Source organism: Ovis canadensis, chromosome 8, assembly GCF_042477335.2.
Source record: "Ovis canadensis isolate MfBH-ARS-UI-01 breed Bighorn chromosome 8, ARS-UI_OviCan_v2, whole genome shotgun sequence".
NCBI classification, from domain to species: domain Eukaryota; kingdom Metazoa; phylum Chordata; class Mammalia; order Artiodactyla; family Bovidae; genus Ovis; species Ovis canadensis.
In genome coordinates this window covers 7,337,963-7,408,946 of record NC_091252.1, presented here as the reverse complement: position 1 = coordinate 7,408,946, position 70,984 = coordinate 7,337,963, and positions in this window count along the sequence as shown.

The window sequence follows — 70,984 nt, the reverse complement described above, 5'->3', positions numbered from 1 at the left end:
AAGGCGAGAGGAACTCCAGGGTCGTGCCACCATTCCAAGAAACCCCATATGTGTCAGTCCAATTCAGAGGAACCTGTTTTTCCTGCACCGCCTTGACACTCAAGCCGAGGATCGACTCCCACCACGTGTGCACGTGGGACAGCCCTGTGGGAAAGCCTCGTGGGAAAGCCTGGTGGGAAAGACTCGAGGGAAAACCATAGATTCTTTGATCCACGCGGCGGACTGCGTGACACTGCTGCTACCGCTTTGGAGGAAAGCACAAGTGCATGCCCGCATTCGAGACGAGGACTTACTCCCCTGGGGAGACTCCAGAAGTACCCCAAGATCCATGTCAGCACTGGAGAGGAATCCTCAGGTTCCGGCCCGGACTCCAAACAAGGTCTTAGGCCCCGGCATCGACGGGAGAGGAATGCCGAGAGGCCCCCGAGGAACTCGCATGGGGACTGGCCTTTCCTGAGGCCACCAGGGCGGGTCCCTGAGGTCCCCGTCGTAAGTCGAGAGCACCTGCCGCAACTCGAGAAAATCCAGGAGGTTTTGCCCTCCAGGCGAGATGAGGCCCATTTCCGCTGAGGCTTCTCGAGGCGAATCACGTCTAACCACTGGAACTTCCAAAGCGTGCTTCACACCCTTGCTGCAACTCAAGAAGTTCCCCAACATACCCGTCTCTACTCGAGAGGAAGCACGTGGGGTTCCGCACACATCCAGGGGAGCCCCGTTTCTGCCTCCTAGCTCGAGATGAGGGATCCTTTCCCTGTTTCGTAGGGAAAGAATTCCCGGCGTTCCGATCGCATCTCAAGAGGAGGCGCTCCCACAGGAAAGGCGAGAGGAACTCCAGGGTCGTGCCACCATTCCAAGTAACCCCATATGTGTCAGTCCATTACAGAGGAACCTGTTTTCCCTGCACTGCCTTGACGTTCAAGCCGAGGATCGACTCCCACCACGTGTGCTCGTGGGACAGCCCTGTGGGAAAGCCTCGTGGGAAAGCCTCGTGGGAAAGACTCGAGGGAAAACCATAGATCCTTTGATCCACACGTTGGTCTGCGTGACACTGCTGCTACCGCTCTGGAGGAAAGCGCAAGTGCATGCCCGCATTCGAGACGAGGACTGACTCCCCTGGGGAGACTCCAGAAGTACCCCAAGATCCATGTCAGCACTGGAGAGGAATCCTCAGGTTCCGGCCCCGACTCCACACAAGGTCTTAGGCCCCGGCATCGACGGGAGAGGAATGCCGAGAGGCCCCCGAGGAACTCGCATGGGGACTGGCCTTTCCTGAGGCCACCAGAGCGGGTCCCTGAGGTCCCCGTCGTAAGTCGAGAGCACCTGCCGCAACTCGAGAAAATCCAGGAGGTTTTGCCCTCCAGGCGAGATGAGGCCCATTTCCGATGAGGCTTCTCGAGGCTAATCACATCTAACCACTGGAACTTCCAAAGGGTCCTTCACACCCTTGCTGCAACTCAAGAAGTTCCCCGACATACCCGTCTCCACTCAAGAGGAAGCACGAGGTTCCCGCACACATCCAGGGGAGCCCTGTTTCTGCCTCCTAGCTCGAGATGTGGGATCCTTTCCCTGTTTCGTAGGGAAAGAATTCCCAGCATTCCCGTCGCATCTCAAGAGGAGGCGCTGTCCACAGGAAAGGCGAGAGGAACTCCAGGGTCGTGCCACCATTCCAAGAGTCCCCCAGATGTGTCAGTCCATTCCAGAGGAACCTGTTTTCCCTGCACTGCCTTGACGTTCAAGCCGAGGATCGACTCCCACCACGTGTGCACGTGGGACAGCCCTGTGGCAAAGCCTCGTGGGAAAGCCTCGTGGGAAAGACTCGAGGGAAAACCATAGATCCTTTATCCACGCGGCGGACTGCGTGACACTGCTGCTACCGCTCTGGAGGAAAGCGCAAGTGCATGCCCGCATTCGAGACGAGGACTGACTCCCCTGGGGAGACTCCAGAAGTACCCCAAGATCCATGTCAGCACTGGAGAGGAATCCTCTGGTTCCGGCCCCGACTCCACACAAGGTCTTCGGCCCCGGCATCGACGGGAGTGGAATCCCGAGAGGCCCCCGAGGAAGTCGCATGGGGACTGGCCTTTCCTGAGGCCACCAGAGCGGGTCCCTGAGGTCCCCGTCGTAAGTCGAGAGCACCTGCCGCAACTCGAGAAAATCCAGGAGGTTTTGCCCTCCAGGCGAGATGAGGCCCATTTCCGCTGAGGCTTCTCGAGGCCAATCACATCTAACCACTGGAACTTCCAAAGGGTCCTTCACACCCTTGCTGCAACTCAAGAAGTTCCCCGACATACCCGTCTCCACTCGAGAGGAAGCACGTGGGGTCCCGCAAACATCGAGGGGAGCCCGGTTTCCGCCTCCTAGCTCGAGATGAGGGATCCTTTCCCTGTTTCGTAGGGAAAGAATTCCCGGCGTTCCCATCGCATCTCAAGAGGAGGCGCTCTCCACAGGAAAGGCGAGAGGAACTCCAGGGTCGTGCCACCATTCCAAGAGACCCCCAGATGTGTCAGTCCATTCCAGAGGAACCTGTTTTTCCTGCACCGCCTTGACATTCAAGCCGAGGATCGACTCCCACCACGTGTGCACGTGGGACAGCCCTGTGGGAAAGCCTCGTGGGAAAGCCTCGTGGGAAAGACTCGAGGGAAAACCATAGATCCTTTGATCCACGCGGCGGACTGCGTGACACTGCTGCTACCGCTCTGGAGGAAAGCGCAAGTGCATGCCCGCATTGGAGACGAGGACTGACTCCCCTGGGGAGACTCCAGAAGAACCCCAAGATCCATGTCAGCACTGGAGAGGAATCCTCAGGTTCCGGCCCCGACTCCACACAAGGTCTTAGGCCCCAGCATCGACGGGAGAGGAATCCCGAGAGGACCCGAAGAACTCGCATGGGGACTGGCCTTTCCTGAGGCCAACAGAGCGGCTCTCTGAGGTCCCCGTCGTAAGTCGAGAGCACCTGCCGCAACTCGAGAAAATCCAGGAGGTTTTGCTCTCCAGGCGAGATGAGGCCCATTTCCGCTGAGGCTTCTCGAGGCTAATCACTTCTAACCACTGGAACTTCCAAAGGGTCCTTCACACCCTTGCTGCAACTCAAGAAGTTCCCCAACATACCCGTCTCCACTCGAGAGGAAGCACGTGGCGTCCCGCACACATCCAGGGGAGCCCCGTTTCCTCCTCCTACCTCGAGAAGAGGGATCCTTTCCCTGTTTCGTAGGGAAAGAATTCCCGGCATTCCCGTCGCATCTCAAGAGGAGGCGCTCTCCACAGGAAAGGCGAGAGGAACTCCAGGGTCGTGCCACCATTCCAAGAGACCCCCAGATGTGTCAGTCCATTCCAGAGGAACCTGTATTTCCTGCACCGCCTTGACATTCAAGCCGAGGATCGACTCCCACCACGTGTGCACGTGGGACAGCCCTGTGGGAAAGCCTCGTGGGAAAGCCTCGTGGGAAAGACTCGAGGGAAAACCATAGATCCTTTGATCCACGCGGCGGACTGCGTGACACTGCTGCTACCGCTCTGGAGGAAAGCGCAAGTGCATGCCCGCATTCGAGACGAGGACTGACTCCCCTGGGGAGACTCCAGAAGTACCCCAAGATCCATGTCAGCACTGGAGAGGAATCCTCAGGTTCCGGCCCCGACTCCACACAAGGTCTTAGGCCCCAGCATCGACGGGAGAGGAATCCCGAGAGGACCCGAAGAACTCGCATGGGGACTGGCCTTTCCTGAGGCCACCAGAGCGGCTCTCTGAGGTCCCCGTCGTAAGTCGAGAGCACCTGCCGCAACTCGAGAAAATCCAGGAGGTTTTGCTCTCCAGGCGAGATGAGGCCCATTTCCGCTGAGGCTTCTCGAGGCTAATCACTTCTAACCACTGGAACTTCCAAAGGGTCCTTCACACCCTTGCTGCAACTCAAGAAGTTCCCCAACATACCCGTCTCCACTCGAGAGGAAGCACGTGGCGTCCCGCACACATCCAGGGGAGCCCCGTTTCCTCCTCCTACCTCGAGAAGAGGGATCCTTTCCCTGTTTCGTAGGGAAAGAATTCCCGGCATTCCCGTCGCATCTCAAGAGGAGGCGCTCTCCACAGGAAAGGCGAGAGGAACTCCAGGGTCGTGCCACCATTCCAAGAGTCCCCCAGATGTGTCAGTCCATTCCAGAGGAACATGTTTTCCCTGCACTGCCTTGACGTTCAAGCCGAGGATCGACTCCCACCACGTGTGCACGTGGGACAGCCCTGTGGGAAAGCCTCGTGGGAAAGCCTCCTGGGAAAGACTCGAGGGAAAACCATAGATCCTTTGATCCACGCGGCGGACTGCGTGACACTGCTGCTACCGCTCTGGAGGAAAGCGCAAGTGCATGCCCGCATTCGAGACGAGGACTGACTCCCCTGGGGAGACTCCAGAAGTACCCCAAGATCCATGTCAGCACTGGAGAGGAATCCTCAGTTTCGGGCCCCGACTCCACACAAGGTCTTAGGCCCCGGCATCGACGGGAGAGGAATGCCGAGAGGCCCCCGAGGAACTCGCATGGGGACTGGCCTTTCCTGAGGCCACCAGAGCGGGTCCCTGAGGTCCCCGTCGTAAGTCGAGAGCACCTGCCGCAACTCGAGAAAATCCAGGAGGTTTTGCCCTCCAGGCGAGATGAGGCCCATTTCCGCTGAGGCTTCTCGAGGCCAATCACATCTAACCACTGGAACTTCCAAAGGGTCCTTCACACCCTTGCTGCAACTCAAGAAGTTCCCCGACATACCCGTCTCCAGTCGAGAGTAAGCACGAGGTTCCCGCACACATCCAGGGGAGCCCCGTTTCCGCCTCCTAGCTCGAGATGAGGGATCCTTTCCCTGTTTCGTAGGGAAAGAATTCCCGACGTTCCCGTCGCATCTCAAGAGGAGGCGCTCTCTACAGGAAAGGCGAGAGGACTCCAGCGTCGTGCCACCATCCAAAGTGTCCCCCAGATATGTCAGTCCATTCCAGAGGAACCTGTTTTCCCTGCACTGCCTTGACGTTCAAGCCGAGGATCGACTCCCAACACGTGTGCACGTGGGACAGCCCTGTGGGAAGGCCTCGTGGGAAAGCCACGAGGGAAAGACTCGAGGGAAAACCATAGATCCTTTGATGAACGCGGCGGACTGCTTGACACTGCTGCTACCTCTCTGGAGGATAGCGCAAGTGCATGCCCGCATTCGAGACGTGGACTGACTCCCCTGGGGAGACTCCAGAAGTACCCCCAGATCCATGTCAGCACTGGAGAGGAATCCTCAGGTTCCGGCCCCGACTCCACACAAGGTCTTCGGCCCCGGCATCGACGGGAGAGGAATCCCGAGAGGCCCCCGAGGAAGTCGCATGGGGACTGGCCTTTCCTGAGGCCACCAGAGCGGGTCCCTGAGGTCTCCGTCGTAATTCGAGAGCACCTGCCTCAACTCGAGAAAATCCAGGAGGTTTTGCCCTCCAGGCGAGATGAGGCCCATTTCCACTGAGGCTTCTCGAGGCCAATCACATCTAACCACTGGAACTTCCAAAGGGTCCTTCACACCCTTGCTACAACTCAAGAAGTTCCCCGACATACACGTCTCCACTCGAGAGGAAGCACGTGGGGTCCCGCAAACATCCAGGGGAGCCCGGTTTCCGCCTACTAGCTCGAGATGAGGGATCCTTTCCCTGTTTCGTAGGGAAAGAATTCCCGGCGTTCCCGTCGCATCTCAAGAGGAGGCGCTCTCCACAGGAAAGGTGAGAGGAACTCCAGGGTCGTGCCACCATTCCAAGAGACCCCAGATGTGTCAGTCCATTCCAGAGGAACCTGTTTTCCCTGCACCGCCTTGACATTCAAGACGAGGATCGACTCCCACCACGTGTGCACGTGGGACAGCCCTGTGGGAAAGCCTCGTGGGAAAGCCTCGTGGGAAAGACTCGAGGGAAAACCATAGATCCTTTGATCCACGCGGCGGACTGCGTGACACTGCTGCTACCGCTCTGGAGGAAAGCGCAAGTGCATGCCCGCATTCGAGACGAGGACTGACTCCCCTGGGGAGACTCCAGAAGTACGGCAAGATCCATGTCAGCACTGGAGAGGAATCCTCAGGTTCCGGCCCCGACTCCACACAAGGTCTTAGGCCCTGGCATCGACGGGAGAGGAATCCCGAGAGGCCCCCGAGGAACTCGCATGGGGACTGGCCTTTCCTGAGGCCGCCAGAGCGTGTCCCTGAGGTCCCGGTCGTAAATCGAGAGCACCTGCCGCAACTCGAGAAAATCCAGGAGGTTTTGCCCTCCAGGCGAGATGAGGCCCATTTCCGCTGAGGCTTCTCGAGGCTAATCACATCTAAACACTGGAACTTCCAAAATGTCCTTCACACCCTTGCTGCAACTCAAGAAGTTCCCCGACATACCCGTCTCCACTCAAGAGGAAGCACGAGGTTCCCGCACACATCCAGGGGAGCCCCGTTTCCGCCTCCTAGCTCGAGATGAGGGATCCTTTCCCTGTTTCGTAGGGAAAGAATTCCCGGCGTTCCCGTCGCATCTCAAGAGGAGGCGCTCTCCACAGGAAAGGCGAGAGGACTCCAGCGTCATGCCACCATCCAAAGTGTCCCCCAGATATTTCAGTCCATTCCAGAGGAACCTGTTTTCCCTGCACTGCCTTGACGTTCAAGCCGAGGATCGACTCCCACCACGTGTGCACGTGGGACAGCCCTGTGGGAAGGCCTCGTGGGAAAGCCTCGAGGGAAAGACTCGATGGAAAACCATAGATCCTTTGATGAACGCGGCGGACTGCTTGACACTGCTGCTGCCGCTCTGGAGGATAGCGCAAGTGCATGACCGCATTCGAGACGTGGACTGACTCCCCTGGGGAGACTCCAGAAGTACCCCAAGATCCATGTCAGCACTGGAGAGGAATCCTCAGGTTCTGGCCCTACTCCACACAAGGTCTTAAGCCCCGACATCGACGGGAGAGAAATCCCGAGAGGCCCCCGAGGAACTCGCATGGGGAATGGCTTTTACTGAGGCCACCAGAGCGGGTCCCTGAGGTCCCCATTGTAAGTCGAGAGCACCTGCTGCAACTCGAGAAAATCCAGGAGGTTTTGCCCTCCAGGCGAGATGAGGCCCATTTCCGCTGAGGCTTCTCGAGGCTAATCACATCTAACCACTGAAACTTCCAAAGGGTCCTTCACACCCTTGCTGCAACTCAAGCAGTTCCGCGACATACCCATCTCCACTCGAGAGGAAGCAAGTGGGGTCCCGCACACATCCAGGGGAGCCCCGTTTCCGCCTCCTAGCTCGAGATGAGGGATCCTTTCCCTGTTTCGTAGGGAAAGAATTCCCGGCGTTCCCGTCGCATCTCAAGAGGAGGCGCTCTCCACAGGAAAGGCGAGAGGAACTCCAGGGTCGTGCCACCATTCCAAGAGTCCCCCAGATGTGTCAGTCCATTCCAGAGGAACCTGTTTTCCCTGCTCTGCCTTGACGTTCAAGCCGAGGATCGACTCCCACCACGAGTGCACGTGGGACAGCCCTGTGGAAAGCCTCGTGGGAAAGCCTCGTGGGAAAGACTCGAGGGAAAACCATAGATCCTTTGATCCACGCGGCGGACTGCGTGACACTGCTGCTACCGCTCTGGAGGAAAGCGCAAGTGCATGCCCGCATTCGACACGACGACTGACTCCCCTGGGGAGACTCCAGAAGTACCCCAAGATCCATGTCAGCACTGGAGAGGAATCCTCAGGTTCCGGCCCCGACTCCACACAAGGTCTTAGGCCCCGGCATCGACGGGAGAGGAATCCCGAGAGGCCCCCGAGGAACTCGCATGGGGACTGGCCTTTCCTGAGGCCACCAGAGCGGGTCCCTGAGGTCCCCGTCGTAAGTCGAGAGCACCCGCCGCAACTCGAGAAAATCCAGGAGGTTTTGCCCTCCAGGCGAGATGAGGCCCATTTGCGCTGAGGCTTCTCGAGGCTAATCACGTCTAACCACTGGAACTTCCAAAGGGTCCTTCACACCCTTGCTGCAACTCAAGAAGTTCCCCGACATACCCGTCTCCACTCGAGAGGAAGCACGTGGGTCCCGCACACATCCAGGGGAGCCCCGTTTCCGCCTCCTAGCTCGAGATGAGGGATCCTTTCCCTGTTTCGTAGGGAAAGAATTCCGGTGTTCCCGTCGCATCTCAAGAGGAGGCGCTCTCCACAGAAAGCCGAGAGGAACTCCAAGGTCGTGACACCATTCCAAGAGTCCCCCAGATGTGTCAGTCCATTCCAGAGGAACCTGTTTTCCCTGCACTGCCTTGACGTTCAAGCCGAGGATCGACTCCCACCACGTGTGCACGTGGGACAGCCCTGTGGGAAAGCCTCGTGGGAAAGCCTCGTGGGAAAGACTCGAGGGAAAACCATAGATCCTTTGATCCACGCGGCGGACTGCGTGACACTGCTGCTACCGCTCTGGAGGAAAGCGCAAGTGCATGCCCGCATTCGAGACGAGGACTGACTCCCCTGGGGAGACTCCAGAAGTACCCCAAGATCCATGTCAGCACTGGAGAGGAATCCTCAGGTTCCGGCCCCGACTCCACACAAGGTCTTAGGCCCCGGCATCGACGGGAGAGGAATCCCGAGAGGCCCCCGAGGAACTCGCATGGGGACTGGCCTTTCCTGAGGCCACCAGAGCGGGTCCCTGAGGTCCCCGTCGTAAGTCGAGAGCACCTGCCGCAACTCGAGAAAATCCAGGAGGTTTTGCCCTCCAGGCGAGATGAGGCCCATTTCCCCTGAGGCTTCTCGAGGCCAATCACATCTAACCACTGGAACTTCCAAAGGGTCCTTCACACCCTTGCTGCAACTCAAGAAGTTCCCCGACATACCCGTCTCCACTCGAGTGGAAGCACGTGGTGTCCCGCACACATCCAGGGGAGCCCCGTTTCCGCCTCCTAGCTCGAGATGAGGGATCCTTTCCCTGTTTCGTAGGGAAAGAATTCCCGGCGTTCCCGTCGCATCTCAAGAGGAGGCGCTCTCCACAGGAAAGGCGAGAGGAACTCCAGGGTCGTGCCACCATTCCAAGAGTCCCCCAGATGTGTCAGTCCATTCCAGAGGAACCTGTTTTCCCTTCACTGCCTTGACGTTCAAGCCGAGGATCGACTCCCACCACGTGTGCACGTGGGACAGCCCTGTGGGAAAGCCTCGTGGGAAAGCCTCGTGGGAAAGACTCGAGGCAAAACCATAGATCCTTTGATCCACGCGGCGGACTGCGTGACACTGCTGCTACCGCTCTGGAGGAAAGCGCAAGTGCATGCCCGCATTCGAGACGAGGACTGACTCCCCTGGGGAGACTCCAGAAGTACCCCAAGATCCATGACAGCACTGGAGAGGAATCCTCAGGTTCCGGCCCCGACTCCACACAAGGTCTTAGGCCCCGGAATCGACGGGAGAGGAATCCCGAGAGGCCCCCGAGGAATTCGCATGGGGACTGGCCTTTCCTGAGGCCACCAGAGCGGGTCCCTGAGGTCCCCGTCGTAAGTCGAGAGCACCTGCCGCAACTCGAGAAAATCCAGGAGGTTTTGCCCTCCAGGCGAGATGAGGCCCATTTCCGCTGAGGCTTCTCGAGGCTAATCACGTCTAACCACTGGAACTTCCAAAGGGTCCTTCACACCCTTGCTGCAACTCAAGAAGTTCCCCGACATACTAGTCTCCACTCGAGAGGAAGCACGTGGGTCCCGCACACATCCAGGGGAGCCCCGATTCCGCCTCCTAGCTCGAGATGAGGGATCCTTTCCCTGTTTCGTAGGGAAAGAATTCCCGGCGTTCCCGTGGCATCTCAAGAGGAGGCGCTCTCCACAGGAAAGGCGAGAAGAACTCCAGGGTCGTGACACCATTCCAAGAGTCCCCCAGATGTGTCAGTCCATTCCAGAGGAACCTGTTTTCCCTGCACTGACTTGACGTTCAAGCCGAGGATCGACTCCCACCACGTGTGCACGTGGGACAGCCCTGTGGGAAAGCCTCGTGGGAAAGCCTCGTGGGAAAGACTCGAGGGAAAACCATAGATCCTTTGATCCACGCGGCGGACTGCGTGACACTGCTGCTACCGCTCTGGAGGAAAGCGCAAGTGCATGCCCGCATTCGAGACGAGGACTGACTCCCCTGGGGAGACTCCAGAAGTACCCCAAGATCCATGTCAGCACTGGAGAGGAATCCTCAGGTTCCGGCCCCAACTCCACACAAGGTCTTAGGCCCCGGCATCGACGGGAGAGGAATCCCGAGAGGCCCCCGAGGAACTCGCATGGGGACTGGCCTTTCCTGAGGCCACCAGAGCGGGTCCCTGAGGTCCCCGTCGTAAGTCGAGAGCACCTGCCGCAACTCGAGAAAATCCAGGAGGTTTTGCCCTCCAGGCGAGATGAGGCCCATTTCCGCTGAGGCTTCTCGAGGCTAATCACGTCTAACCACTGGAACTTCCAAAGGGTCCTTCACACCCTTGCTGCAACTCAAGAAGTTCCCCGACATACTAGTCTCCACTCGAGAGGAAGCACGTGGGTCCCGCACACATCCAGGGGAGCCCCGATTCCGCCTCCTAGCTCGAGATGAGGGATCCTTTCCCTGTTTCGTAGGGAAAGAATTCCCGGCGTTCCCGTGGCATCTCAAGAGGAGGCGCTCTCCACAGGAAAGGCGAGAAGAACTCCAGGGTCGTGACACCATTCCAAGAGTCCCCCAGATGTGTCAGTCCATTCCAGAGGAACCTGTTTTCCCTGCACTGACTTGACGTTCAAGCCGAGGATCGACTCCCACCACGTGTGCACGTGGGACAGCCCTGTGGGAAAGCCTCGTGGGAAAGCCTCGTGGGAAAGACTCGAGGGAAAACCATAGATCCTTTGATCCACGCGGCGGACTGCGTGACACTGCTGCTACCGCTCTGGAGGAAAGAGCAAGTGCATGCCCGCATTCGAGACGAGGACTGACTCCCCTGGGGAGACTCCAGAAGTACCCCAAGATCCATGTCAGCACTGGAGAGGAATCCTCAGGTTCCGGCCCCAACTCCACACAAGGTCTTAGGCCCCGGCATCGACGGGAGAGGAATCCCGAGAGGCCCCCGAGGAACTCGCATGGGGACTGGCCTTTCCTGAGGCCACCAGAGCGGGTCCCTGAGGTCCCCGTCGTAAGTCGAGAGCACCTGCCGCAACTCGAGAAAATCCAGGAGGTTTTGCCCTCCAGGCGAGATGAGGCCCATTTGCGCTGAGGCTTCTCGAGGCTAATCACGTCTAACCACTGGAACTTCCAAAGGGTCCTTCACACCCTTGCTGCAACTCAAGAAGTTCCCCGACATACTCGTCTCCACTCGAGAGGAAGCACGTGGGTCCCGCACACATCCAGGGGAGCCCCGTTTCCGCCTCCTAGATCGAGATGAGGGATCCTTTCCCTGTTTCGTAAGGAAAGAATTCCGGCGTTCCCGTCGCATCTCAAGAGGAGGCGCTCTCCACAGGAAAGGCGAGAGGAACTCCAGGGTCGTGACACCATTCCAAGAGTCCCCCAGATGTGTCAGTCCATTCCAGAGGAACCTGTTTTCCCTGCACTGCCTTGACGTTCAAGCCGAGGATTGACTCCCACCACGTGTGCACGTGGGACAGCCCTGTGGGAAAGCCTCGTGGGAAAGCCTCGTGGGAAAGACTCGAGGGAAAACCATAGATCCTTTGATCCACGCGGCGGACTGCGTGACACTGCTGCTACCGCTCTGGAGGAAAGCGCAAGTGCATGCCCGCATTCGAGACGAGGACTGACTCCCCTGGGGAGACTCCAGAAGTACCCCAAGATCCATGTCAGCACTGGAGAGGAATCCTCAGGTTTCGGCCCCGACTCCACACAAGGTCTTAGGCCCCGGCATCGACGGGAGAGGAATCCCGAGAGGCCCCCGAGGAACTCGCATGGGGACTGGCCTTTCCTGAGGCCACCAGAGCGGGTCCCTGAGGTCCCCATCGTAAGTCGAGAGCACCTGCCGCAACTCGAGAAAATCCAGGAGGTTTTGCCCTCCAGGCGAGATGAGGCCCATTTCCGCTGAGGCTTCTCGAGGCCAATCAGATCTAACCACTGGAACTTCCACAGGGTCCTTCACACCCTTGCTGCAACTCAAGAAGTTCCCCGGCATACCCGTCTCCACTCGAGAGGAAGCACGTGGTGTCCCGCACACATCCAGGGGAGCCCCGTTTCCGCCTCCTAGCTCGAGATGAGCGATCCTTTCCCTGTTTCGTAGGGAAAGAATTCCCGGCGTTCCCGTCGCATCTCAAGAGGAGGTGCTCTCCACAGGAAAGGCGAGAGGAACTCCAGGGTCGTGCCACCATTCCAAGAGTCCCCCAGATGTGTCAGTCCATTCCAGAGGAACCTGTTTTCCCTGCACTGCCTTGACGTTCAAGCCGAGGATCGACTCCCACCACGTGTGCACGTGGGACAGCCCTGTGGGAAAGCCTCGTGGGAAAGCCTCGTCGGAAGACTCGAGGGAAAACCATAGATCCTTTGATCCACGCGGCGGACTGCGTGACAATGCTGCTACCGCTCTGGAGGAAAGCACAATGCATGCCCGCATTCGACACGAGGACTGACTCCCCTGGGGAGACTCCAGAAGTACCCCAAGATCGATGTCAGCACTGGAGAGGAATCCTCAGGTTCCGGCCCCGACTCCACACAAGGTCTTAGGCCCCGGCATCGACGGGAGAGGAATCCCTAGACGCCCCCGAGGAACTAGCATGGGGACTGGCCTTTCCTGAGGCCACCAGAGTGGTTCCCTGAGGTCCCCGTCGTAAGTCTAGAGCACCTGCCGCAACTCGAGAAAATCCAGGAGGTTTTGCCCTCCAGGCGAGATGAGGCCCATTTCCGCTGAGGCTTCTCGAGGCCAATCACATCTACCACTGGAACTTCCAAAGGGTCTTTCACACCCTTGCTGCAACTCAAGAAGTTCCCCGACATACCCGTCTCCACTCGAGAGGAAGCACGTGGGGTCCCGCACACATCCAGGGGAGCCCCGTTTCCGCCTCCTAGCTCGAGATGAGGGATCCTTTCCCTGTTTCGTAGGGAAAGATTTCCCGGCGTTCCCGTCGCATCTCAAGAGGAGGCGCTCTCCACAGGAAAGGCGAGAGGAACTCCAGGGTCGTGCCACCATTCCAAGAGTCCCCCAGATGTGTCAGTCCATTCCAGAGGAACCTGTTTTCCCTGCACTGCCTTGACGTTCAAGCCGAGGATCGACTCCCACCACGTGTGCACGTGGGACAGCCCTGTGGGAAAGCCTCGTGGGAAAGCCTCGTGGGAAAGACTCGAGGGAAAACCATAGATCCTTTGATCCACGCGGCGGACTGCGTGACACTGCTGCTACCGCTCTGGAGGAAAGCGCAAGTGCATGCAAGCATTCGACACGAGGACTGACTCCCCTGGGGAGACTCCAGAAGTACCCCAAGATCCATGTCAGCACTGGAGAGGAATCCTCAGGTTCCGGCCCCGACTCCACACAAGGTCTTAGGCCCCGGCATCGACGGGAGAGGAATCCCGAGAGGCCCCCGAGGAACTCGCATGGGGACTGGCCTTTCCTGAGGCCACCAGAGCGGGTCCCTGAGGTCCCCGTCGTAAGTCGAGAGCACCTGCCGCAACTCGAGAAAATCCAGGAGGTTTTGCCCTCCAGGCGAGATGAGGCCCATTTCCGCTGAGGCTTCTCGAGGCCAATCACATCTAACCACTGGAACTTCCAACGGATCCCTCACACCATTGCTGCAACTCAAGAAGTTCCCAGACATACCCGTCTCCACTCGAGTGGAAGCACGTGGGGTCCCGCACACATCCAGGGGAGCCCCATTTCCGCCTCCTAGCTCGAGATGAGGGATCCTTTCCCTGTTTCGTAGGGAAAGAATTCCCGGCGTTCCCGTCGCATCTCAAGAGGAGGCGCTCTCCACAGGAAAGTCGAGAGGAACTCCAGGGTCGTGCCACCATTCCAAGAGTCCCCCAGATGTGTCAGTCCATTCCAGAGGAACCTGTTTTCCCTGCACTGCCTTGACGTTCAAGCCGAGGATCCACTCCCACCACGTGTGCACGTGGGACAGCCCTGTGGGAAAGCCTCGTGGGGAAGCCTCGTGGGAAAGACTCGAGGGAAAACCATAGATCCTTTGATCCACGCGGCGGACTGCGTGACACTGCTGCTACCGCTCTGGAGGAAAGCGCAAGTGCATGTCCGCATTCGAGACGAGGACTGACTCCCCTGGGGAGACTCCAGAAGTACCCCACGATCCATGTCAGCACTGGAGAGGAATCCTCAGGTTCCGGCCCCGACTCCACACAAGGTCTTAGGCCCCGGCATCGACGGGAGAGGAATCCCGAGAGGCCCCCGAGGAACTCGCATGGGGACTGGCCTTTCCTGAGGCCACCAGAGCGGGTCCCTGAGGTCCCCGTCGTAAGTCGAGAGCACCTGCCGCAACTCGAGAAAATCCAGGAGGTTTTGCCCTCCAGGCGAGATGAGGCCCATTTCCGCTGAGGCTTCTCGAGGCTAATCACGTCTAACCACTGGAACTTCCAAAGGGTCCTTCACACCCTTGCTGCAACTCAAGAAGTTCCCCGACATACCCGTCTCCACTCGAGAGGAAGCACGTGGGTCCCGCACACATCCAGGGGAGCCCCGTTTCCGCCTCCTAGCTCGAGATGAGGGATCCTTTCCCTGTTTCGTAGGGAAAGAATTCCCGGCCTTCCCGTCGCATCTCAAGAGGAGGCGCTCTCCACAGGAAAGGCGAGAGGAACTCCTGGGTCATGCCACCATTCCAAGAGTCCCCCAGATGTGTCAGTCCATTCCAGAGGAACCTGTTTTCCCTTCACTGCCTTGACGTTCAAGCCGAGGATCAACTCACACCACGTGTGCACGTGGGACAGCCCTGTGGGAAAGCCTCGTGGGAAAGCCTCGTGGGAAAGACTCGAGGGAAAACCATAGATCCTTTGATACACGTGGCGGACTGCGTGACACTGCTGCTACCGCTCTGGAGGAAAGCGCAAGTGCATGCCCGCATTCGAGACGAGGACTGACTCCCCTGGGGAGACTCCAGAAATACCCCAAGATCCATGTCAGCACTGGAGAGGAATCCTCAGGTTCCGGCCCCGACTCCACACAAGGTCTTAGGCCCTGGCATTGACGGGAGAGGAATCCCGAGAGGCCCCCGAGGAACTCGCATGGGGACTGGCCTTTCCTGAGGCCACCACAGCGGATCCCTGAGGTCCCCGTCGTAAGTCGAGAGCACCTGCCGCAACTCGAGAAAATCCAGGAGGTTTCGCCCTCCAGGCGAGATGAGGCCCATTTCCGCTGAGGCTTCTCGAGGCCAATCAAATCTAACCACTGGAACTTCCAAACGGTCCTTCACACCCTTGCTGCAACTCAAGAAGTTCCCCGACATACCCGTCTCCACTCGAGAGGAAGCACGTGGGGTCCCGCACACATCCAGGGGAGACCCGTTTCCGCCTCCTACCTCGAGATGAGGGATCCTTTCCCTGTTTCGTAGGGAAAGAATTCCCGGCGTTCCCGTCGCATCTCAAGAGGAGGCCCTCTCCACAGGAAAGGCGAGAGGAACTCCAGGGTCTTGCAACCATTCCAAGAGTCCCCCAGATGTGTCAGTCCATTCCAGAGGAACCTGTTTTCCCTGCACTGCCTTGACGTTCAAGCCCAGCATCGACTCCCACCACGTGTGCTCGTGGGACAGCCCTGTGGGAAAGCCTCGTGGGAAAGCCTCATGGGAAAGACTCGAGGGAAAACCATAGATCCTTTGATCCACGCGGCGGACTGCGTGACACTGCTGCTACCGCTCTGGAGGAAAGCGCAAGTGCATGCCCGCATTCGAGACGAGGACGACTCCCCTTGGGAGACTCCAGAAGTACCCCAAGATCCATGTCAGCACTGGAGAGGAATCCTCAGGTTCCGGCCCCGACTCCACACAAGGTCTTAGGCCCCGGCATCGCCGGGAGAGGAATCCCGAGAGGCCCCCGAGGAACTCGCATGGGGACTGGCCTTTCCTGAGGCCACCAGAGCGGGTCCCTGAGGTACCCGTCGTAAGTCGAGAGCACCTGCCGCAACTCGAGAAAATCCAGGAGGTTTTGCCCTCCAGGCGAGATGAGGCCCATTTCCGCTGAGGCTTCTCGAGGCCAATCACATCTAACCACTGGAACTTCCAAAGGGTCTTTCACACCCTTGCTGCAACTCAAGAAGTTCCCCGACATACCCGTCTCCACTCGAGAGGAAGCACGTGGTGTCCCGCACACATCCAGGGGAGCCCCGTTTCCGCCTCCTAGCTCGAGATGAGGGATCCTTTCCCTGTTTCGTAGGGAAAGAATTCCCGGCGTTCCCGTCGCATCTCAAGAGGAGGCGCTCTCCACAGGAAAGGCGAGAGGAACTCCAGGGTCGTGCCACCATTCCAAGAGACCCCCAGATGTGTCAGTCCATTCCAGAGGAACCTGTTTTCCCTGCACTGCCTTGACGTTCAAGCCGAGGATCGACTCCCACCACGTGTGCACGTGGGACAGCCCTGTGGGAAAGCCTCGTGGGAAAGCCTCGTGGGAAAGACTCGAGGGAAAACCATAGATCCTTAGATCCACGCGGCGGACTGCGAGACACTGCTGCTACCGCTCTGGAGGAAAGCGCAATGCATGACCGCATTCGAGACGAGGACTGACTCCCCTGGGGAGTCTCCAGAAGTACCCCAAGATCCATGTCAGCACTGGAGAGGAATCCTCAGGTTCCGGCCCCGACTCCACACAAGGTCTTAGGCCCCGGCATCGACGGGAGAGGAACCCCGAGAGGCCCCCGAGGAACTCGCATGGGGACTGGCCTTTCCTGAGGCCACCAGAGCGGTTCCCTGAGGTCCCCGTCGTAAGTCGAGAGCACCTGCCGCAGCTCGAGAAAATCCAGGAGGTTTTGCCCTCCAAGCGAGATGAGGCCCATTTCCGCTGAGGCTTCTCGAGGCCAATCACATCTAACCACTGGAACTTCCAAAGGGTCCTTCACACCATTGCTGCAACTCAAGAAGTTCCCCGACATACCCGTCTCCCCTCGAGAGGAAGCACGTGGGGTCCCGCACACATCCAGGGGAGCCCCGTTTCCGCCTCCTAGCTCGAGATGAGGGATCCTTTCCCTGTTTCGTAGGGAAAGAATTCCCGGCGTTCCCGTCGCATCTCAAGAGGAGGCGCTCTCCACAGGAAAGTCGAGAGGAACTCCAGGGTCGTGACACCATTCCAAGAGTCCCCCAGATGTGTCAGTCCATTCCAGAGGAACCTGTTTTCCCTGCACTGCCTTGACGTTCAAGCCGAGGATCGACTCCCACCACGTGTGCACGTGGGACAGCCCTGTGGGAAAGCCTCGTGGGAAAGCCTCGTGGGAAAGTCTCGTGGGAAAGACTCGAGGGAAAACCATAGATCCTTTGATGCACGCGGCGGACTGCGTGACACTGCTGCTACCGCTCTGAAGGATAGCGCAAGTGCATGCCCGCATTCCAGACGAGGACTGACTCCCCTGGGGAGACTCCAGAAGTACCCCAAGATCCATGTCAGCACAGGAGAGGAATCCTCAGGTTCTGGCCCTACTCCACACAAGGTCTTAGGCCCCGACATCGACGGCAGAGGAATCCCGAGAGGCCCCCGAGGAACTCGCATGGGGACTGTCCTTTCCTGAGGCCACCAGAGCGGGTCCCTGAGGTCCCCGTCGTAAGTCGAGAGCACCTGCCGCAACTCGAGAAAATCCAGGAGGTTTTGCCCTCCAGGCGAGATGAGGCCCATTTCCGCTGAGGCTTCTCGAGGCCAATCACATCTAACCACTGGAACTTCCAAAGGGTCCTTCACACCATTGCTGCAACTCAAGAAGTTCCCAGACATACCCGTCTCCACTCGAGAGGAAGCACGTGGGGTCCCGCACACATCGAGGGGAGCTCCGTTTCCGCCTCCTAGCTCGAGATGAGGGATCCTTTCCCTGTTTCGAAGGGAAAGAATTCCCGGCGTTCCCGTCGCATCTCAAGAGGAGGCGCTCTCCACAGGAAAGACGAGAGGAACTCCAGGGTCGTGACACCATTCCAAGAGTCCCCCAGATGTGTCAGTCCATTCCAGAGGAACCAGTTTTCCCTGCACTGCCTTGACGTTCAAGCCGAGGATCGACTCCCACCACGTGTGCACGTGGGACAGCCCTGTGGGAAAGCCTCGTGGGAAAGCCTCGTGGGAAAGACTCGAGGGAAAACCATAGATCCTTTGATCCACGCGGCGGACTGCGTGACACTGCTGCTACCGCTCTGGAGGAAAGCGCAAGTGCATGCCCGCATTCGAGACGAGGACTGACCCCCCTGGGGAGACTCCAGAAGTACCCCAAGATCCATGTCAGCACTGGAGAGGAATCCTCAGGTTCCGGCCCCGACTCCACACAAGGTCTTAGGCCCCGGCATCGACGGGAGAGGAATGCCGAGAGGCCCCCGAGGAACTCGCATGGGGACTGGCCTTTCCTGAGGCCACCAGAGCGGGTCCCTGAGGTCCCCGTCGTAAGTCGAGAGCACCTGCCGCAACTCGAGAAAATCCAGGAGGTTTTGCCCTCCAGGCGAGATGAGGCCCATTTCCGCTGAGGCTTCTCGATGCTAATCACATCTAACCACTGGAAATTCCAAAGGTTCCTTCACACCCTTGCTGCAACTCAAGCAGTTCAGCGAAAACCCGTCTCCACTCGAGAGGAAGCACGTGGGGTCCCGCACACATCCAGGGGAGCCCCGTTTCCGCCTCCTAGCTCGAGATGAGGGATCCTTTCCCTGTTTCGTAGGGAAAGAATTCCCGGCCTTCCCGTCGCATCTCAAGAGGAGGCGCTCTCCACAGGAAAGGCGAGAGGAACTCCTGGGTCATGCCACCATTCCAAGAGTCCCCCAGATGTGTCAGTCCATTCCAGAGGAACCTGTTTTCCCTTCACTGCCTTGACGTTCAAGCCGAGGATCAACTCCCACCACGTGTGCACGTGGGACAGCCCTGTGGGAAAGCCTCGTGGGAAAGCCTCGTGGGAAAGACTCGAAGGAAAACCATAGATACTTTGATACACGTGGCGGACTGCGTGACACTGCTGCTACCGCTCTGGAGGAAAGCGCAAGTGCATGCCCGCATTCGAGACGAGGACTGACTCCCCTGGGGAGACTCCAGAAATACCCCAAGATCCATGTCAGCACTGGAGAGGAATCCTCAGGTTCCGGCCCCGACTCCACACAAGGTCTTAGGCCCTGGCATTGACGGGAGAGGAATCCCGAGAGGCCCCCGAGGAACTCGCATGGGGACTGGCCTTTCCTGAGGCCACCACAGCGGATCCCTGAGGTCCCCGTCGTAAGTCGAGAGCACCTGCCGCAACTCGAGAAAATCCAGGAGGTTTCGCCCTCCAGGCGAGATGAGGCCCATTTCCGCTGAGGCTTCTCGAGGCCAATCAAATCTAACCACTGGAACTTCCAAACGGTCCTTCACACCCTTGCTGCAACTCAAGAAGTTCCCCGACATACCCGTCTCCACTCGAGAGGAAGCACGTGGGGTCCCGCACACATCCAGGGGAGACCCGTTTCCGCCTCCTACCTCGAGATGATGGATCCTTTCCCTGTTTCATAGGGAAAGAATTCCCGGCGTTCCCGTCGCATCTCAAGAGGAGGCCCTCTCCACAGGAAAGGCGAGAGGAACTCCAGGGTCATGCAACCATTCCAAGAGTCCCCCAGATGTGTCAGTCCATTCCAGAGGAACCTGTTTTCCCTGCACTGCCTTGACGTTCAAGCCCAGCATCGACTCCCACCACGTGTGCTCGTGGGACAGCCCTGTGGGAAAGCCTCGTGGGAAAGCCTCGTGGGAAAGACTCGAGGGAAAACCATAGATCCTTTGATCCACGCGGCGGACTGCGTGACACTGCTGCTACCGCTCTGGAGGAAATCGCAAGTGCATGCCCGCATTCGAGACGAGGACGACTCCCCTTGGGAGACTCCAGAAGTACCCCAAGATCCATGTCAGCACTGGAAAGGAATCCTCAGGTTCCGGCCCCGACTCCACACAAGGTCTTAGGCCCCGGCATCGACGGGAGAGGAATCCCGAGAGGCCCCCGAGGAACTCGCATGGGGACTGGCCTTTCCTGAGGCCACCAGAGCGGGTCCCTGAGGTCCCCGTCGTAAGTCGAGAGCACCTGCCGCAACTCGAGAAAATCCAGGAGGTTTTGCCCTCCAGGCGAGATGAGGCCCATTTCCGCTGAGGCTTCTCGAGGCCAATCACATCTAACCACTGGAACTTCCAAAGGGTCTTTCACACCCTTGCTGCAACTCAAGAAGTTCCCCGACATACCCGTCTCCACTCGAGAGGAAGCACGTGGTGTCCCGCACACATCCAGGGGAGCCCCGTTTCCGCCTCCTAGCTCGAGATGAGGGATCCTTTCCCTGTTTCGTAGGGAAAGAATTCCCGGCGTTCCCGTCGCATCTCAAGAGGAGGCGCTCTCCACAGGAAAGGCGAGAGGAACTCCAGGGTCGTGCCACCATTCCAAGAGTCCCCCAGATGTGTCAGTCCATTCCAGAGGAACCTGTTTTCCCTGCACTGCCTTGACGTTCAAGCCGAGGATCGACTCCCACCACGTGTGCACGTGGGACAGCCCTGCGGGAAAGCCTCGTGGGAAAGCTTCGTGGGAAAGACTCGAGGGAAAACCATAGATACTTAGATCCACGCGGCGGACTGCGAGACACTGCTGCTACCGCTCTGGAGGAAAGCGCAATGCATGACCGCATTCGAGACGAGGACTGACTCCCCTGGGGAGTCTCCAGAAGTACCCCAAGATCCATGTCAGCACTGGAGAGGAATCCTCAGGTTCCGGCCCCGACTCCACACAAGGTCTTAGGCCCCGGCATCAACGGGAGAGGAATCCCGAGAGGCCCCCGAGGAACTCGCATGGGGACTGGCCTTTCCTGAGGCCACCAGAGCGGTTCCCTGAGGTCCCCGTCGTAAGTCGAGAGCACCTGCCGCAGCTCGAGAAAATCCAGGAGGTTTTGCCCTCCAGGCGAGATGAGGCCCATTTCCGGTGAGGCTTCTCGAGGCCAATCACATCTAACCACTGGAACTTCCAAACGGTCCTTGACACCCTTGCTGCAACTCAAGAAGTTCCCCGACATACCCGTCTGCACTCGAGAGGAAGCACGTGGTGTCCCGCACACATCCAGGGGAGACCCGTTTCCGCCTCCTACCTCGAGATGATGGATCCTTTCCCTGTTTCGTAGGGAAAGAATTCCCGGCGTTCCCGTCGCATCTCAAGAGGAGGCCCTCTCCACAGGAAAGGCGAGAGGAACTCCAGGGTCATGCAACCATTCCAAGAGTCCCCCAGATGTGTCAGTCCATTCCAGAGGAACCTGTTTTCCCTGCACTGCCTTGACGTTCAAGCCCAGCATCGACTCCCAAAACGTGTGCTCGTGGGACAGCCCTGTGGGAAAGCCTCGTGGGAAAGCCTCATGGGAAAGACTCGAGGGAAAACCATAGATCCTTTGATCCACGCGGCGGACTGCGTGACACTGCTGCTACCGCTCTGGAGGAAATCGCAAGTGCATGCCCGCATTCGAGACGAGGACGACTCCCCTTGGGAGACTCCAGAAGTACCCCAAGATCCATGTCAGCACTGGAAAGGAATCCTCAGGTTCCGGCCCCGACTCCACACAAGGTCTTAGGCCCCGGCATCGACGGGAGAGGAATCCCGAGAGGCCCCCTAGGAACTCGCATGGGGACTGGCCTTTCCTGAGGCCACCAGAGCGGGTCCCTGAGGTCCCCGTCGTAAGTCGAGAGCACCTGCCGCAACTCGAGAAAATCCAGGAGGTTTTGCCCTCCAGGCGAGATGAGGCCCATTTCCTCTGAGGCTTCTCGACGCCAATCACATCTAACCACTGGAACTTCCAAAGGGTCTTTCACACACTTGCTGCAACTCAAGAAGTTCCCCGACATACCCGTCTCCACTCGAGAGGAAGCACGTGGTGTCCCACACACATCCAGGGGAGCCCCGTTTCCGCCTCCTAGATCGAGATGAGGGATCCTTTCCCTGTTTCGTAGGGAAAGAATTCCCGGCGTTCCCGTCGCATCTCAAGAGGAGGCGCTCTCCACAGGAAAGGCGAGAGGAACTCCAGGGTCGTGCCACCATTCCAAGAGTCCCCCAGATGTGTCAGTCCATTCCAGAGGAACCTGTTTTCCCTGCACTGCCTTGACGTTCAAGCCGAGGATCGACTCCCACCACGTGTGCACGTGGGACAGCCCTGTGGGAAAGCCTCGTGGGAAAGCCTCGTGGGAAAGACTCGAGGGAAAACCATAGATCCTTAGATCCACGCGGCGGACTGCGAGACACTGCTGCTACCGCTCTGGAGGAAAGCGCAATGCATGACCGCATTCGAGACGAGGACTGACTCCCCTGGGGAGTCTCCAGAAGTACCCCAAGATCCATGTCAGCACTGGAGAGGAATCCTCAGGTTCCGGCCCCGACTCCACACAAGGTCTTAGGCCCTGGCATTGACGGGAGAGGAATCCCGAGGGGCCCCCGAGGAACTCGCATGGGGACTGGCCTTTCCTGAGGCCACCACAGCGGATCCCTGAGGTCCCCGTCGTAAGTCGAGAGCACCTGCCGCAACTCGAGAAAATCCAGGAGGTTTCGCCCTCCAGGCGAGATGAGGCCCATTTCCGCTGAGGCTTCTCGAGGCCAATCAAATCTAACCACTGGAACTTCCAAACGGTCCTTCACACCCTTGCTGCAACTCAAGAAGTTCCCCGACATACCCGTCTCCACTCGAGAGGAAGCACGTGGGGTCCCGCACACATCCAGGGGAGACCCGTTTCCGCCTCCTACCTCGAGATGATGGATCCTTTCCCTGTTTCGTAGGGAAAGAATTCCCGGCGTTCCCGTCGCATCTCAAGAGGAGGCCCTCTCCACAGGAAAGGCGAGAGGAACTCCAGGGTCATGCAACCATTCCAAGAGTCCCCCAGATGTGTCAGTCCATTCCAGAGGAACCTGTTTTCCCTGCACTGCCTTGACGTTCAAGCCCAGCATCGACTCCCACCACGTGTGCTCGTGGGACAGCCCTGTGGGAAAGCCTCGTGGGAAAGCCTAATGGGAAAGACTCGAGTGAAAACCATAGATCCTTTGATCCACGCGGCGGACTGCGTGACACTGCTGCTACCGCTCTGGAGGAAAGCGCAAGTGCATGCCCGCATTCGAGACGAGGACGACTCCCCTTGGGAGACTCCAGAAGTACCCCAAGATCCATGTCAGCACTGGAGAGGAATCCTCAGGTTCCGGCCCCGACTCCACACAAGGTCTTAGGCACCGGCATCGACGGGAGAGGAATCCCGAGAGGCCCCCGAGGAACTCGCATGGGGACTGGCCTTTCCTGAGGCCACCAGAGCGGGTCCCTGAGGTCCCCGTCGTAAGTCGAGAGCACCTGCCGCAACTCGAGAAAATCCAGGAGGTTTTGCCCTCCAGGCGAGATGAGGCCCATTTCCGCTGAGGCTTCTCGAGGCCAATCACATCTAACCACTGGAACTTCCAAAGGGTCCTTCACACCCTTGCTGCAACTCAAGAAGTTCCCCGACATACCCGTCTGCACTCGAGAGGAAGCACGTGGTGTCCTGCACACATCCAGGGGAGCCCCGTTTCCGCCTCCTAGCTCGAGATGAGGGATCCTTTCCCTGTTTCGTAGGGAAAGAATTCCCGGCGTTCCCGTCGCATCTCAAGAGGAGGCGCTCTCCACAGGAAAGGCGAGAGGAACTCCAGGGTCGTGACACCATTCCAAGAGTCCCCCAGATGTGTCAGTCCATTCCAGAGGAACCTGTTTTCCCTGCACTGCCTTGACGTTCAAGCCGAGGATCGACTCCCACCACGTGTGCACGTGGGACAGCCCTGTGGGAAAGCCTCGTGGGAAAGCCTCGTGGGAAAGACTCGAGGGAAAACCATAGATCCTTTGATCCACGCGGCGGACTGCGTGACACTGCTGCTACCGCTCTGGAGGAAAGCGCAAGTGCATGCCCGCATTCGAGACGAGGACGACTCCTCTTGGGAGACTCCAGAAGTACCCCAAGATCCATGTCAGCACTGGAGAGGAATCCTCAGGTTCCGGCCCCGACTCCACACAAGGTCTTAGGCACCGGCATCGACGGGAGAGGAATCCCGAGAGGCCCCCGAGGAACTCGCATGGGGACTGGCCTTTCCTGAGGCCACCAGAGCGGGTCCCTGAGGTCCCCGTCGTAAGTCGAGAGCACCTGCCGCAACTCGAGAAAATCCAGGAGGTTTTGCCCTCCAGGCGAGATGAGGCCCATTTCCGCTGAGGCTTCTCGATGCTAATCACATCTAACCACTGGAAATTCCAAAGGTTCCTTCACACCCTTGCTGCAACTCAAGCAGTTCCGCGACAACCCGTCTCCACTCGAGAGGAAGCACGTGGGGTCCCGCACACATCCAGGGGAGCCCCGTTTCCGCCTCCTAGCTCGAGATGAGGGATCCTTTCCCTGTTTCGTAGGGAAAGAATTCCCGGCGTTGCCGTCGCATCTCAAGAGGAGGCGCTCTCCACAGGAAAGGCGAGAGGAACTCCTGGGTCATGCCACCATTCCAAGAGTCCCCCAGATGTGTCAGTCCATTCCAGAGGAACCTGTTTTCCCTTCACTGCCTTGACGTTCAAGCCGAGGATCAACTCCCACCACGTGTGCACGTGGGACAGCCCTGTGGGAAAGCCTCGTGGGAAAGCCTCGTGGGAAAGACTCGAAGGAAAACCATAGATCCTTTGATACACGTGGCGGACTGCGTGACACTGCTGCTACCGCTCTGGAGGAAAGCGCAAGTGCATGCCCGCATTCGAGACGAGGACTGACTCCCCTGGGGAGTCTCCAGAAATACCCCAAGATCCATGTCAGCACTGGAGAGGAATCCTCAGGTTCCGGCCCCGACTCCACACAAGGTCTTAGGCCCTGGCATTGACGGGAGAGGAATCCCGAGGGGCCCCCGAGGAACTCGCATGGGGACTGGCCTTTCCTGAGGCCACCACAGCGGATCCCTGAGGTCCCCGTCGTAAGTCGAGAGCACCTGCCGCAACTCGAGAAAATCCAGGAGGTTTCGCCCTCCAGGCGAGATGAGGCCCATTTCCGCTGAGGCTTCTCGAGGTCAATCAAATCTAACCACTGGAACTTCCAAACGGTCCTTCACACCCTTGCTGCAACTCAAGAAGTTCCCCGACATACCCGTCTCCACTCGAGAGGAAGCACGTGGGGTCCCGCACACATCCAGGGGAGACCCGTTTCCGCCTCCTACCTCGAGATGATGGATCCTTTCCCTGTTTCGTAGGGAAAGAATTCCCGGCGTTCCCGTCGCATCTCAAGAGGAGGCGCTCTCCACAGGAAAGGCGAGAGGAACTCCAGGGTCATGCCACCATTCCAAGAGTCCCCCAGATGTGTCAGTCCATTCCAGAGGAACCTGTTTTCCCTGCACTGCCTTGACGTTCAAGCCCAGCATCGACTCCCACCACGTGTGCTCGTGGGACAGCCCTGTGGGAAAGCCTCGTGGGAAAGCCTCATGGGAAAGACTCGAGGGAAAACCATAGATCCTTTGATCCACGCGGCGGACTGCGTGACACTGCTGCTACCGCTCTGGAGGAAAGCGCAAGTGCATGCCCGCATTCGAGACGAGGACGACTCCCCTTGGGAGACTCCAGAAGTACCCCAAGATCCATGTCAGCACTGGAGAGGAATCCTCAGGTTCCGGCCCCGACTCCACACAAGGTCTTAGGCACCGGCATCGACGGGAGAGGAATCCCGAGAGGCCCCCGAGGAACTCGCATGGGGACTGGCCTTTCCTGAGGCCACCAGAGCGGGTCCCTGAGGTCCCCGTCGTAAGTCGAGAGCACCTGCCGCAACTCGAGAAAATCCAGGAGGTTTTGCCCTCCAGGCGAGATGAGGCCCATTTCCGCTGAGGCTTCTCGATGCTAATCACATCTAACCACTGGAAATTCCAAAGGTTCCTTCACACCCTTGCTGCAACTCAAGCAGTTCTGCGACAACCCGTCTCCACTCGAGAGGAAGCACGTGGGGTCCCGCACACATCCAGGGGAGCCCCGTTTCCGCCTCCTAGCTCGAGATGAGGGATCCTTTCCCTGTTTCGTAGGGAAAGAATTCCCGGCGTTGCCGTCGCATCTCAAGAGGAGGCGCTCTCCACAGGAAAGGCGAGAGGAACTCCTGGGTCATGCCACCATTCCAAGAGTCCCCCAGATGTGTCAGTCCATTCCAGAGGAACCTGTTTTCCCTTCACTGCCTTGACGTTCAAGCCGAGGATCAACTCCCACCACGTGTGCACGTGGGACAGCCCTGTGGGAAAGCCTCGTGGGAAAGCCTCGTTGGAAAGACTCGAAGGAAAACCATAGATCCTTTGATACACGTGGCAGACTGCGTGACACTGCTGCTACCGCTCTGGAGGAAAGCGCAAGTGCATGCCCGCATTCGAGACGAGGACTGACTCCCCTGGGGAGACTCCAGAAATACCCCAAGATCCATGTCAGCACTGGAGAGGAATCCTCAGGTTCCGGCCCCGACTCCACACAAGGTCTTAGGCCCTGGCATTGACGGGAGAGGAATCCCGAGGGGCCCCCGAGGAACTCGCATGGGGACTGGCCTTTCCTGAGGCCACCACAGCGGATCCCTGAGGTCCCCGTCGTAAGTCGAGAGCACCTGCCGCAACTCGAGAAAATCCAGGAGGTTTCGCCCTCCAGGCGAGATGAGGCCCATTTCCGCTGAGGCTTCTCGAGGCCAATCAAATCTAACCACTGGAACTTCCAAACGGTCCTTCACACCCTTGCTGCAACTCAAGAAGTTCCCCGACATACCCGTCTCCACTCGAGAGGAAGCACGTGGGGTCCCGCACACATCCAGGGGAGACCCGTTTCCGCCTCCTACCTCGAGATGATGGATCCTTTCCCTGTTTCGTAGGGAAAGAATTCCCGGCGTTCCCGTCGCATCTCAAGAGGAGGCCCTCTCCACAGGAAAGGCGAGAGGAACTCCAGGGTCATGCAACCATTCCAAGAGTCCCCCAGATGTGTCAGTCCATTCCAGAGGAACCTGTTTTCCCTGCACTGCCTTGACGTTCAAGCCCAGCATCGACTCCCACCACGTGTGCTCGTGGGACAGCCCTGTGGGAAAGCCTCGTGGGAAAGCCTCATGGGAAAGACTCGAGGGAAAAACATAGATCCTTTGATCCACGCGGCGGACTGCGTGACACTGCTGCTACCGCTCTGGAGGAAAGCGCAAGTGCATGCCCGCATTCGAGACGAGGACGACTCCCCTTGGGAGACTCCAGAAGTACCCCAAGATCCATGTCAGCACTGGAGAGGAATCCTCAGGTTCCGGCCCCGACTCCACACAAGGTCTTAGGCACCGGCATCGACGGAAGAGGAATCCCGAGAGGCCCCCGAGGAACTCGCATGGGGACTGGCCTTTCCTGAGGCCACCAGAGCGGGTCCCTGAGGTCCCCGTCGTAAGTCGAGAGCACCTGCCGCAACTCGAGAAAATCCAGGAGGTTTTGCCCTCCAGGCGAGATGAGGCCCATTTCCGCTGAGGCTTCTCGAGGCCAATCACATCTAACCACTGGAACTTCCAAAGGGTCTTTCACACCCTTGCTGCAACTCAAGAAGTTCCCCGACATACCCGTCTCCACTCGAGAGGAAGCACGTGGTGTCCCGCACACATCCAGGGGAGCCCCGTTTCCGCCTCCTAGCTCGAGATGAGGGATCCTTTCCCTGTTTCGTAGGGAAAGAATTCCCGGCGTTCCCGTCGCATCTCAAGAGGAGGCGCTCTCCACAGGAAAGGCGAGAGGAACTCCAGGGTCGTGCCACCATTCCAAGAGTCCCCCAGATGTGTCAGTCCATTCCAGAGGAACCTGTTTTCCCTGCACTGCCTTGACGTTCAAGCCGAGGATCGACTCCCACCACGTGTGCACGTGGGACAGCCCTGTGGGAAAGCCTCGTGGGAAAGCCTCGTGGGAAAGACTCGAGGGAAAACCATAGATACTTAGATCCACGCGGCGGACTGCGAGACACTGCTGCTACCGCTCTGGAGGAAAGCGCAATGCATGACCGCATTCGAGACGAGGACTGACTCCCCTGGGGAGTCTCCAGAAGTACCCCAAGATCCATGTCAGCACTGGAGAGGAATGCTCAGGTTCCGGCCCCGACTCCACACAAGGTCTTAGGCCCCGGCATCGACGGGAGAGGAATCCCGAGAGGCCCCCGAGGAACTCGCATGGGGACTGGCCTTTCCTGAGGCCACCAGAGCGGTTCCCTGAGGTCCCCGTCGTAAGTCGAGAGCACCTGCCGCAGCTCGAGAAAATCCAGGAGGTTTTGCCCTCCAGGCGAGATGAGGCCCATTTCCGCTGAGGCTTCTCGAGGCCAATCACATCTAACCACTGGAACTTCCAAAGGGTCCTTCACACCATTGCTGCAACTCAAGAAGTTCCCCGACATACCCGTCTCCCCTCGAGAGGAAGCACGTGGCGTCCCGCACACATCCAGGGGAGCCCCGTTTCCTCCTCCTACCTCGAGAAGAGGGATCCTTTCCCTGTTTCGTAGGGAAAGAATTCCCGGCATTCCCGTCGCATCTCAAGAGGAGGCGCTCTCCACAGGAAAGGCGAGAGGAACTCCAGGGTCGTGCCACCATTCCAAGAGACCCCCAGATGTGTCAGTCCATTCCAGAGGAACCTGTATTTCCTGCACCGCCTTGACCTTCAAGCCGAGGATCGACTCCCACCACGTGTGCACGTGGGACAGCCCTGTGGGAAAGCCTCGTGGGAAAGCCTCCTGGGAAAGACTCGAGGGAAAACCATAGATCCTTTGATCCACGCGGCGGACTGCGTCACACTGCTGCTACCGCTCTGGAGGAAAGCGCAAGTGCATGCCCGCATTCGAGACGAGGACTGACTCCAATGGGGAGACTCCAGAAGTACCCCAAGATCCATGTCAGCACTGGAGAGGAATCCTCAGGTTCCGGCCCCGACTCCACACAAGGTCTTAGGCCCCAGCATCGACGGGAGAGGAATCCCGAGAGGACCCGAAGAACTCGCATGGGGACTGGCCTTTCCTGAGGCCACCAGAGCGGCTCTCTGAGGTCCCCGTCGTAAGTCGAGAGCACCTGCCGCAACTCGAGAAAATCCAGGAGGTTTTGCTCTCCAGGCGAGATGAGGCCCATTTCCGCTGAGGCTTCTCGAGGCTAATCACTTCTAACCACTGGAACTTCCAAAGGGTCCTTCACACCCTTGCTGCAACTCAAGAAGTTCCCCAACATACCCGTCTCCACTCGAGAGGAAGCACGTGGCGTCCCGCACACATCCAGGGGAGCCCCGTTTCCTCCTCCTACCTCGAGAAGAGGGATCCTTTCCCTGTTTCGTAGGGAAAGAATTCCCGGCATTCCCGTCGCATCTCAAGAGGAGGCGCTCTCCACAGGAAAGGCGAGAGGAACTCCAGGGTCGTGCCACCATTCCAAGAGTCCCCCAGATGTGTCAGTCCATTCCAGAGGAACATGTTTTCCCTGCACTGCCTTGACGTTCAAGCCGAGGATCGACTCCCACCACGTGTGCACGTGGGACAGCCCTGTGGGAAAGCCTCGTGGGAAAGCCTCCTGGGAAAGACTCGAGGGAAAACCATAGATCCTTTGATCCACGCGGCGGACTGCGTGACACTGCTGCTACCGCTCTGGAGGAAAGCGCAAGTGCATGCCCGCATTCGAGACGAGGACTGACTCCCCTGGGGAGACTCCAGAAGTACCCCAAGATCCATGTCAGCACTGGAGAGGAATCCTCAGGTTCGGGCCCCGACTCCACACAAGGTCTTAGGCCCCGGCATCGACGGGAGAGGAATGCCGAGAGGCCCCCGAGGAACTCGCATGGGGACTGGCCTTTCCTGAGGCCACCAGAGCGGGTCCCTGAGGTCCCCGTCGTAAGTCGAGAGCACCTGCCGCAACTCGAGAAAATCCAGGAGGTTTTGCCCTCCAGGCGAGATGAGGCCCATTTCCGCTGAGGCTTCTCGAGGCCAATCACATCTAACCACTGGAACTTCCAAAGGGTCCTTCACACCCTTGCTGCAACTCAAGAAGTTCCCCGATATACCCGTCTCCAGTCGAGAGTAAGCACGAGGTTCCCGCACACATCCAGGGGAGCCCCGTTTCCGCCTCCTAGCTCGAGATGAGGGATCCTTTCCCTGTTTCGTAGGGAAAGAATTCCCGACGTTCCCGTCGCATCTCAAGAGGAGGCGCTCTCTACAGGAAAGGCGAGAGGACTCCAGCGTCGTGCCACCATCCAAAGTGTCCCCCAGATATGTCAGTCCATTCCAGAGGAACCTGTTTTCCCTGCACTGCCTTGACGTTCAAGCCGAGGATCGACTCCCAACACGTGTGCACGTGGGACAGCCCTGTGGGAAGGCCTCGTGGGAAAGCCACGAGGGAAAGACTCGAGGGAAAACCATAGAACCTTTGATGAACGCGGCGGACTGCTTGACACTGCTGCTACCTCTCTGGAGGATAGCGCAAGTGCATGCCCGCATTCGAGACGTGGACTGACTCCCCTGGGGAGACTCCAGAAGTACCCCCAGATCCATGTCAGCACTGGAGAGGAATCCTCAGGTTCCGGCCCCGACTCCACACAAGGTCTTCGGCCCCGGCATCGACGGGAGAGGAATCCCGAGAGGCCCCCGAGGAAGTCGCATGGGGACTGGCCTTTCCTGAGGCCACCAGAGCGGGTCCCTGAGGTCTCCGTCGTAATTCGAGAGCACCTGCCTCAACTCGAGAAAATCCAGGAGGTTTTGCCCTCCAGGCGAGATGAGGCCCATTTCCGCTGAGGCTTCTCGAGGCCAATCACATCTAACCACTGGAACTTCCAAAGGGTCCTTCACACCCTTGCTACAACTCAAGAAGTTCCCCGACATACACGTCTCCACTCGAGAGGAAGCACGTGGGGTCCCGCAAACATCCAGGGGAGCCCGGTTTCCGCCTACTAGCTCGAGATGAGGGATCCTTTCCCTGTTTCGTAGGGAAAGAATTCCCGGCGTTCCCGTCGCATCTCAAGAGGAGGCGCTCTCCACAGGAAAGGTGAGAGGAACTCCAGGGTCGTGCCACCATTCCAAGAGACCCCAGATGTGTCAGTCCATTCCAGAGGAACCTGTTTTCCCTGCACCGCCTTGACATTCAAGACGAGGATCGACTCCCACCACGTGTGCACGTGGGACAGCCCTGTGGGAAAGCCTCGTGGGAAAGCCTCGTGGGAAAGACTCGAGGGAAAACCATAGATCCTTTGATCCACGCGGCGGACTGCGTGACACTGCTGCTACCGCTCTGGAGGAAAGCGCAAGTGCATGCCCGCATTCGAGACGAGGACTGACTCCCCTGGGGAGACTCCAGAAGTACGGCAAGATCCATGTCAGCACTGGAGAGGAATCCTCAGGTTCCGGCCCCGACTCCACACAAGGTCTTAGGCCCTGGCATCGACGGGAGAGGAATCCCGAGAGGCCCCCGAGGAACTCGCATGGGGACTGGCCTTTCCTGAGGCCGCCAGAGCGTGTCCCTGAGGTCCCGGTCGTAAATCGAGAGCACCTGCCGCAACTCGAGAAAATCCAGGAGGTTTTGCCCTCCAGGCGAGATGAGGCCCATTTCCGCTGAGGCTTCTCGAGGCTAATCACATCTAAACACTGGAACTTCCAAAATGTCCTTCACACCCTTGCTGCAACTCAAGAAGTTCCCCGACATACCCGTCTCCACTCGAGAGGAAGCACGAGGTTCCCGCACACATCCAGGGGAGCCCCGTTTCCGCCTCCTAGCTCGAGATGAGGGATCCTTTCCCTGTTTCGTAGGGAAAGAATTCCCGGCGTTCCCGTCGCATCTCAAGAGGAGGCGCTCTCCACAGGAAAGGCGAGAGGACTCCAGCGTCATGCCACCATCCAAAGTGTCCCCCAGATATTTCAGTCCATTCCAGAGGAACCTGTTTTCCCTGCACTGCCTTGACGTTCAAGCCGAGGATCGACTCCCACCACGTGTGCACGTGGGACAGCCCTGTGGGAAGGCCTCGTGGGAAAGCCTCGAGGGAAAGACTCGATGGAAAACCATAGATCCTTTGATGAACGCGGCGGACTGCTTGACACTGCTGCTACCGCTCTGGAGGATAGCGCAAGTGCATGACCGCATTCGAGACGTGGACTGACTCCCCTGGGGAGACTCCAGAAGTACCCCAAGATCCATGTCAGCACTGGAGAGGAATCCTCAGGTTCTGGCCCTACTCCACACAAGGTCTTAAGCCCCGACATCGACGGGAGAGAAATCCCGAGAGGCCCCCGAGGAACTCGCATGGGGAATGGCTTTTACTGAGGCCACCAGAGCGGGTCCCTGAGGTCCCCATTGTAAGTCGAGAGCACCTGCTGCAACTCGAGAAAATCCAGGAGGTTTTGCCCTCCAGGCGAGATGAGGCCCATTTCCGCTGAGGCTTCTCGAGGCCAATCACATCTAACCACTGAAACTTCCAAAGGGTCCTTCACACCCTTGCTGCAACTCAAGCAGTTCCGCGACATACCCATCTCCACTCGAGAGGAAGCAAGTGGGGTCCCGCACACATCCAGGGGAGCCCCGTTTCCGCCTCCTAGCTCGAGATGAGGGATCCTTTCCCTGTTTCGTAGGGAAAGAATTCCCGGCGTTCCCGTCGCATCTCAAGAGGAGGCGCTCTCCACAGGAAAGGCGAGAGGAACTCCAGGGTCGTGCCACCATTCCAAGAGTCCCCCAGATGTGTCAGTCCATTCCAGAGGAACCTGTTTTCCCTGCTCTGCCTTGACGTTCCAGCCGAGGATCGACTCCCACCACGAGTGCACGTGGGACAGCCCTGTGGAAAGCCTCGTGGGAAAGACTCGAGGGAAAACCATAGATCCTTTGATCCACGCGGCGGACTGCGTGACACTGCTGCTACCGCTCTGGAGGAAAGCGCAAGTGCATGCCCGCATTCGACACGACGACTGACTCCCCTGGGGAGACTCCAGAAGTACCCCAAGATCCATGTCAGCACTGGAGAGGAATCCTCAGGTTCCGGCCCCGACTCCACACAAGGTCTTAGGCCCCGGCATCGACGGGAGAGGAATCCCGAGAGGCCCCCGAGGAACTCGCATGGGGACTGGCCTTTCCTGAGGCCACCAGAGCGGGTCCCTGAGGTCCCCGTCGTAAGTCGAGAGCACCTGCCGCAACTCGAGAAAATCCAGGAGGTTTTGCCCTCCAGGCGAGATGAGGCCCATTTCCGCTGAGGCTTCTCGAGGCTAATCACATCTAAACACTGGAACTTCCAAAGGGTCCTTCACACCCTTGCTGCAACTCCAGAAGTTCCCCGACATACCCGTCTCCACTCGAGAGGAAGCACGAGGTTCCCGCACACATCCAGGGGAGCCCCGTTTCCGCCTCCTAACTCGAGATGAGGGATCCTTTCCCTGTTTCGTAGGGAAAGAATTCCCGGCGTTACCGTCGGATCTCAAGAGGAGGCGCTCTCCGCAGGAAAGGCGAGAGGACTCCAGCGTCGTGCCACCATCCAAAGTGTCCCCCAGATATGTCAGTCCATTCCAGAGGAACCTGTTTTCCCTGCACTGCCTTGACGTTCAAGCCGAGGATCGACTCCCACCACGTGTGCACGTGGGACAGCCCTGTGGGAAGGACTCGTGGGAAAGCCTCGTGGGAAAGACTCGAGGGAAAACCATAGATCTTTTGATGCACGCGGCGGACTGCGTGACACTGCTGCTACCGCTCTGAAGGATAGCGCAAGTGCATGCCCGCATTCCAGACGAGGACTGACTCCCCTGGGGAGACTCCAGAAGTACCCCAAGATCCATGTCAGCACTGGAGAGGAATCCTCAGGTTCCGGCCCCGACTCCACACAAGGTCTTAGGCCCCGGCATCGACGGGAGAGGAATCCCGAGAGGCCCCCGAGGAACTCGCATGGGGACTGGCCTTTCCTGAGGCCACCAGAGCGGGTCCCTGAGGTCCCCGTCGTAAGTCGAGAGCACCTGCCGCAACTCGAGAAAATCCAGGAGGTTTTGCCCTCCAGGCGAGATGACGCCCATTTCCGCTGAGGCTTCTCGAGGCCAATCACATCTAACCACTGGAACTTCCAAAGGGTCCTTCACACACTTGCTGCAACTCAAGAAGTTCCCCGACATACCCGTCTCCACTCGAGAGGAAGCACGTGGTGTCCTGCACACATCCAGGGGAGCCCCGTTTCCGCCTCCTAGCTCGAGATGAGGGATCCTTTCCCTGTTTCGTAGGGAAAGAATTCCCGGCGTTCCCGTCGCATCTCAAGAGGAGGCGCTCTCCACAGGAAAGGCGAGAGGAACTCCAGGGTCGTGCCACCATTCCAAGAGTCCCCCAGATGTGTCAGTCCATTCCAGAGGAACCTGTTTTCCCTGCACTGCCTTGACGTTCAAGCCGAGGATCGACAACCACCACGTGTGCACGTGGGACAGCCCTATGGGAAAGCCTCGTGGGAAAGACTCGAGGGAAAACCATAGATCCTTTGATCCACGCGGCGGACTGCGTGACACTGCTGCTACCGCTCTGGAGGAAAGCGCAAATGCATGCCCGCATTCGAGACGAGGACTGACTCCCCTGGGGAGACTCCAGAAGTACCCCAAGATCCATGTCAGCACTGGAGAGGAATCCTCAGGTTCCGGCCCCGACTCCACACAAGGTCTTAGGCCCCGGCATCGACGGGAGAGGAATCCCAAGAGGCCCCCGAGGAACTCGCATGGGGACTGTCCTTTCCTGAGGCCACCAGAGCGGGTCCCTGAGGTCCCCGTCGTAAGTCGAGAGCACCTGCCGCAACTCGAGAAAATCCAGGAGGTTTTGCCCTCCAGGCGAGATGAGGCCCATTTCTGCTGAGGCTTCTCGAGGCCAATCACATCTAACCACTGGAACTTCCAAAGGGTCCTTCACACCATTGCTGCAACTCAAGAAGATCCCAGACATACCCGTCTCCACTCGAGAGGAAGCACGTGGGGTCCCGCACACATCGAGGGGAGCCCCGTTTCCGCGTCCTAGCTCGAGATGAGGGATCCTTTCCCTGTTTCGAAGGGAAAGAATTCCCGGCGTTCCCGTCGCATCTCAAGAGGAGGCGCTCTCCACAGGAAAGTCGAGAGGAACTCCAGGGTCGTGCCACCATTCCAAGAGTCCCCCAGATGTGTCAGTCCATTCCAGGGGAACCTGTTTTCCCTGCACTGCCTTGACGTTCAAGCCGAGGATCCACTCCCACCACGTGTGCACGTGGGACAGCCCTGTGGGAAAGCCTCGTGGGGAAGCCTCGTGGGAAAGACTCGAGGGAAAACCATAGATCCTTTGATCCACGCGGCGGACTGCGTGACACTGCTGCTACCGCTCTGGAGGAAAGCGCAAGTGCATGCCCGCATTCGAGACGAGGACTGACTCCCCTGGGGAGACTCCAGAAGTACCCCAAGATCCATGTCAGCACTGGAGAGGAATCCTCAGGTTCCGGCCCCGACTCCACACAAGGTCTTAGGCCCCGGCATCGACGGGAGAGGAATCCCGAGAGGCCCCCGAGGAACTCGCATGGGGACTGGCCTTTCCTGAGGCCACCAGAGCGGGTCCCTGAGGTCCCCGTCGTAAGTCGAGAGCACCTGCCGCAACTCGAGAAAATCCAGGAGGTTTTGCCCTCCAGGCGAGATGAGGCCCATTTCCCCTGAGGCTTCTCGAGGCCAATCACATCTAACCACTGGAACTTCCAAAGGGTCCTTCACACCATGCTGCAACTCAAGAAGTTCCCCGACATACCCGTCTCCACTCGAGTGGAAGCACGTGGTGTCCCGCACACATCCAGGGGAGCCCCGTTTCCGCCTCCTAGCTCGAGATGAGGGATCCTTTCCCTGTTTCGTAGGGAAAGAATTCCCGGCGTTCCCGTCGCATCTCAAGAGGAGGCGCTCTCCACAGGAAAGGCGAGAAGAACTCCAGGGTCGTGCCACCATTCCAAGAGTCCCCCAGATGTGTCAGTCCATTCCAGAGGAACCTGTTTTCCCTGCACTGCCTTGACGTTCAAGCCGAGGATCGACTCCCACCACGTGTGCACGTGGGACAGCCCTGTGGGAAAGCCTCGTGGGAAAGCCTCGTGGGAAAGACTCGAGGCAAAACCATAGATCCTTTGATCCACGCGGCGGACTGCGTGACACTGCTGCTACCGCTCTGGAGGAAAGCGCAAGTGCATGCCCGCATTCGAGACGAGGACTGACTCCCCTGGGGAGACTCCAGAAGTACCCCAAGATCCATGTCAGCACTGGAGAGGAATCCTCAGGTTCCGGCCCCAACTCCACACAAGGTCTTAGGCCCCGGCATCGACGGGAGAGGAATCCCGAGAGGCCCCCGAGGAACTCGCATGGGGACTGGCCTTTCCTGAGGCCACCAGAGCGGGTCCCTGAGGTCCCCGTCGTAAGTCGAGAGCACCTGCCGCAACTCGAGAAAATCCAGGAGGTTTTGCCCTCCAGGCGAGATGAGGCCCATTTGCGCTGAGGCTTCTCGAGGCTAATCACGTCTAACCACTGGAACTTCCAAAGGGTCCTTCACACCCTTGCTGCAACTCAAGAAGTTCCCCGACATACCCGTCTCCACTCGAGAGGAAGCACGTGGGTCCCGCACACATCCAGGGGAGCCCCGTTTCCGCCTCCTAGCTCGAGATGAGGGATCCTTTCCCTGTTTCGTAGGGAAAGAATTCCGGTGTTCCCGTCGCATCTCAAGAGGAGGCGCTCTCCACAGAAAGCCGAGAGGAACTCCAGGGTCGTGACACCATTCCAAGAGTCCCCCAGATGTGTCAGTCCATTCCAGAGGAACCTGTTTTCCCTGCACTGCCTTGACGTTCAAGCCGAGGATCGACTCCCACCACGTGTGCACGTGGGACAGCCCTGTGGGAAAGCCTCGTGGGAAAGCCTCGTGGGAAAGACTCGAGGGAAAACCATAGATCCTTTGATCCACGCGGCGGACTGCGTGACACTGCTGCTACCGCTCTGGAGGAAAGCGCAAGTGCATGCCCGCATTCGAGACGAGGACTGACTCCCCTGGGGAGACTCCAGAAGTACCCCAAGATCCATGTCAGCACTGGAGAGGAATCCTCAGGTTCCGGCCCCGACTCCACACAAGGTCTTAGGCCCCGGCATCGACGGGAGAGGAATCCCGAGAGGCCCCCGAGGAACTCGCATGGGGACTGGCCTTTCCTGAGGCCACCAGAGCGGGTCCCTGAGGTCCCCGTCGTAAGTCGAGAGCACCTGCCGCAACTCGAGAAAATCCAGGAGGTTTTGCCCTCCAGGCGAGATGAGGCCCATTTCCCCTGAGGCTTCTCGAGGCCAATCACATCTAACCACTGGAACTTCCAAAGGGTCCTTCACACCCTTGCTGCAACTCAAGAAGTTCCCCGACATACCCGTCTCCACTCGAGTGGAAGCACGTGGTGTCCCGCACACATCCAGGGGAGCCCCGTTTCCGCCTCCTAGCTCGAGATGAGGGATCCTTTCCCTGTTTCGTAGGGAAAGAATTCCCGGCGTTCCCGTCGCATCTCAAGAGGAGGCGCTCTCCACAGGAAAGGCGAGAGGAACTCCAGGGTCGTGCCACCATTCCAAGAGTCCCCCAGATGTGTCAGTCCATTCCAGAGGAACCTGTTTTCCCTGCACTGCCTTGACGTTCAAGCCGAGGATCGACTCCCACCACGTGTGCACGTGGGACAGCCCTGTGGGAAAGCCTCGTGGGAAAGCCTCGTGGGAAAGACTCGAGGCAAAACCATAGATCCTTTGATCCACGCGGCGGACTGCGTGACACTGCTGCTACCGCTCTGGAGGAAAGCGCAAGTGCATGCCCGCATTCGAGACGAGGACTGACTCCCCTGGGGAGACTCCAGAAGTACCCCAAGATCCATGACAGCACTGGAGAGGAATCCTCAGGTTCCGGCCCCGACTCCACACAAGGTCTTAGGCCCCGGCATCGACGGGAGAGGAATCCCGAGAGGCCCCCGAGGAACTCGCATGGGGACTGGCCTTTCCTGAGGCCACCAGAGCGGGTCCCTGAGGTCCCCGTCGTAAGTCGAGAGCACCTGCCGCAACTCGAGAAAATCCAGGAGGTTTTGCCCTCCAGGCGAGATGAGGCCCATTTGCGCTGAGGCTTCTCGAGGCTAATCACGTCTAACCACTGGAACTTCCAAAGGGTCCTTCACACCCTTGCTGCAACTCAAGAAGTTCCCCGACATACTCGTCTCCACTCGAGAGGAAGCACGTGGGTCCCGCACACATCCAGGGGAGCCCCGTTTCCGCCTCCTAGCTCGAGATGAGGGATCCTTTCCCTGTTTCGTAAGGAAAGAATTCCGGCGTTCCCGTCGCATCTCAAGAGGAGGCGCTCTCCACAGGAAAGGCGAGAGGAACTCCAGGGTCGTGACACCATTCCAAGAGTCCCCCAGATGTGTCAGTCCATTCCAGAGGAACCTGTTTTCCCTGCACTGCCTTGACGTTCAAGCCGAGGATTGACTCCCACCACGTGTGCACGTGGGACAGCCCTGTGGGAAAGCCTCGTGGGAAAGCCTCGTGGGAAAGACTCGAGGGAAAACCATAGATCCTTTGATCCACGCGGCGGACTGCGTGACACTGCTGCTACCGCTCTGGAGGAAAGCGCAAGTGCATGCCCGCATTCGAGACGAGGACTGACTCCCCTGGGGAGACTCCAGAAGTACCCCAAGATCCATGTCAGCACTGGAGAGGAATCCTCAGGTTCCGGCCCCGACTCCACACAAGGTCTTAGGCCCCGGCATCGACGGGAGAGGAATCCCGAGAGGCCCCCGAGGAACTCGCATGGGGACTGGCCTTTCCTGAGGCCACCAGAGCGGGTCCCTGAGGTCCCCATCGTAAGTCGAGAGCACCTGCCGCAACTCGAGAAAATCCAGGAGGTTTTGCCCTCCAGGCGAGATGAGGCCCATTTCCGCTGAGGCTTCTCGAGGCCAATCAGATCTAACCACTGGAACTTCCACAGGGTCCTTCACACCCTTGCTGCAACTCAAGAAGTTCCCCGGCATACCCGTCTCCACTCGAGAGGAAGCACGTGGTGTCCCGCACACATCCAGGGGAGCCCCGTTTCCGCCTCCTAGCTCGAGATGAGGGATCCTTTCCCTGTTTCGTAGGGAAAGAATTCCCGGCGTTCCCGTCGCATCTCAAGAGGAGGTGCTCTCCACAGGAAAGGCGAGAGGAACTCCAGGGTCGTGCCACCATTCCAAGAGTCCCCCAGATGTGTCAGTCCATTCCAGAGGAACCTGTTTTCCCTGCACTGCCTTGACGTTCAAGCCGAGGATCGACTCCCACCACGTGTGCACGTGGGACAGCCCTGTGGGAAAGCCTCGTGGGAAAGCCTCGTCGGAAGACTCGAGGGAAAACCATAGATCCTTTGATCCACGCGGCGGACTGCGTGACAATGCTGCTACCGCTCTGGAGGAAAGCACAATGCATGCCCGCATTCGACACGAGGACTGACTCCCCTGGGGAGACTCCAGAAGTACCCCAAGATCCATGTCAGCACTGGAGAGGAATCCTCAGGTTCCGGCCCCGACTCCACACAAGGTCTTAGGCCCCGGCATCGACGGGAGAGGAATCCCTAGACGCCCCCGAGGAACTAGCATGGGGACTGGCCTTTCCTGAGGCCACCAGAGTGGTTCCCTGAGGTCCCCGTCGTAAGTCTAGAGCACCTGCCGCAACTCGAGAAAATCCAGGAGGTTTTGCCCTCCAGGCGAGATGAGGCCCATTTCCGCTGAGGCTTCTCGAGGCCAATCACATCTACCACTGGAACTTCCAAAGGGTCTTTCACACCCTTGCTGCAACTCAAGAAGTTCCCCGACATACCCGTCTCCACTCGAGAGGAAGCACGTGGGGTCCCGCACACATCCAGGGGAGCCCCGTTTCCGCCTCCTAGCTCGAGATGAGGGATCCTTTCCCTGTTTCGTAGGGAAAGATTTCCCGGCGTTCCCGTCGCATCTCAAGAGGAGGCGCTCTCCACAGGAAAGGCGAGAGGAACTCCAGGGTCGTGACACCATTCCAAGAGTCCCCCAGATGTGTCAGTCCATTCCAGAGGAACCTGTTTTCCCTGCACTGCCTTGACGTTCAAGCCGAGGATCGACTCCCACCACGTGTGCACGTGGGACAGCCCTGTGGGAAAGCCTCGTGGGAAAGCCTCGTCGGAAAGACTCGAGGGAAAACCATAGATCCTTTGATCCACGCGGCGGACTGCGTGACACTGCTGCTACCGCTCTGGAGGAAAGCGCAAGTGCATGCAAGCATTCGACACGAGGACTGACTCCCCTGGGGAGACTCCAGAGGTACCCCAAGATCCATGTCAGCACTGGAGAGGAATCCTCAGGTTCCGGCCCCGACTCCACACAAGGTCTTAGGCCCCGGCATCGACGGGAGAGGAATCCCGAGAGGCCCCCGAGGAACTCGCATGGGGACTGGCCTTTCCTGAGGCCACCAGAGCGGGTCCCTGAGGTCCCCGTCGTAAGTCGAGAGCACCTGCCGCAACTCGAGAAAATCCAGGAGGTTTTGCCCTCCAGGCGAGATGAGGCCCATTTCCGCTGAGGCTTCTCGAGGCTAATCACGTCTAACCACTGGAACTTCCAAAGGGTCCTTCACACCATTGCTGCAACTCAAGAAGTTCCCAGACATACCCGTCTCCCCTCGAGAGGAAGCACGTGGGGTCCCGCACACATCCAGGGGAGCCCCGTTTCCGCCTCCTAGCTCGAGATGAGGGATCCTTTCCCTGTTTCGTAGGGAAAGAATTCCCGGCGTTCCCGTCGCATCTCAAGAGGAGGCGCTCTCCACAGGAAAGGCGAGAGGAACTCCAGGGTCGTGACACCATTCCAAGAGTCCCCCAGATGTGTCAGTCCATTCCAGAGGAACCTGTTTTCCCTGCACTGCCTTGAATTTCAAGCCCAGCATCGACTCCCACCACGTGTGCACGTGGGACAGCCCTGTGGGAAAGCCTCGTGGGAAAGCCTCGTGGGAAAGACTCGAGGGAAAACCATAGATCCTTTGATCCACGCGGCGGACTGCGTGACACTGCTGCTACCGCTCTGGAGGAAAATCAAATGCATGCCCGCATTCGACACGAGGACTGACTCCCCTGGGGAGACTCCAGAAGTACCCCAAGATCCATGTCAGCACTGGAGAGGAATCCTCAGGTTCCGGCCCCGACTCCACACAAGGTATTAGGCCCCGGCATCGACGGGAGAGGAATCCCGAGAGGCCCCCGAGGAACTCGCATGGGGACTGGCCTTTCCTGAGGCCACCAGAGCGGGTCCCTGAGGTCCCCGTCGTAAGTCGAGAGCACCTGCCCAACTCGAGAAAATCCAGGAGGTTTTGCCCTCCAGGCGAGATGAGGCCCATTTCCGCTGAGGCTTCTTGAGGCCAATCACATCTAACCACTGGAACTTCCAAAGGGTCCTTCACACCCTTGCTGCAACTCAAGAAGTTCCCCGACATACCCGTCTGCACTCGAGAAGAAGCACGTGGTGTCCCGCACACATCCAGGGGAGCCCCGTTTCCGCCTCCTAGCTCGAGATGAGGGATCCTTTCCCTGTTTCGTAGGGAAAGATTTCCCGGCGTTCCCGTCGCACCTCAAGAGGAGGCGCTCTCCACAGGAAAGCAGAGAGGGACTCCAGGGTCATGCCACCATTCCAAGAGTCCCCCAGATGTGTTAGTCCATTCCAGAGGAACCTGTTTTCCCTGCACTGCCTTGACGTTCAAGCCGAGGATCGACTCCCACCACGTGTGCACGTGGGACAGCCCTGTGTGAAATCCTCGTGGGAAAGACTCGTGGGAAAGACTCGAGGGAAAAACATAGATCCTTTGATCCACGCGGCGGACTGCGTGACACTGCTGCTACCGCTCTGGAGGAAAGCGCAAGTGCATGCCCGCATTCGAGACGAGGACTGACTCCCCTGGGGAGACTCCAGAAGTACCCCAAGATCCATGTCAACACTGGAGAGGAATCCTCAGGTTCCGGCCCCGACTCCACACAAGGTCTTAGGCCCCGGCATCGACGGGAGAGGAATCCCGAGTGGCCCCCGAGGAACTCGCATGGAGACTGGCCTTTCCTGAGGCCACCAGAGCGGGTCCCTGAGGTCCCCGTCATAAGTCGAGAGCACCTGCCGCAACTCGAGAAAATCCAGGAGGTTTTGCCCTCCAGGCGAGATGAGGCCCATTTCCGCTGAGGCTTCTCGAGGCTAATCACGTCTAACCACAGGAACTACCAAAGGGTCCTTCACACCCTTGCTGCAACTCAAGAAGTTCCCCGACATACCCGTCTCCACTCGAGAGGAAGCACGTGGGTCCCGCACACATCCAGGGGAGCCCCGTTTCCGCCTCCTAGCTCGAGATGAGGGATCCTTTCCCTGTTTCGTAGGGAAAGAATTCCGGGCATTCCCGTCGCATCTCAAGAGGAGGCGCTCTCCACAGGAAAGGCGAGAGGAACTCCAGGGTCGTGCCACCATTCCAAGAGTCCCCCAGATGTGTCAGTTCATTCAAAAGGAACCTGTTTTCCCTGCACTGCCTTGACGTTCAAGCCGAGGATCGACTCCCACCACGTGTGCACGTGAGACAGCCCTGTGGTAAAGCCTCGTGGGAAAGCCTCGTGGGAAAGACTCGAGGGAAAACCATAGATCCTTTGATCCACGCGGCGGACTGCGTGACACTGCTGCTACCGCTCTGGAGGAAAGCGCAAGTGCATGCCCGCATTCGAGACGAGGACTGACACCCCTGGGGAGACTCCAGAAGTACCCCAAGATCCATGTCAGCACTGGAGAGGAATCCTCAGGTTCCGGCCCCGACTCCACACAAGGTCTTAGGCCCCGGCATCGACGGGAGAGGAATCCCGAGAGGCCCCCGAGGAACTCGCATGGGGACTGGCCTTTCCTGAGGCCACCAGAGCGGTTCCCTGAGGTCCCCGTCGTAAGTCGAGAGCACCTGCCGCAACTCGAGAAAATCCAGGAGGTTTTGCCCTCCAGGCGAGATGAGGCCCATTTCCGCTGAGGCTTCTTGAGGCCAATCACATCTAACCACTGGAACTTCCAAAGGGTCCTTCACACCCTTGCTGCAACTCAAGAAGTTCCCCGACATACCCGTCTGCACTCGAGAAGAAGCACGTGGTGTCCCGCACACATCCAGGGGAGCCCCGTTTCCGCCTCCTAGCTCGAGATGAGGGATCCTTTCCCTGTTTCGTAGGGAAAGATTTCCCGGCGTTCCCGTCGCATCTCAAGAGGAGGCGCTCTCCACAGGAAAGCAGAGAGGGACTCCAGGGTCATGCCACCATTCCATGAGTCCCCCAGATGTGTTAGTCCATTCCAGAGGAACCTGTTTTCCCTGCACTGCCTTGACGTTCAAGCCGAGGATCGACTCCCACCACGTGTGCACGTGGGACAGCCCTGTGTGAAAGCCTCGTGGGAAAGCCTCGTGGGAAAGACTCGAGGGAAAAACATAGATCTTTTGATCCACGCGGCGGACTGCGTGACACTGCTGCTACCGCTCTGGAGGAAAGCGCAAGTGCATGCCCGCATTCGAGACGAGGACTGACTCCCCTGGGGAGACTCCAGAAGTACCCCAAGATCCATGTCAGCACTGGAGAGGAATCCTCAGGTTCCGGCCCCGACTCCACACAAGGTCTTAGGCCCCGGCATCGACGGGAGAGGAATCCCGAGAGGCCCCCGAGGAACTCGCATGGGGACTGGCCTTTCCTGAGGCCGCCAGAGCGTGTCCCTGAGGTCCCGGTCGTAAATCGAGAGCACCTGCCGCAACTCGAGAAAATCCAGGAGGTTTTGCCCTCCAGGCGAGATGAGGCCCATTTCCGCTGAGGCTTCTCGAGGCTAATCACATCTAAACACTGGAACTTCCAAAATGTCCTTCACACCCTTGCTGCAACTCAAGAAGTTCCCCGACATACCCGTCTCCACTCGAGAGGAAGCACGAGGTTCCCGCACACATCCAGGGGAGCCCCGTTTCCGCCTCCTAGCTCGAGATGAGGGATCCTTTCCCTGTTTCGTAGGGAAAGAATTCCCGGCGTTCCCGTCGCATCTCAAGAGGAGGCGCTCTCCACAGGAAAGGCGAGAGGACTCCAGCGTCATGCCACCATCCAAAGTGTCCCCCAGATATTTCAGTCCATTCCAGAGGAACCTGTTTTCCCTGCACTGCCTTGACGTTCAAGCCGAGGATCGACTCCCACCACGTGTGCACGTGGGACAGCCCTGTGGGAAGGCCTCGTGGGAAAGCCTCGAGGGAAAGACTCGAGGGAAAACCATAGATCCTTTGATGAACGCGGCGGACTGCTTGACACTGTTGCTACCTATCTGGAGCATAGCGCAAGTGCATGACCGCATTCGAGACGTGGACTGACTCCCCTGGGGAGACTCCAGAAGTACCCCAAGATCCATGTCAGCACTGGAGAGGAATCCTCAGGTTCTGGCCCTACTCCACACAAGGTCTTAGGCCCCGACATCGACGGGAGAGGAATCCCGAGAGGCCCCCGAGGAACTCGCATGGGGACTGTCCTTTCCTGAGGCCACCAGAGCGGGTCCCTGAGGTCCCCGTCGTAAGTCGAGAGCACCTGCCGCTACTCGAGAAAATCCAGGAGGTTTTGCCCTCCAGGCGAGATGAGGCCCATTTCCGCTGAGGCTTCTCGAGGCCAATCACATCTAACCACTGGAACTTCCAACGGATCCCTCACACCATTGCTGCAACTCAAGAAGTTCCCAGACATACCCGTCTCCACTCGAGTGGAAGCACGTGGGGTCCCGCACACATCGAGGGGAGCTCCGTTTCCGCCTCCTACCTCGAGATGAGGGATCCTTTCCCTGTTTCGTAGGGAAAGAATTCCCGGCATTCCCGTCGCATCTCAAGAGGAGGCGCTCTCCACAGGAAAGTCGAGAGGAACTCCAGGGTCGTGCCACCATTCCAAGAGTCCCCCAGATGTGTCAGTCCATTCCAGAGGAACCTGTTTTCCCTGCACTGCCTTGACGTTCAAGCCGAGGATCCACTCCCACCACGTGTGCACGTGGGACAGCCCTGTGGGAAAGCCTCGTGGGGAAGCCTCGTGGGAAAGACTCGAGGGAAAACCATAGATCCTTTGATCCACGCGGCGGACTGCGTGACACTGCTGCTACCGCTCTGGAGGAAAGCGCAAGTGCATGTCCGCATTCGAGACGAGGACTGACTCCCCTGGGGAGACTCCAGAAGTACCCCACGATCCATGTCAGCACTGGAGAGGAATCCTCAGGTTCCGGCCCCGACTCCACACAAGGTCTTAGGCCCCGGCATCGACGGGAGAGGAATCCCGAGAGGCCCCCGAGGAACTCGCATGGGGACTGGCCTTTCCTCAGGCCACCAGAGCGGGTCCCTGAGGTCCCCGTCGTAAGTCGAGAGCACCTGCCGCAACTCGAGAAAATCCAGGAGGTTTTGCCCTCCAGGCGAGATGAGGCCCATTTCCGCTGAGGCTTCTCGAGGCTAATCACGTCTAACCACTGGAACTTCCAAAGGGTCCTTCACACCCTTGCTGCAACTCAAGAAGTTCCCCGACATACCCGTCTCCACTCGAGAGGAAGCACGTGGGTCCCGCACACATCCAGGGGAGCCCCGTTTCCGCCTCCTAGCTCGAGATGAGGGATCCTTTCCCTGTTTCGTAGGGAAAGAATTCCCGGCCTTCCCGTCGCATCTCAAGAGGAGGCGCTCTCCACAGGAAAGGCGAGAGGAACTCCTGGGTCATGCCACCATTCCAAGAGTCCCCCAGATGTGTCAGTCCATTCCAGAGGAACCTGTTTTCCCTTCACTGCCTTGACGTTCAAGCCGAGGATCAACTCACACCACGTGTGCACGTGGGACAGCCCTGTGGGAAAGCCTCGTGGGAAAGCCTCGTGGGAAAGACTCGAGGGAAAACCATAGATCCTTTGATACACGTGGCGGACTGCGTGACACTGCTGCTACCGCTCTGGAGGAAAGCGCAAGTGCATGCCCGCATTCGAGACGAGGACTGACTCCCCTGGGGAGACTCCAGAAATACCCCAAGATCCATGTCAGCACTGGAGAGGAATCCTCAGGTTCCGGCCCCGACTCCACACAAGGTCTTAGGCCCCGGCATCGACGGGAGAGGAACCCCGAGAGGCCCCCGAGGAACTCGCATGGGGACTGGCCTTTCCTGAGGCCACCAGAGCGGGTCCCTGAGGTCCCCGTCGTAAGTCGAGAGCACCTGCCGCAACTCGAGAAAATCCAGGAGGTTTTGCCCTCCAGGCGAGATGAGGCCCATTTCCGCTGAGGCTTCTCGAGGCCAATCACATCTAACCACTGGAACTTCCAAAGGGTCCTTCACACCATTGCTGCAACTCAAGAAGTTCCCAGACATACCCGTCTCCACTCGAGAGGAAGCACGTGGGGTCCCGCACACATCGAGGGGAGCTCCGTTTCCGCCTCCTAGCTCGAGATGAGGGATCCTTTCCCTGTTTCGAAGGGAAAGAATTCCCGGCGTTCCCGTCGCATCTCAAGAGGAGGCGCTCTCCACAGGAAAGACGAGAGGAACTCCAGGGTCGTGACACCATTCCAAGAGTCCCCCAGATGTGTCAGTCCATTCCAGAGGAACCAGTTTTCCCTGCACTGCCTTGACGTTCAAGCCCAGCATCGACTCCCACCACGTGTGCACGTGGGACAGCCCTGTGGGAAAGCCTCGTGGGAAAGCCTCGTGGGAAAGACTCGAGGGAAAACCATAGATCCTTTGATCCACGCGGCGGACTGCGTGACACTGCTGCTACCGCTCTGGAGGAAAGCGCAAGTGCATGCCCGCATTCGAGACGAGGACTGACCCCCCTGGGGAGACTCCAGAAGTACCCCAAGATCCATGTCAGCACTGGAGAGGAATCCTCAGGTTCCGGCCCCGACTCCACACAAGGTCTTAGGCCCCGGCATCGAAGGGTGAGGAATCCCGAGAGGCCCCCGAGGAACTCGCATGGGGACTGGCCTTTCCTGAGGCCACCAGAGCGGGTCCCTGAGGTCCCCGTCGTAAGTCGAGAGCACCTGCCGCAACTCGAGAAAATCCAGGAGGTTTTGCCCTCCAGGCGAGATGAGGCCCATTTCCGCTGAGGCTTCTCGATGCTAATCACATCTAACCACTGGAAATTCCAAAGGTTCCTTCACACCCTTGCTGCAACTCAAGCAGTTCCGCGAAAACCCGTCTCCACTCGAGAGGAAGCACGTGGGGTCCCGCACACATCCAGGGGAGCCCCGTTTCCGCCTCCTAGCTCGAGATGAGGGATCCTTTCCCTGTTTCGTAGGGAAAGAATTCCCGGCCTTCCCGTCGCATCTCAAGAGGAGGCGCTCTCCACAGGAAAGGCGAGAGGAACTCCTGGGTCATGCCACCATTCCAAGAGTCCCCCAGATGTGTCAGTCCATTCCAGAGGAACCTGTTTTCCCTTCACTGCCTTGACGTTCAAGCCGAGGATCAACTCCCACCACGTGTGCACGTGGGACAGCCCTGTGGGAAAGCCTCGTGGGAAAGCCTCGTGGGAAAGACTCGAAGGAAAACCATAGATCCTTTGATACACGTGGCGGACTGCGTGACACTGCTGCTACCGCTCTGGAGGAAAGCGCAAGTGCATGCCCGCATTCGAGACGAGGACTGACTCCCCTGGGGAGACTCCAGAAATACCCCAAGATCCATGTCAGCACTGGAGAGGAATCCTCAGGTTCCGGCCCCGACTCCACACAAGGTCTTAGGCCCTGGCATTGACGGGAGAGGAATCCCGAGAGGCCCCCGAGGAACTCGCATGGGGACTGGCCTTTCCTGAGGCCACCACAGCGGATCCCTGAGGTCCCCGTCGTAAGTCGAGAGCACCTGCCGCAACTCGAGAAAATCCAGGAGGTTTCGCCCTCCAGGCGAGATGAGGCCCATTTCCGCTGAGGCTTCTCGAGGCCAATCAAATCTAACCACTGGAACTTCCAAACGGTCCTTCACACCCTTGCTGCAACTCAAGAAGTTCCCCGACATACCCGTCTCCACTCGAGAGGAAGCACGTGGGGTCCCGCACACATCCAGGGGAGACCCGTTTCCGCCTCCTACCTCGAGATGATGGATCCTTTCCCTGTTTCATAGGGAAAGAATTCCCGGCGTTCCCGTCGCATCTCAAGAGGAGGCCCTCTCCACAGGAAAGGCGAGAGGAACTCCAGGGTCATGCAACCATTCCAAGAGTCCCCCAGATGTGTCAGTCCATTCCAGAGGAACCTGTTTTCCCTGCACTGCCTTGACGTTCAAGCCCAGCATCGACTCCCACCACGTGTGCTCGTGGGACAGCCCTGTGGGAAAGCCTCGTGGGAAAGCCTCATGGGAAAGACTCGAGGGAAAACCATAGATCCTTTGATCCACGCGGCGGACTGCGTGACACTGCTGCTACCGCTCTGGAGGAAATCGCAAGTGCATGCCCGCATTCGAGACGAGGACGACTCCCCTTGGGAGACTCCAGAAGTACCCCAAGATCCATGTCAGCACTGGAAAGGAATCCTCAGGTTCCGGCCCCGACTCCACACAAGGTCTTAGGCCCTGGCATTGACGGGAGAGGAATCCCGAGAGGCCCCCGAGGAACTCGCATGGGGACTGGCCTTTCCTGAGGCCACCAGAGCGGGTCCCTGAGGTCCCCGTCGTAAGTCGAGAGCACCTGCCGCAACTCGAGAAAATCCAGGAGGTTTTGCCCTCCAGGCGAGATGAGGCCCATTTCCGCTGAGGCTTCTCGAGGCCAATCACATCTAACCACTGGAACTTCCAAAGGGTCTTTCACACCCTTGCTGCAACTCAAGAAGTTCCCCGACATACCCGTCTCCACTCGAGAGGAAGCACGTGGTGTCCCGCACACATCCAGGGGAGCCCCGTTTCCGCCTCCTAGCTCGAGATGAGGGATCCTTTCCCTGTTTCGTAGGGAAAGAATTCCCGGCGTTCCCGTCGCATCTCAAGAGGAGGCGCTCTCCACAGGAAAGGCGAGAGGAACTCCAGGGTCGTGCCACCATTCCAAGAGTCCCCCAGATGTGTCAGTCCATTCCAGAGGAACCTGTTTTCCCTGCACTGCCTTGACGTTCAAGCCGAGGATCGACTCCCACCACGTGTGCACGTGGGACAGCCCTGCGGGAAAGCCTCGTGGGAAAGCTTCGTGGGAAAGACTCGAGGGAAAACCATAGATACTTAGATCCACGCGGCGGACTGCGAGACACTGCTGCTACCGCTCTGGAGGAAAGCGCAATGCATGACCGCATTCGAGACGAGGACTGACTCCCCTGGGGAGTCTCCAGAAGTACCCCAAGATCCATGTCAGCACTGGAGAGGAATCCTCAGGTTCCGGCCCCGACTCCACACAAGGTCTTAGGCCCCGGCATCGACGGGAGAGGAATCCCGAGAGGCCCCCGAGGAACTCGCATGGGGACTGGCCTTTCCTGAGGCCACCAGAGCGGTTCCCTGAGGTCCCCGTCGTAAGTCGAGAGCACCTGCCGCAGCTCGAGAAAATCCAGGAGGTTTTGCCCTCCAGGCGAGATGAGGCCCATTTCCGGTGAGGCTTCTCGAGGCCAATCACATCTAACCACTGGAACTTCCAAACGGTCCTTGACACCCTTGCTGCAACTCAAGAAGTTCCCCGACATACCCGTCTGCACTCGAGAGGAAGCACGTGGTGTCCCGCACACATCCAGGGGAGACCCGTTTCCGCCTCCTACCTCGAGATGATGGATCCTTTCCCTGTTTCGTAGGGAAAGAATTCCCGGCGTTCCCGCCGCATCTCAAGAGGAGGCCCTCTCCACAGGAAAGGCGAGAGGAACTCCAGGGTCATGCAACCATTCCAAGAGTCCCCCAGATGTGTCAGTCCATTCCAGAGGAACCTGTTTTTCCTGCACTGCCTTGACGTTCAAGCCCAGCATCGACTCCCAAAACGTGTGCTCGTGGGACAGCCCTGTGGGAAAGCCTCGTGGGAAAGCCTCATGGGAAAGACTCGAGGGAAAACCATAGATCCTTTGATCCACGCGGCGGACTGCGTGACACTGCTGCTACCGCTCTGGAGGAAATCGCAAGTGCATGCCCGCATTCGAGACGAGGACGACTCCCCTTGGGAGACTCCAGAAGTACCCCAAGATCCATGTCAGCACTGGAAAGGAATCCTCAGGTTCCGGCCCCGACTCCACACAAGGTCTTAGGCCCCGGCATCGACGGGAGAGGAATCCCGAGAGGCCCCCTAGGAACTCGCATGGGGACTGGCCTTTCCTGAGGCCACCAGAGCGGGTCCCTGAGGTCCCCGTCGTAAGTCGAGAGCACCTGCCGCAACTCGAGAAAATCCAGGAGGTTTTGCCCTCCAGGCGAGATGAGGCCCATTTCCGCTGAGGCTTCTCGACGCCAATCACATCTAACCACTGGAACTTCCAAAGGGTCTTTCACACCCTTGCTGCAACTCAAGAAGTTCCCCGACATACCCGTCTCCACTCGAGAGGAAGCACGTGGTGTCCCACACACATCCAGGGGAGCCCCGTTTCCGCCTCCTAGATCGAGATGAGGGATCCTTTCCCTGTTTCGTAGGGAAAGAATTCCCGGCGTTCCCGTCGCATCTCAAGAGGAGGCGCTCTCCACAGGAAAGGCGAGAGGAACTCCAGGGTCGTGCCACCATTCCAAGAGTCCCCCAGATGTGTCAGTCCATTCCAGAGGAACCTGTTTTCCCTGCACTGCCTTGACGTTCAAGCCGAGGATCGACTCCCACCACGTGTGCACGTGGGACAGCCCTGTGGGAAAGCCTCGTGGGAAAGCCTCGTGGGAAAGACTCGAGGGAAAACCATAGATCCTTAGATCCACGCGGCGGACTGCGAGACACTGCTGCTACCGCTCTGGAGGAAAGCGCAATGCATGACCGCATTCGAGACGAGGACTGACTCCCCTGGGGAGTCTCCAGAAGTACCCCAAGATCCATGTCAGCACTGGAGAGGAATCCTCAGGTTCCGGCCCCGACTCCACACAAGGTCTTAGGCCCCGGCATCGACGGGAGAGGAATCCCGAGAGGCCCCCGAGGAACTCGCATGGGGACTGGCCTTTCCTGAGGCCACCAGAGCGGTTCCCTGAGGTCCCCGTCGTAAGTCGAGAGCACCTGCCGCAGCTCGAGAAAATCCAGGAGGTTTTGCCCTCCAGGCGAGATGAGGCCCATTTCCGGTGAGGCTTCTCGAGGCCAATCACATCTAACCACTGGAACTTCCAAAGGGTCCTTCACACCATTGCTGCAACTCAAGAAGTTCCCCGACATACCCGTCTCCCCTCGAGAGGAAGCACGTGGGGTCCCGCACACATCCAGGGGAGCCCCGTTTCCGCCTCCTAGCTCGAGATGAGGGATCCTTTCCCTGTTTCGTAGGGAAAGAATTCCCGGCGTTCCCGTCGCATCTCAAGAGGAGGCACTCTCCACAGGAAAGGCGAGAGGAACTCCAGGGTCGTGCCACCATTCCAAGAGTCCCCCAGATGTGTCAGTCCATTCCAGAGGAACCTGTTTTCCCTGCACTGCCTTGACGTTCAAGCCGAGGATCAACTCCCACCACGTGTGCACGTGGGACAGCCCTGTGGGAAAGCCTCGTGGGAAAGCCTCGTGGGAAAGACTCGAGGGAAAACCATAGATCCTTTGATCCACGCGGCGGACTGCGTGACACTGCTGCTACCGCTCTGGAGGAAAGCGCAAGTGCATGCCCGCATTCGAGACGAGGACTGACTCCCCTGGGGAGACTCCAGAAGTACCCCAAGATCCATGTCAGCACTGGAGAGGAATCCTCAGGTTCCGGCCCCGACTCCACACAAGGTCTTAGCCCCGGCATCGACGGGAGAGGAATCCCGAGAGGCCCCCGAGGAACTCACATGGGGACTGGCCTTTCCTGAGGCCACCAGAGCGGGTCCCTGAGGTCCCCGTCGTAAGTCGAGAGCACCTGCCGCAACTCGAGAAAATCCAGGAGGTTTTGCCCTCCAGGCGAGATGAGGCCCATTTCCGCTGAGGCTTCTCGAGGCCAATCACATCTAACCACTGGAACTTCCAAAGGGTCCTTCACACACTTGCTGCAACTCAAGAAGTTCCCCGACATACCCGTCTGCACTCGAGAGGAAGCACGTGGTGTCCTGCACACATCCAGGGGAGCCCCGTTTCCGCCTCCTAGCTCGAGATGAGGGATCCTTTCCCTGTTTCGTAGGGAAAGAATTCCCGGCGTTCCCGTCGCATCTCAAGAGGAGGCGCTCTCCACAGGAAAGGCGAGAGGAACTCCAGGGTCGTGACACCATTCCAAGAGTCCCCCAGATGTGTCAGTCCATTCCAGAGGAACCTGTTTTCCCTGCACTGCCTTGACGTTCAAGCCGAGGATCGACTCCCACCACGTGTGCACGTGGGACAGCCCTGTGGGAAAGCCTCGTGGGAAAGCCTCGTGGGAAAGACTCGAGGGAAAACCATAGATCCTTTGATCCACGCGGCGGACTGCGTGACACTGCTGCTACCGCTCTGGAGGAAAGCGCAAGTGCATGCCCGCATTCGAGACGAGGACTGACCCCCCTGGGGAGACTCCAGAAGTACCCCAAGATCCATGTCAGCACTGGAGAGGAATCCTCAGGTTCCGGCCCCGACTCCACACAAGGTCTTAGGCCCCGGCATCGACGGGAGAGGAATGCCGAGAGGCCCCCGAGGAACTCGCATGGGGACTGGCCTTTCCTGAGGCCACCAGAGCGGGTCCCTGAGGTCCCCGTCGTAAGTCGAGAGCACCTGCCGCAACTCGAGAAAATCCAGGAGGTTTTGCCCTCCAGGCGAGATGAGGCCCATTTCCGCTGAGGCTTCTCGATGCTAATCACATCTAACCACTGGAAATTCCAAAGGTTCCTTCACACCCTTGCTGCAACTCAAGCAGTTCCGCGACAACCCGTCTCCACTCGAGAGGAAGCACGTGGGGTCCCGCACACATCCAGGGGAGCCCCGTTTCCGCCTCCTAGCTCGAGATGAGGGATCCTTTCCCTGTTTCGTAGGGAAAGAATTCCCGGCGTTGCCGTCGCATCTCAAGAGGAGGCGCTCTCCACAGGAAAGGCGAGAGGAACTCCTGGGTCATGCCACCATTCCAAGAGTCCCCCAGATGTGTCAGTCCATTCCAGAGGAACCTGTTTTCCCTTCACTGCCTTGACGTTCAAGCCGAGGATCAACTCCCACCACGTGTGCACGTGGGACAGCCCTGTGGGAAAGCCTCGTGGGAAAGCCTCGTGGGAAAGACTCGAAGGAAAACCATAGATCCTTTGATACACGTGGCGGACTGCGTGACACTGCTGCTACCGCTCTGGAGGAAAGCGCAAGTGCATGCCCGCATTCGAGACGAGGACTGACTCCCCTGGGGAGACTCCAGAAATACCCCAAGATCCATGTCAGCACTGGAGAGGAATCCTCAGGTTCCGGCCCCGACTCCACACAAGGTCTTAGGCCCTGGCATTGACGGGAGAGGAATCCCGAGGGGCCCCCGAGGAACTCGCATGGGGACTGGCCTTTCCTGAGGCCACCACAGCGGATCCCTGAGGTCCCCGTCGTAAGTCGAGAGCACCTGCCGCAACTCGAGAAAATCCAGGAGGTTTCGCCCTCCAGGCGAGATGAGGCCCATTTCCGCTGAGGCTTCTCGAGGCCAATCAAATCTAACCACTGGAACTTCCAAACGGTCCTTCACACCCTTGCTGCAACTCAAGAAGTTCCCCGACATACCCGTCTCCACTCGAGAGGAAGCACGTGGGGTCCCGCACACATCCAGGGGAGACCCGTTTCCGCCTCCTACCTCGAGATGATGGATCCTTTCCCTGTTTCGTAGGGAAAGAATTCCCGGCGTTCCCGTCGCATCTCAAGAGGAGGCCCTCTCCACAGGAAAGGCGAGAGGAACTCCAGGGTCATGCAACCATTCCAAGAGTCCCCCAGATGTGTCAGTCCATTCCAGAGGAACCTGTTTTCCCTGCACTGCCTTGACGTTCAAGCCCAGCATCGACTCCCACCACGTGTGCTCGTGGGACAGCCCTGTGGGAAAGCCTCGTGGGAAAGCCTCATGGGAAAGACTCGAGGGAAAACCATAGATCCTTTGATCCACGCGGCGGACTGCGTGACACTGCTGCTACCGCTCTGGAGGAAAGCGCAAGTGCATGCCCGCATTCGAGACGAGGACGACTCCCCTTGGGAGACTCCAGAAGTACCCCAAGATCCATGTCAGCACTGGAGAGGAATCCTCAGGTTCCGGCCCCGACTCCACACAAGGTCTTAGGCACCGGCATCGACGGGAGAGGAATCCCGAGAGGCCCCCGAGGAACTCGCATGGGGACTGGCCTTTCCTGAGGCCACCAGAGCGGGTCCCTGAGGTCCCCGTCGTAAGTCGAGAGCACCTGCCGCAACTCGAGAAAATCCAGGAGGTTTTGCCCTCCAGGCGAGATGAGGCCCATTTCCGCTGAGGCTTCTCGATGCTAATCACATCTAACCACTGGAAATTCCAAAGGTTCCTTCACACCCTTGCTGCAACTCAAGCAGTTCTGCGACAACCCGTCTCCACTCGAGAGGAAGCACGTGGGGTCCCGCACACATCCAGGGGAGCCCCGTTTCCGCCTCCTAGCTTGAGATGAGGGATCCTTTCCCTGTTTCGTAGGGAAAGAATTCCCGGCGTTGCCGTCGCATCTCAAGAGGAGGCGCTCTCCACAGGAAAGGCGAGAGGAACTCCTGGGTCATGCCACCATTCCAAGAGTCCCCCAGATGTGTCAGTCCATTCCAGAGGAACCTGTTTTCCCTTCACTGCCTTGACGTTCAAGCCGAGGATCAACTCCCACCACGTGTGCACGTGGGACAGCCCTGTGGGAAAGCCTCGTGGGAAAGCCTCGTTGGAAAGACTCGAAGGAAAACCATAGATCCTTTGATACACGTGGCAGACTGCGTGACACTGCTGCTACCGCTCTGGAGGAAAGCGCAAGTGCATGCCCGCATTCGAGACGAGGACTGACTCCCCTGGGGAGACTCCAGAAATACCCCAAGATCCATGTCAGCACTGGAGAGGAATCCTCAGGTTCCGGCCCCGACTCCACACAAGGTCTTAGGCCCTGGCATTGACGGGAGAGGAATCCCGAGGGGCCCCCGAGGAACTCGCATGGGGACTGGCCTTTCCTGAGGCCACCACAGCGGATCCCTGAGGTCCCCGTCGTAAGTCGAGAGCACCTGCCGCAACTCGAGAAAATCCAGGAGGTTTCGCCCTCCAGGCGAGATGAGGCCCATTTCCGCTGAGGCTTCTCGAGGCCAATCAAATCTAACCACTGGAACTTCCAAACGGTCCTTCACACCCTTGCTGCAACTCAAGAAGTTCCCCGACATACCCGTCTCCACTCGAGAGGAAGCACGTGGGGTCCCGCACACATCCAGGGGAGACCCGTTTCCGCCTCCTACCTCGAGATGATGGATCCTTTCCCTGTTTCGTAGGGAAAGAATTCCCGGCGTTCCCGTCGCATCTCAAGAGGAGGCCCTCTCCACAGGAAAGGCGAGAGGAACTCCAGGGTCATGCAACCATTCCAAGAGTCCCCCAGATGTGTCAGTCCATTCCAGAGGAACCTGTTTTCCCTGCACTGCCTTGACGTTCAAGCCCAGCATCGACTCCCACCACGTGTGCTCGTGGGACAGCCCTGTGGGAAAGCCTCGTGGGAAAGCCTCATGGAAAGACTCGAGGGAAAACCATAGATCCTTTGATCCACGCGGCGGACTGCGTGACACTGCTGCTACCGCTCTGGAGGAAAGCGCAAGTGCATGCCCGCATTCGAGACGAGGACGACTCCCCTTGGGAGACTCCAGAAGTACCCCAAGATCCATGTCAGCACTGGAGAGGAATCCTCAGGTTCCGGCCCCGACTCCACACAAGGTCTTAGGCACCGGCATCGACGGGAGAGGAATCCCGAGAGGCCCCCGAGGAACTCGCATGGGGACTGGCCTTTCCTGAGGCCACCAGAGCGGGTCCCTGAGGTCCCCGTCGTAAGTCGAGAGCACCTGCCGCAACTCGAGAAAATCCAGGAGGTTTTGCCCTCCAGGCGAGATGAGGCCCATTTCCGCTGAGGCTTCTCGAGGCCAATCACATCTAACCACTGGAACTTCCAAAGGGTCTTTCACACCCTTGCTGCAACTCAAGAAGTTCCCCGACATACCCGTCTCCACTCGAGAGGAAGCACGTGGTGTCCCGCACACATCCAGGGGAGCCCCGTTTCCGCCTCCTAGCTCGAGATGAGGGATCCTTTCCCTGTTTCGTAGGGAAAGAATTCCCGGCGTTCCCGTCGCATCTCAAGAGGAGGCGCTCTCCACAGGAAAGGCGAGAGGAACTCCAGGGTCGTGCCACCATTCCAAGAGTCCCCCAGATGTGTCAGTCCATTCCAGAGGAACCTGTTTTCCCTGCACTGCCTTGACGTTCAAGCCGAGGATCGACTCCCACCACGTGTGCACGTGGGACAGCCCTGTGGGAAAGCCTCGTGGGAAAGCCTCGTGGGAAAGACTCGAGGGAAAACCATAGATACTTAGATCCACGCGGCGGACTGCGAGACACTGCTGCTACCGCTCTGGAGGAAAGCGCAATGCATGACCGCATTCGAGACGAGGACTGACTCCCCTGGGGAGTCTCCAGAAGTATCCCAAGATCCATGTCAGCACTGGAGAGGAATCCTCAGGTTCCGGCCCCGACTCCACACAAGGTCTTAGGCCCCGGCATCGACGGGAGAGGAATCCCGAGAGGCCCCCGAGGAACTCGCATGGGGACTGGCCTTTCCTGAGGCCACCAGAGCGGTTCCCTGAGGTCCCCGTCGTAAGTCGAGAGCACCTGCCGCAGCTCGAGAAAATCCAGGAGGTTTTGCCCTCCAGGCGAGATGAGGCCCATTTCCGCTGAGGCTTCTCGAGGCCAATCACATCTAACCACTGGAACTTCCAAAGGGTCCTTCACACCATTGCTGCAACTCAAGAAGTTCCCCGACATACCCGTCTCCCCTCGAGAGGAAGCACGTGGGGTCCCGCACACATCCAGGGGAGCCCCGTTTCCGCCTCCTAGCTCGAGATGAGGGATCCTTTCCCTGTTTCGTAGGGAAAGAATTCCCGGCGTTCCCGTCGCATCTCAAGAGGAGGCGCTCTCCACAGGAAAGGCGAGAGGAACTCCAGGGTCGTGCCACCATTCCAAGAGTCCCCCAGATGTGTCAGTCCATTCCAGAGGAACCTGTTTTCCCTGCACTGCCTTGACGTTCAAGCCGAGGATCGACTCCCACCACGTGTGCACGTGGGACAGCCCTGTGGGAAAGCCTCGTGGGAAAGACTCGAGGGAAAACCATAGATCCTTTGATCCACGCGGCGGACTGCGTGACACTGCTGCTACCGCTCTGGAGGAAAGCGCAAGTGCATGCCCGCATTCGAGACGAGGACTGACCCCCCTGGGGAGACTCCAGAAGTACCCCAAGATCCATGTCAGCACTGGAGAGGAATCCTCAGGTTCCGGCCCCGACTCCACACAAGGTCTTAGGCCCCGGCATCGACGGGAGAGGAATCCCGAGAGGCCCCCGAGGAACTCGCATGGGGACTGGCCTTTCCTGAGGCCACCAGAGCGGGTCCCTGAGGTCCCCGTCGTAAGTCGAGAGCACCTGCCGCAACTCGAGAAAATCCAGGAGGTTTTGCCCTCCAGGCGAGATGAGGCCCATTTCCGCTGAGGCTTCTCGATGCTAATCACATCTAACCACTGGAACATCCAAAGGGTCCTTCACACCATTGCTGCAACTCAAGAAGTTCCCAGACATACCCGTCTCCACTCGAGAGGAAGCACGTGGGGTCCCGCACACATCCAGGGGAGCCCCGTTTCCGCCTCCTAGCTCGAGATGAGGGATCCTTTCCCTGTTTCGTAGGGAAAGAATTCCCGGCGTTCCCGTCGCATCTCAAGAGGAGGTGCTCTCCACAGGAAAGGCGAGAGGAACTCCTGGGTCATGCCACCATTCCAAGAGTCCCCCAGATGTGTCAGTCCATTCCAGAGGAACCTGTTTTCCCTGCACTGCCTTGACGTTCAAGCCGAGGATCAACTCCCACCACGTGTGCACGTGGGACAGCCCTGTGGGAAAGCCTCGTGGGAAAGCCTCGTGGGAAAGACTCGAGGGAAAACCATAGATCCTTTGATCCACGTGGCGGACTGCGTGACACTGCTGCTACCGCTCTGGAGGAAAGCGCAAGTGCATGCCCGCATTCGAGACGAGGACTGACTCCCCTGGGGAGACTCCAGAAATACCCCAAGATCCATGTCAGCACTGGAGAGGAATCCTCAGGTTCCGGCCCCGACTCCACACAAGGTCTTAGGCCCTGGCATTGACGGGAGAGGAATCCCGAGAGGCCCCCGAGGAACTCGCATGGGGACTGGCCTTTCCTGAGGCCACCAGAGCGGGTCCCTGAGGTCCCCGTCGTAAGTCGAGAGCACCTGCCGCAACTCGAGAAAATCCAGGAGGTTTTGCCCTCCAGGCGAGATGAGGCCCATTTCCGCTGAGGCTTCTCGAGGCCAATCACATCTAACCACTGGAACTTCCAAAGGGTCCTTCACACCCTTGCTGCAACTCAAGAAGTTCCCCGACATACCCGTCTGCACTCGAGAGGAAGCACGTGGTGTCCTGCACACATCCAGGGGAGCCCCGTTTCCGCCTCCTAGCTCGAGATGAGGGATCCTTTCCCTGTTTCGTAGGGAAAGAATTCCCGGCGTTCCCGTCGCATCTCAAGAGGAGGCGCTCTCCACAGGAAAGGCGAGAGGAACTCCAGGGTCGTGACACCATTCCAAGAGTCCCCCAGATGTGTCAGTCCATTCCAGAGGAACCTGTTTTCCCTGCACTGCCTTGACGTTCAAGCCGAGGATCGACTCCCACCACGTGTGCACGTGGGACAGCCCTGTGGGAAAGCCTCGTGGGAAAGCCTCGTGGGAAAGACTCGAGGGAAAACCATAGATCCTTTGATCCACGCGGCGGACTGCGTGACACTGCTGCTACCGCTCTGGAGGAAAGCGCAAGTGCATGCCCGCATTCGAGACGAGGACGACTCCCCTTGGGAGACTCCAGAAGTACCCCAAAATCCATGTCAGCACTGGAGAGGAATCCTCAGGTTCCGGCCCCGACTCCACACAAGGTCTTAGGCACCGGCATCGACGGGAGAGGAATCCCGAGAGGCCCCCGAGGAACTCGCATGGGGACTGGCCTTTCCTGAGGCCACCAGAGCGGGTCCCTGAGGTCCCCGTCGTAAGTCGAGAGCACCTGCCGCAACTCGAGAAAATCCAGGAGGTTTTGCCCTCCAGGCGAGATGAGGCCCATTTCCGCTGAGGCTTCTCGATGCTAATCACATCTAACCACTGGAAATTCCAAAGGTTCCTTCACACCCTTGCTGCAACTCAAGCAGTTCCGCGACAACCCGTCTCCACTCGAGAGGAAGCACGTGGGGTCCCACACACATCCAGGGGAGCCCCGTTTCCGCCTCCTAGCTCGAGATGAGGGATCCTTTCCCTGTTTCGTAGGGAAAGAATTCCCGGCGTTGCCGTCGCATCTCAAGAGGAGGCGCTCTCCACAGGAAAGGCGAGAGGAACTCCTGGGTCATGCCACCATTCCAAGAGTCCCCCAGATGTGTCAGTCCATTCCAGAGGAACCTGTTTTCCCTTCACTGCCTTGACGTTCAAGCCGAGGATCAACTCCCACCACGTGTGCACGTGGGACAGCCCTGTGGGAAAGCCTCGTGGGAAAGCCTCGTGGGAAAGACTCGAAGGAAAACCATAGATCCTTTGATACACGTGGCGGACTGCGTGACACTGCTGCTACCGCTCTGGAGGAAAGCGCAAGTGCATGCCCGCATTCGAGACGAGGACTGACTCCCCTGGGGAGTCTCCAGAAATACCCCAAGATCCATGTCAGCACTGGAGAGGAATCCTCAGGTTCCGGCCCCGACTCCACACAAGGTCTTAGGCCCTGGCATTGACGGGAGAGGAATCCCGAGGGGCCCCCGAGGAACTCGCATGGGGACTGGCCTTTCCTGAGGCCACCACAGCGGATCCCTGAGGTCCCCGTCGTAAGTCGAGAGCACCTGCCGCAACTCGAGAAAATCCAGGAGGTTTCGCCCTCCAGGCGAGATGAGGCCCATTTCCGCTGAGGCTTCTCGAGGTCAATCAAATCTAACCACTGGAACTTCCAAACGGTCCTTCACACCCTTGCTGCAACTCAAGAAGTTCCCCGACATACCCGTCTCCACTCGAGAGGAAGCACGTGGGGTCCCGCACACATCCAGGGGAGACCCGTTTCCGCCTCCTACCTCGAGATGATGGATCCTTTCCCTGTTTCGTAGGGAAAGAATTCCCGGCGTTCCCGTCGCATCTCAAGAGGAGGCCCTCTCCACAGGAAAGGCGAGAGGAACTCCAGGGTCATGCAACCATTCCAAGAGTCCCCCAGATGTGTCAGTCCATTCCAGAGGAACCTGTTTTCCCTGCACTGCCTTGACGTTCAAGCCCAGCATCGACTCCCACCACGTGTGCTCGTGGGACAGCCCTGTGGGAAAGCCACGTGGGAAAGCCTCATGGGAAAGACTCGAGGGAAAACCATAGATCCTTTGATCCACGCGGCGGACTGCGTGACACTGCTGCTACCGCTCTGGAGGAAAGCGCAAGTGCATGCCCGCATTCGAGACGAGGACGACTCCCCTTGGGAGACTCCAGAAGTACCCCAAGATCCATGTCAGCACTGGAGAGGAATCCTCAGGTTCCGGCCCCGACTCCACACAAGGTCTTAGGCACCGGCATCGACGGGAGAGGAATCCCGAGAGGCCCCCGAGGAACTCGCATGGGGACTGGCCTTTCCTGAGGCCACCAGAGCGGGTCCCTGAGGTCCCCGTCGTAAGTCGAGAGCACCTGCCGCAACTCGAGAAAATCCAGGAGGTTTTGCCCTCCAGGCGAGATGAGGCCCATTTCCGCTGAGGCTTCTCGATGCTAATCACATCTAACCACTGGAAATTCCAAAGGTTCCTTCACACCCTTGCTGCAACTCAAGCAGTTCTGCGACAACCCGTCTCCACTCGAGAGGAAGCACGTGGGGTCCCGCACACATCCAGGGGAGCCCCGTTTCCGCCTCCTAGCTCGAGATGAGGGATCCTTTCCCTGTTTCGTAGGGAAAGAATTCCCGGCGTTGCCGTCGCATCTCAAGAGGAGGCGCTCTCCACAGGAAAGGCGAGAGGAACTCCTGGGTCATGCCACCATTCCAAGAGTCCCCCAGATGTGTCAGTCCATTCCAGAGGAACCTGTTTTCCCTTCACTGCCTTGACGTTCAAGCCGAGGATCAACTCCCACCACGTGTGCACGTGGGACAGCCCTGTGGGAAAGCCTCGTGGGAAAGCCTCGTTGGAAAGACTCGAAGGAAAACCATAGATCCTTTGATACACGTGGCAGACTGCGTGACACTGCTGCTACCGCTCTGGAGGAAAGCGCAAGTGCATGCCCGCATTCGAGACGAGGACTGACTCCCCTGGGGAGTCTCCAGAAATACCCCAAGATCCATGTCAGCACTGGAGAGGAATCCTCAGGTTCCGGCCCCGACTCCACACAAGGTCTTAGGCCCTGGCATTGACGGGAGAGGAATCCCGAGGGGCCCCCGAGGAACTCGCATGGGGACTGGCCTTTCCTGAGGCCACCACAGCGGATCCCTGAGGTCCCCGTCGTAAGTCGAGAGCACCTGCCGCAACTCGAGAAAATCCAGGAGGTTTCGCCCTCCAGGCGAGATGAGGCCCATTTCCGCTGAGGCTTCTCGAGGCCAATCAAATCTAACCACTGGAACTTCCAAACGGTCCTTCACACCCTTGCTGCAACTCAAGAAGTTCCCCGACATACCCGTCTCCACTCGAGAGGAAGCACGTGGGGTCCCGCACACATCCAGGGGAGACCCGTTTCCGCCTCCTACCTCGAGATGATGGATCCTTTCCCTGTTTCGTAGGGAAAGAATTCCCGGCGTTCCCGTCGCATCTCAAGAGGAGGCCCTCTCCACAGGAAAGGCGAGAGGAACTCCAGGGTCATGCAACCATTCCAAGAGTCCCCCAGATGTGTCAGTCCATTCCAGAGGAACCTGTTTTCCCTGCACTGCCTTGACGTTCAAGCCCAGCATCGACTCCCACCACGTGTGCTCGTGGGACAGCCCTGTGGGAAAGCCTCGTGGGAAAGCCTCATGGGAAAGACTCGAGGGAAAACCATAGATCCTTTGATCCACGCGGCGGACTGCGTGACACTGCTGCTACCGCTCTGGAGGAAAGCGCAAGTGCATGCCCGCATTCGAGACGAGGACGACTCCCCTTGGGAGACTCCAGAAGTACCCCAAGATCCATGTCAGCACTGGAGAGGAATCCTCAGGTTCCGGCCCCGACTCCACACAAGGTCTTAGGCACCGGCATCGACGGGAGAGGAATCCCGAGAGGCCCCCGAGGAACTCGCATGGGGACTGGCCTTTCCTGAGGCCACCAGAGCGGGTCCCTGAGGTCCCCGTCGTAAGTCGAGAGCACCTGCCGCAACTCGAGAAAATCCAGGAGGTTTTGCCCTCCAGGCGAGATGAGGCCCATTTCCGCTGAGGCTTCTCGAGGCCAATCACATCTAACCACTGGAACTTCCAAAGGGTCTTTCACACCCTTGCTGCAACTCAAGAAGTTCCCCGACATACCCGTCTCCACTCGAGAGGAAGCACGTGGTGTCCCGCACACATCCAGGGGAGCCCCGTTTCCGCCTCCTAGCTCGAGATGAGGGATCCTTTCCCTGTTTCGTAGGGAAAGAATTCCCGGCGTTCCCGTCGCATCTCAAGAGGAGGCGCTCTCCACAGGAAAGGCGAGAGGAACTCCAGGGTCGTGCCACCATTCCAAGAGTAACCCAGATGTGTCAGTCCATTCCAGAGGAACCTGTTTTCCCTGCACTGCCTTGACGTTCAAGCCGAGGATCGACTCCCACCACGTGTGCACGTGGGACAGCCCTGTGGGAAAGCCTCGTGGGAAAGCCTCGTGGGAAAGACTCGAGGGAAAACCATAGATACTTAGATCCACGCGGCGGACTGCGAGACACTGCTGCTACCGCTCTGGAGGAAAGCGCAATGCATGACCGCATTCGAGACGAGGACTGACTCCCCTGGGGAGTCTCCAGAAGTACCCCAAGATCCATGTCAGCACTGGAGAGGAATCCTCAGGTTCCGGCCCCGACTCCACACAAGGTCTTAGGCCCCGGCATCGACGGGAGAGGAATCCCGAGAGGCCCCCGAGGAACTCGCATGGGGACTGGCCTTTCCTGAGGCCACCAGAGCGGTTCCCTGAGGTCCCCGTCGTAAGTCGAGAGCACCTGCCGCAGCTCGAGAAAATCCAGGAGGTTTTGCCCTCCAGGCGAGATGAGGCCCATTTCCGCTGAGGCTTCTCGAGGCCAATCACATCTAACCACTGGAACTTCCAAAGGGTCCTTCACACCATTGCTGCAACTCAAGAAGTTCCCCGACATACCCGTCTCCCCTCGAGAGGAAGCACGTGGGGTCCCGCACACATCCAGGGGAGCCCCGTTTCCGCCTCCTAGCTCGAGATGAGGGATCCTTTCCCTGTTTCGTAGGGAAAGAATTCCCGGCGTTCCCGTTGCATCTCAAGAGGAGGCGCTCTCCACAGGAAAGGCGAGAGGAACTCCAGGGTCGTGCCACCATTCCAAGAGTCCCCCAGATGTGTCAGTCCATTCCAGAGGAACCTGTTTTCCCTGCACTGCCTTGACGTTCAAGCCGAGGATCGACTCCCACCACGTGTGCACGTGGGACAGCCCTGTGGGAAAGCCTCGTGGGAAAGACTCGAGGGAAAACCATAGATCCTTTGATCCACGCGGCGGACTGCGTGACACTGCTGCTACCGCTCTGGAGGAAAGCGCAAGTGCATGCCCGCATTCGAGACGAGGACTGACCCCCCTGGGGAGACTCCAGAAGTACCCCAAGATCCATGTCAGCACTGGAGAGGAATCCTCAGGTTCCGGCCCCGACTCCACACAAGGTCTTAGGCCCCGGCATCGACGGGAGAGGAATCCCGAGAGGCCCCCGAGGAACTCGCATGGGGACTGGCCTTTCCTGAGGCCACCAGAGCGGGTCCCTGATGTCCCCGTCGTAAGTCGAGAGCACCTGCCGCAACTCGAGAAAATCCAGGAGGTTTTGCCCTCCAGGCGAGATGAGGCCCATTTCCGCTGAGGCTTCTCGATGCTAATCACATCTAACCACTGGAACATCCAAAGGGTCCTTCACACCATTGCTGCAACTCAAGAAGTTCCCAGACATACCCGTCTCCACTCGAGAGGAAGCACGTGGGGTCCCGCACACATCCAGGGGAGCCCCGTTTCCGCCTCCTAGCTCGAGATGAGGGATCCTTTCCCTGTTTCGTAGGGAAAGAATTCCCGGCGTTCCCGTCGCATCTCAAGAGGAGGCGCTCTCCACAGGAAAGGCGAGAGGAACTCCTGGGTCATGCCACCATTCCAAGAGTCCCCCAGATGTGTCAGTCCATTCCAGAGGAACCTGTTTTCCCTGCACTGCCTTGACGTTCAAGCCGAGGATCAACTCCCACCACGTGTGCACGTGGGACAGCCCTGTGGGAAAGCCTCGTGGGAAAGCCTCGTGGGAAAGACTCGAGGGAAAACCATAGATCCTTTGATCCACGTGGCGGACTGCGTGACACTGCTGCTACCGCTCTGGAGGAAAGCGCAAGTGCATGCCCGCATTCGAGACGAGGACTGACTCCCCTGGGGAGACTCCAGAAATACCCCAAGATCCATGTCAGCACTGGAGAGGAATCCTCAGGTTCCGGCCCCGACTCCACACAAGGTCTTAGGCCCTGGCATTGACGGGAGAGGAATCCCGAGAGGCCCCCGAGGAACTCGCATGGGGACTGGCCTTTCCTGAGGCCACCAGAGCGGGTCCCTGAGGTCCCCGTCGTAAGTCGAGAGCACCTGCCGCAACTCGAGAAAATCCAGGAGGTTTTGCCCTCCAGGCGAGATGAGGCCCATTTCCGCTGAGGCTTCTCGAGGCCAATCACATCTAACCACTGGAACTTCCAAAGGGTCCTTCACACCCTTGCTGCAACTCAAGAAGTTCCCCGACATACCCGTCTGCACTCGAGAGGAAGCACGTGGTGTCCTGCACACATCCAGGGGAGCCCCGTTTCCGCCTCCTAGCTCGAGATGAGGGATCCTTTCCCTGTTTCGTAGGGAAAGAATTCCCGGCGTTCCCGTCGCATCTCAAGAGGAGGCGCTCTCCACAGGAAAGGCGAGAGGAACTCCAGGGTCGTGACACCATTCCAAGAGTCCCCCAGATGTGTCAGTCCATTCCAGAGGAACCTGTTTTCCCTGCACTGCCTTGACGTTCAAGCCGAGGATCGACTCCCACCACGTGTGCACGTGGGACAGCCCTGTGGGAAAGCCTCGTGGGAAAGCCTCGTGGGAAAGACTCGAGGGAAAACCATAGATCCTTTGATCCACGCGGCGGACTGCGTGACACTGCTGCTACCGCTCTGGAGGAAAGCGCAAGTGCATGCCCGCATTCGAGACGAGGACGACTCCCCTTGGGAGACTCCAGAAGTACCCCAAGATCCATGTCAGCACTGGAGAGGAATCCTCAGGTTCCGGCCCCGACTCCACACAAAGTCTTAGGCACCGGCATCGACGGGAGAGGAATCCCGAGAGGCCCCCGAGGAACTCGCATGGGGACTGGCCTTTCCTGAGGCCACCAGAGCGGGTCCCTGAGGTCCCCGTCGTAAGTCGAGAGCACCTGCCGCAACTCGAGAAAATCCAGGAGGTTTTGCCCTCCAGGCGAGATGAGGCCCATTTCCGCTGAGGCTTCTCGATGCTAATCACATCTAACCACTGGAAATTCCAAAGGTTCCTTCACACCCTTGCTGCAACTCAAGCAGTTCCGCGACAACCCGTCTCCACTCGAGAGGAAGCACGTGGGGTCCCGCACACATCCAGGGGAGCCCCGTTTCCGCCTCCTAGCTCGAGATGAGGGATCCTTTCCCTGTTTCGTAGGGAAAGAATTCCCGGCGTTGCCGTCGCATCTCAAGAGGAGGCGCTCTCCACAGGAAAGGCGAGAGGAACTCCTGGGTCATGCCACCATTCCAAGAGTCCCCCAGATGTGTCAGTCCATTCCAGAGGAACCTGTTTTCCCTTCACTGCCTTGACGTTCAAGCCGAGGATCAACTCCCACCACGTGTGCACGTGGGACAGCCCTGTGGGAAAGCCTCGTGGGAAAGCCTCGTGGGAAAGACTCGAAGGAAAACCATAGATCCTTTGATACACGTGGCGGACTGCGTGACACTGCTGCTACCGCTCTGGAGGAAAGCGCAAGTGCATGCCCGCATTCGAGACGAGGACTGACTCCCCTGGGGAGTCTCCAGAAATACCCCAAGATCCATGTCAGCACTGGAGAGGAATCCTCAGGTTCCGGCCCCGACTCCACACAAGGTCTTAGGCCCTGGCATTGACGGGAGAGGAATCCCGAGGGGCCCCCGAGGAACTCGCATGGGGACTGGCCTTTCCTGAGGCCACCACAGCGGATCCCTGAGGTCCCCGTCGTAAGTCGAGAGCACCTGCCGCAACTCGAGAAAATCCAGGAGGTTTCGCCCTCCAGGCGAGATGAGGCCCATTTCCGCTGAGGCTTCTCGAGGTCAATCAAATCTAACCACTGGAACTTCCAAACGGTCCTTCACACCCTTGCTGCAACTCAAGAAGTTCCCCGACATACCCGTCTCCACTCGAGAGGAAGCACGTGGGGTCCCGCACACATCCAGGGGAGACCCGTTTCCGCCTCCTACCTCGAGATGATGGATCCTTTCCCTGTTTCGTAGGGAAAGAATTCCCGGCGTTCCCGTCGCATCTCAAGAGGAGGCCCTCTCCACAGGAAAGGCGAGAGGAACTCCAGGGTCATGCAACCATTCCAAGAGTCCCCCTGATGTGTCAGTGCATTCCAGAGGAACCTGTTTTCCCTGCACTGCCTTGACGTTCAAGCCCAGCATCGACTCCCACCACGTGTGCTCGTGGGACAGCCCTGTGGGAAAGCCTCGTGGGAAAGCCTCATGGGAAAGACTCGAGGGAAAACCATAGATCCTTTGATCCACGCGGCGGACTGCGTGACACTGCTGCTACCGCTCTGGAGGAAAGCGCAAGTGCATGCCCGCATTCGAGACGAGGACGACTCCCCTTGGGAGACTCCAGAAGTACCCCAAGATCCATGTCAGCACTGGAGAGGAATCCTCAGGTTCCGGCCCCGACTCCACACAAGGTCTTAGGCACCGGCATCGACGGGAGAGGAATCCCGAGAGGCCCCCGAGGAACTCGCATGGGGACTGGCCTTTCCTGAGGCCACCAGAGCGGGTCCCTGAGGTCCCCGTCGTAAGTCGAGAGCACCTGCCGCAACTCGAGAAAATCCAGGAGGTTTTGCCCTCCAGGCGAGATGAGGCCCATTTCCGCTGAGGCTTCTCGAGGCCAATCACATCTAACCACTGGAACTTCCAAAGGGTCTTTCACACCCTTGCTGCAACTCAAGAAGTTCCCCGACATACCCGTCTCCACTCGAGAGGAAGCACGTGGTGTCCCGCACACATCCAGGGGAGCCCCGTTTCCGCCTCCTAGCTCGAGATGAGGGATCCTTTCCCTGTTTCGTAGGGAAAGAATTCCCGGCGTTCCCGTCGCATCTCAAGAGGAGGCGCTCTCCACAGGAAAGGCGAGAGGAACTCCAGGGTCGTGCCACCATTCCAAGAGTCCCCCAGATGTGTCAGTCCATTCCAGAGGAACCTGTTTTCCCTGCACTGCCTTGACGTTCAAGCCGAGGATCGACTCCCACCACGTGTGCACGTGGGACAGCCCTGTGGGAAAGCCTCGTGGGAAAGACTCGAGGGAAAACCATAGATCCTTTGATCCACGCGGCGGACTGCGTGACACTGCTGCTACCGCTCTGGAGGAAAGCGCAAGTGCATGCCCGCATTCGAGACGAGGACTGACCCCCCTGGGGAGACTCCAGAAGTACCCCAAGATCCATGTCAGCACTGGAGAGGAATCCTCAGGTTCCGGCCCCGACTCCACACAAGGTCTTAGGCCCCGGCATCGACGGGAGAGGAATCCCGAGAGGCCCCCGAGGAACTCGCATGGGGAGTGGCCTTTCCTGAGGCCACCAGAGCGGGTCCCTGAGGTCCCCGTCGTAAGTCGAGAGCACCTGCCGCAACTCGAGAAAATCCAGGAGGTTTTGCCCTCCAGGCGAGATGAGGCCCATTTCCGCTGAGGCTTCTCGATGCTAATCACATCTAACCACTGGAACATCCAAAGGGTCCTTCACACCATTGCTGCAACTCAAGAAGTTCCCAGACATACCCGTCTCCACTCGAGAGGAAGCACGTGGGGTCCCGCACACATCCAGGGGAGCCCCGTTTCCGCCTCCTAGCTCGAGATGAGGGATCCTTTCCCTGTTTCGTAGGGAAAGAATTCCCGGCGTTCCCGTCGCATCTCAAGAGGAGGCGCTCTCCACAGGAAAGGCGAGAGGAACTCCTGGGTCATGCCACCATTCCAAGAGTCCCCCAGATGTGTCAGTCCATTCCAGAGGAACCTGTTTTCCCTGCACTGCCTTGACGTTCAAGCCGAGGATCAACTCCCACCACGTGTGCACGTGGGACAGCCCTGTGGGAAAGCCTCGTGGGAAAGCCTCGTGGGAAAGACTCGAGGGAAAACCATAGATCCTTTGATCCACGTGGCGGACTGCGTGACACTGCTGCTACCGCTCTGGAGGAAAGCGCAAGTGCATGCCCGCATTCGAGACGAGGACTGACTCCCCTGGGGAGACTCCAGAAATACCCCAAGATCCATGTCAGCACTGGAGAGGAATCCTCAGGTTCCGGCCCCGACTCCACACAAGGTCTTAGGCCCTGGCATTGACGGGAGAGGAATCCCGAGAGGCCCCCGAGGAACTCGCATGGGGACTGGCCTTTCCTGAGGCCACCAGAGCGGGTCCCTGAGGTCCCCGTCGTAAGTCGAGAGCACCTGCCGCAACTCGAGAAAATCCAGGAGGTTTTGCCCTCCAGGCGAGATGAGGCCCATTTCCGCTGAGGCTTCTCGAGGCCAATCACATCTAACCACTGGAACTTCCAAAGGGTCCTTCACACCCTTGCTGCAACTCAAGAAGTTCCCCGACATACCCGTCTGCACTCGAGAGGAAGCACGTGGTGTCCTGCACACATCCAGGGGAGCCCCGTTTCCGCCTCCTAGCTCGAGATGAGGGATCCTTTCCCTGTTTCGTAGGGAAAGAATTCCCGGCGTTCCCGTCGCATCTCAAGAGGAGGCGCTCTCCACAGGAAAGGCGAGAGGAACTCCAGGGTCGTGACACCATTCCAAGAGTCCCCCAGATGTGTCAGTCCATTCCAGAGGAACCTGTTTTCCCTGCACTGCCTTGACGTTCAAGCCGAGGATCGACTCCCACCACGTGTGCACGTGGGACAGCCCTGTGGGAAAGCCTCGTGGGAAAGCCTCGTGGGAAAGACTGGAGGGAAAACCATAGATCCTTTGATCCACGCGGCGGACTGCGTGACACTGCTGCTACCGCTCTGGAGGAAAGCGCAAGTGCATGCCCGCATTCGAGACGAGGACTGACCCCCCTGGGGAGACTCCAGAAGTACCCCAAGATCCATGTCAGCACTGGAGAGGAATCCTCAGGTTCCGGCCCCGACTCCACACAAGGTCTTAGGCCCCGGCATCGACGGGAGAGGAATGCCGAGAGGCCCCCGAGGAACTCGCATGGGGACTGGCCTTTCCTGAGGCCACCAGAGCGGGTCCCTGAGGTCCCCGTCGTAAGTCGAGAGCACCTGCCGCAACTCGAGAAAATCCAGGAGGTTTTGCCCTCCAGGCGAGATGAGGCCCATTTCCGCTGAGGCTTCTCGATGCTAATCACATCTAACCACTGGAAATTCCAAAGGTTCCTTTACACCCTTGCTGCAACTCAAGCAGTTCCGCGACAACCCGTCTCCACTCGAGAGGAAGCACGTGGGGTCCCGCACACATCCAGGGGAGCCCCGTTTCCTCCTCCTAGCTCGAGATGAGGGATCCTTTCCCTGTTTCGTAGGGAAAGAATTCCCGGCGTTGCCGTCGCATCTCAAGAGGAGGCGCTCTCCACAGGAAAGGCGAGAGGAACTCCTGGGTCATGCCACCATTCCAAGAGTCCCCCAGATGTGTCAGTCCATTCCAGAGGAACCTGTTTTCCCTTCACTGCCTTGACGTTCAAGCCGAGGATCAACTCCCACCACGTGTGCACGTGGGACAGCCCTGTGGGAAAGCCTCGTGGGAAAGCCTCGTGGGAAAGACTCGAAGGAAAACCATAGATACTTTGATACACGTGGCGGACTGCGTGACACTGCTGCTACCGCTCTGGAGGAAAGCGCAAGTGCATGCCCGCATTCGAGACGAGGACTGACTCCCCTGGGGAGACTCCAGAAATACCCCAAGATCCATGTCAGCACTGGAGAGGAATCCTCAGGTTCCGGCCCCGACTCCACACACGGTCTTAGGCCCTGGCATTGACGGGAGAGGAATCCCGAGGGGCCCCCGAGGAACTCGCATGGGGACTGGCCTTTCCTGAGGCCACCACAGCGGATCCCTGAGGTCCCCGTCGTAAGTCGAGAGCACCTGCCGCAACTCGAGAAAATCCAGGAGGTTTCGCCCTCCAGGCGAGATGAGGCCCATTTTCGCTGAGGCTTCTCGAGGCCAATCAAATCTAACCACTGGAACTTCCAAACGGTCCTTCACACCCTTGCTGCAACTCAAGAAGTTCCCCGACATACCCGTCTCCACTCGAGAGGAAGCACGTGGGGTCCCGCACACATCCAGGGGAGACCCGTTTCCGCCTCCTACCTCGAGATGATGGATCCTTTCCCTGTTTCGTAGGGAAAGAATTCCC